The sequence below is a fragment of the Entelurus aequoreus genome, linkage group LG07 (genome assembly GCF_033978785.1).
Source record: "Entelurus aequoreus isolate RoL-2023_Sb linkage group LG07, RoL_Eaeq_v1.1, whole genome shotgun sequence".
Classification (NCBI taxonomy): domain Eukaryota; kingdom Metazoa; phylum Chordata; class Actinopteri; order Syngnathiformes; family Syngnathidae; genus Entelurus; species Entelurus aequoreus.
The window spans coordinates 54,721,310-54,793,398 of NC_084737.1; the positions used below are offsets into that span (position 1 = coordinate 54,721,310).

A 72,089-nucleotide genomic window follows, 5' to 3' on the forward strand; every position below is an offset into this window, starting at 1 on the left:
CTTTGAGACACTTGTGATTTAGGGCTATATAAATAAACATTGATTGATTGATTGAAGTGACGCCAGAAAGACCGCGCCCACACAGGAAGTGACGTCAGAAAGTCCGAGCCCCACACAGTAAGTGACATCGAAAGAACGCGCCACAGCCAGCTTCATAACAAAGATGGAGGCGGATCATCCAGACATGCCCATGTTTCTCCTTCTTCTACATGTACAGGCGCTTTTGGAAATCACAAATCAATACCTTAAGAGAAGGCAACGGGTGATTGCAGCTATTTCGGATACTACACATCTCAGACGGCAAAACCCTCCCCCCTCCACATACCACCTCCCCGGATTGTAAATAATCAAATGTAAATAATCAAATGTATATACTTGTTCTTATGCTTTCTGAACTCACCATGTTCACTGATCGCTTTACATATCCTACGAAGTCAGACCTACACTGTTTCAATGTTTCAATTTCTCAGATGATGCAATTGTTGATGACTGAAGTGCTGATATCAACCAAACCTAACCACCCCGCCCCTAACCCCCTCCCCCTCCACATCCCACCCCCCGGATTGTAAATAATGTAAATAATTCAATGTATATACTCTGATGATTACCTTGTGTGATGACTGTATTATGCTGATAGTATATATTTTTAACATGAATTGATTTACGTGGACCCCGACTTAAACAAGCTGAAAAACTTATTCGGGTGTTACCATTTAGTGGTAAATTGTACGGAATATGTACTGTGCTGTGCAATCTACTAATAAAAGTTTCAATCAATCAATCAATCAAGAGAACTTTCAAACTTTCGAACAGTCAGCTGTGATTCTACTTACTGGAAAACTTGGTTCCTTCCTCCCGTGGATGTGATCGTGATAGGCAGTGTGTGACTACAAATATTGCTTGGCCAGGCATTGTGCATGATGCCCGCATCTTCGCTAACTCCGCCATTAGCGCACAGCTGAAAGATGGAACCATCCCCTCGTGTCCCAAACAGTTTATCGCATTGTCTACTTTCTCATGTCGATTAAAGATTTTATTAATTTATGATGGCTCAGGTGTGATTCACTACAATAGGGCACCCACAGCACACTGGATTCCAGTTAATTGAAATACCACAACACTGGATATTGTTCAAAGGAGATATATTTAAATTTAAAAACTTGCACACAAAACAGCAAACAATTGTAAAATGCACATCAAACTATTTACAATATAGCTCTTTTAAATAACTTCACAGTGAAGTAAAGTCCTCTACTGGAGAGCTTGGAGCAGATGGACGCTTTTTTAATTTTTTTCGCGTATGCATACTAGGTCGCAGGGGGCGCGGGTCTTAAACTGTGGCATTTTTCTGTGTGGAAATGGATAAGGTTAGGTGTGATTTACCCTGGGTAACCTTATCCAGCTTAGTGTAAACGGGCCCTAAGTATGGCAAGATGCAGTACACTGACAGTACTCAATGTTGTACAGCACTCTGTTATTAACAGTGATGGTCGCTTACGACCCCAAATATTTGCCATCTTGGCGAGGGTTTGCAATTCATCATTAGAAAGGACAGAAGAAGAAGAAGCAAGTGGAACCTTTGTTTTAGTTAGTTACTCGTCTAAAAGAGAAGACAAAGATCCAATCATACGGAAACTGAAGCAGTTGTTTCCATTTAAAAAATTTAATCCAAACAGTACTTTACAGAAACCTATGAACAGAAAACACATTTTATTGAGAATATTTAGAGTTTTTACATGCAGAAAACAATGTGAATGAAATGCATAAAAGAACACCTAACATCACTTCTACCTTTATAGAACACACTTGTTGGCAAAGACAGCAATGAGTGGAGAGAGGGGAGGAGTGGGCAGAGCCGAGCACACACCACCTTAGTATTTTGCTACAAGTTCTTTCTTGCATTTAATCGTGTGTTTCACCTTCTTTATCAAAGTATAGTCACTCGCAACTTTCTTTGGTCCTGTGGTGGATTTGTTTGCAGTCGTACTCAAAAAAGTAAAGTACATTTTTGGGTGTAATAACAGATGATAAAATGAATTGGAAATCTCTTGTAAAAATATACAACACACGTCAATAATGAATAAAGCAAAACATGTTCTCGACCAAAAATCAATTCATATTCTTTACTGCTCGCTCGTGTTATCACATCTGAGTTATTGTGTAGAACTATGGGAAAAAAAACTACAAATGTGCGCTTCATTCACTAACGGTGTTACAAAAAAGAATAATACATAATGTTGGATATAGAGAATATACAAACCCTTTATTTATTGAATCACAATTATTGAAATTCAATAATTTGGTGTATTTGCAAACAGATACAATTATGTACAAAGCAAACTATAACCTGTTACCCAAGAATGTACAACAATTCTCAACAAAAGAGGAGAAATATAACCTTAGAGGAAACTCTAATCTAAAACATTTGTATGCTCGTACAACACTTAAAACATTTAGCATATCTGTACGTGGAATTAAATTACGGAATGGATAAAGTAAAGAAATCAAACAAAGCACCAATGTGATTCAGTTTAAGGGACTGTTCAAAAGTGTTCACAATGTACAAAGAACAATTATTATTATTATTTTTTTTTATAATCAATCAACAAAACAATACACAACAATACCACAACAATGCAATCAAATTCCAAAACCAAACCCGTCCCACCAATGTTAGGAATAACAACAAACAGAGCAATTGAGAGCAATTGAGGACACACAAACATGACACGGAACAATACAAATGTAGTGAAACAAAAATGAACATTATCGACAACAGCATCAATATTGGTAATAATTTCAAAATAGCAATGATTAAAAAAACCAACCCTCATTGATATTATCATTAAAAACATTAATAAAAAATAATTAAAAAAATTTGAAATGAACAATAGTGTCACAGTGGCCCACACCTGCATCACATCTCACAAGCTTGACAACACACTGTGTCCAATATTTTCCACAAAGATATAATAAGTCATATTTTGGTTCATTTAATAGTTGAAACAAATTTAAATAATGGATCCCATATTCCAATATATGACTCATTATTATCTAAACTAAATGCAGTTTGTTCTACTGATATCATCTCCATAGCTTGTGTATACCAGTCAGTATGAGTTGGACTATCAACAGCTAACCATTTTTTAAAATATTACCCTTTTTGTTATTATGCATATTGAAAGAAAAGCATTTTTACTCTTTGATGACACGTTACTAAATTGATGGAGATCCCCAAGAATACAAGTTTGCAGTGTCATTAGGATGTTTATATTAAGGAATGTGATTGCTTCTTTTGTTGTTTTCAACCATAACCCTTTTATTCTCTGACATTCTTACAATAAATGAACAAAAGTTCCCTCAGCTGCCCGACACTTCATACATAACTTGCTATCTACTACACCAATTTTAAACAGCTGAGAAGATGTAAAATACAAGCTATTCAATATCTTAAATTGAGTCAGTTTATCTTTAATGCTTCTAAAGGGCTTATTGGCATTTTTCCAAATATCATTCCATGATATGTCTCTTTCATCGAAAATGTTTAAGTCCATCATCCATTTCCGAACACATGCATCATTTGCATTTCTAGTGTGATGTTCATTTATTATTCCATAAAATAGTTTAATTAATTTCTTAATTGTATCTTGATTAAAAAGTGCATCTTCCAGTTCATGGCTATTTAAAGACATACTTTCAGAGGATATGCATTTATTTACAGCGTGTTTTAATGAGATAAAATTAAAAAAATGATTTCTGGGTACATTATATTGTTCAACTAAATCATTGAACGGTTTAAAATAGTTTTTATTAATAATATGATGAGGTTTAGTAATACCTCTGTCTTTCCATGTTGTCCATTTAACCACATTTTTATTAATTATGATATTAGGATTGTACCAAAGCGGTTGATTTACAGATGTCATTGGGTTGATTCCTAGTATTTTCTGGCACAGTTTTAGAATGTTAAAGGTGGCTTCTATTGGGCTCTGCCTCAATTCATTAGGTATTTTTTTAATATAATATAAGCTCCCCACATCAATGTCCAAATTCATTAACATATTTTTTTTTATGTTGATCCAATCTTTATCCGCAGAAGAATGAAATAAGTGGCTTGCTTGTTCACAACCGAAGGAGATATAATAATGTAATAAGTTTGGTAATTGTAGTCCTCCTTTATCTTGTGTACAAGACAACCTTAAGTATGAGCATCTGGCCTTCTTTCCACACCATATAAAATGTGATATCATTGTATGTATTTTCTTAAACCAACTTTTATTAATTAGGACAGGCATCATTTTCAGTATATACAGTAATTAACTGCTGGCAGTATACTCATTTTTACTATGTTCACACGACCCCAAAGTGATATTTGGAGACGTGACCAGCGTTCCATTTTGGATTCTATGTTATTTTTTAAATGTTTAAGATTTAGATCTCTACTTGCATAAAGGTTTGGTGTAATATGTAGTCCTAGATATATGATTTCTGCCTCTTTCCATTTAATTTTGGAGTTCTGAACTTGTGATTTCTTGCAGTGTTTATTAAGTGGTAATATTTCACATTTGTCCCAATTGACTTAATACCCTGATAAACAGCCATATTCAGTAATGACATTATTGATATAGTGAAGAGAGGAGTTAACATGTGACAGGTAGAGAATAATGTCGTCACAATACATCGACAGCTTATTATACTGAGAGCCAATTTTTATACCATGAATATTATTTTCACTTCTTATTTTTGCAGCTAAGGGTTCAATAACCAAATTAAATAATAATCCAGATGCAGGACATCCCTGTTTTACTCCTCTTTTTAACAAAAAAGGTTCTGAAATACGATTATTGGTTTTGACTGATGCCATGGGTCTTGTATAAAGCATCTTAATCCATTGTATAAAATGATCTCCAAATCCAAATTTACGTAATGTGCAAAACATAAATGACCAGTTTATGCGGTCGAAAGCCTTCTCCGCATCAACAGTACATACTGCTGTGGGATAAGGGAGACTTCGAGCATAGTAAATAATATTAAACAATTCCCTTATATTGTCTGAAGATTGTCGACCTACCATGAAGCCAGTTTGGTCAGTATGAATTAATTTTCCTATTACATTTGATAATCGTGTGGCTAAGATTTTTGCCAATATTTTATTGTCCATATTAGATAGGGATAAAGGACGATAATTACTGCAATTCAATGGGTCTTTATCCTTTTTATGTATCAATGAGATATGAGAAAAATTGAAGGTTGGAGAAAACAATTCTTTATTAAATGAAGATTGGTACATTTGTAATAATAGAGGACACAAATCTTCACTGAATATTTGATACAATTCTGTATTGTAGCCATCAGGGCCAGGAGATTTATTTTTTGCAAATGAATTTATAGCTTTTTGAATTTCCATTAATTGTATAGGTTCCTCCAGAAATGTTATGTCATGCTCTGATAAGGGTGGCAGTTGTATTGCGTCTAAACATGATCGCATAGCTTCTATGCTACAATCTTTCTCAGGCTTATATACATTTGTATAAAATGTTCTAAACGTTTCATTGATTTGCTTGGCAAACAAATGTAAAATGCACAGCAAACTATTTACAATATAGCTCTTTTATATAACTTCACAGTGAAGTAAAGTCATCTACTGGAGAGCTTGGAGCAGATGGACACATTTTTAATTTTTTTCGCGTATGCGTACTAGGTCGCAGGGGGCGCGGGTCTTAAACTGTGGCATTTTTCTGTGTGGAAATGGATAAGGTTAGGTGTGATTTACCCTGGGTAACCTTATCCAGCTTAGTGTAAACGGGCCCTAAGTATGGCAAGATGCAGTACACTGACAGTACTCAATGTTGTACAGCACTCTGTTATTAACAGTGATGGTCGCTTACGACCCCAAATATTTGCCATCTTGGCGAGGGTTTGCAATTCATCATTAGAAAGGACAGAAGAAGAAGAAGCAAGTGGAACCTTTGTTTTAGTTAGTTACTCGTCTAAAAGAGAAGACAAAGATCCAATCGTACGGAAACTGAAACAGTTGTTTCCATTTAAAAAATGTAATCCAAACAGTACTTTACAGAAACCTATGAACAGAAAACACATTTTATTGAGAATATTTAGAGTTTTTACATGCAGAAAACAATGTGAATGAAATGCATAAAAGAACACCTAACATCACTTCTACCTTTATAGAACACACTTGTTGGCAACGACAGCAATGAGTGGGAGGAGCGGGCAGAGCCACGCGGACACCACCTTAGTATTTTGCTACAAGTTCTTTCTTGCATTTAATCGTGTGTTTCACCTTCTTTATCAAAGTATAGTCACTCGCAACTTTCTTTGGTCCTGTGGTGGATTTATTTGCAGTCGTACTCAAAAAAGTAAAGTACATTTTTGGGTGTAATAACAGATGATAAAATGAATTGGAAATCTCATGTAAAAATATACAACACACGTCAATAATGAATAAAGCAAAACATGTTCTCGACCAAAAATCAATTCATATTCTTTACTGCTCGCTCGTGTTATCACATCTGAGTTATTGTGTAGAACTATGGGGAAAAAAACTACAAATGTGCGCTTCATTCACTAACGGTGTTACAAAAAAGAATAATACATAATGTTGGATATAGAGAATATACAAACCCTTTATTTATTGAATCACAATTATTGAAATTCAATGATTTGGTGTATTTGCAAACAGATACAATTATGTACAAAGCAAACTATAACCTGTTACCCAAGAATGTACAACAATTCTCAACAAAAGAGGAGAAATATAACCTTAGAGCAGGGGTCACCAACCTTTTTGAAACCAAGGGCTACTTCTTGGGTACTGATTACTGGGAAGGGCTACCAGTTAGATACACACTTAAATAAATTGCCAGAAGTATCCAATTTGCTCAATTTACCTTTAACTCTGTTATTATTAATAATTAATGATATTTATCTTTGTGGAAATACTGATCATCTTAATGATTTATCACAATAAATATATATAGAAACAGATAAATATCAATATGCAACACTTTATTTTTATATTTTCTCTAAGTGCACATTTTTCAAATTGAACATTTTCAAATGATCACTTCTAAGACAGTCTTGTGAAATCACAATATCCCATTTTAACTAGCTAGCCACTAACATTTTTTTAACAAATCATGAATTACTTTGCGCCATGTTTGTACAAATAATAACTCCTGTAAAATACAAAAGTAAACTCTCAAATTTTTAAATCATGTCACACTTTGAACTGGACACCACATCTGTTATCTGTTTCTTTGTCAGTTAGTGGGAAGCCTGGCATTGCATGCTGTTAACTAGTGTGTTGTACTCTGGTGTGTAACTTGACACTGCAACTCTGAGTGAGTCTTGCAGATGTGCATCAGTGAGGCGTGTTCTGTGTTTGTTCTTGATGAAGTTCATGTCAGAAAAGGCTGATTCACAAAGATAAGATTTTTCCTCATTGTTTGCGGAACCTTCTTAATCTTTTGGACATATTTTCACAGCAATCTGGCCTTAAGCTTAATTATGATGAATGTAAAATGTTAAGGATCGGAAATCTAAAGGGAACGTCCTTTCGAATGGAATGCAAAGTGCCTGTTTTGTGGACAGATGGACCAGTTAACATACTTGGTGTTGTTGTCCCAGAAAATCTGGAAGATCTAGGCTCAGTAAATTATGATAATCGACTAAGAAAGCTGGACAAAATTATGCAATTATGGAAAGGGAAATCCCTAACCTTGTATGGTAAAATGTCTATTGCCAACTCGTTAATTATTCCTCAATTTATTTATTTGTTTTTGTCATTAACAGCTCCATCACAAAACTTTTTTAAAGATTTATGAGCGGAGGGTCTTCGATTTTGTCTGGAACGGCAAACCAGAAAAGATTAAAAGAAAGGTTTTGTACAAAGAGTATGAATATGGGGGCCGGAACTTCTCAACCTTGAAGCTATGTGTCTGTCTTTAAAAGCATCAATTGTTCCAAAGATGTATTTAAACATTGAGTGGTACACAAATGTCCTGTTGGACAAAAAACATGTACTGTATCAAAATAAATTGTATCCTTTTTTACAAGTGATCCCCTCCCAGAGAGTCTGCTGGGAAACATGGCGGGGTTCATAAAGGAAACAATCCACTCATAGTGGTGTTTTCAATTTTATGTGCCAGAAAAAAGAGACGATATTTTGCAGCAGTTAATATGGATGAACTCTAATATTGTAATAGATGGAAAGCCTTTCTTTTGGAAAAATGCGTTTGAAAGAGGAATCATTTTTGGTTTCACCCCTCTTTTTTCTTCAAGAGGATTATGAGTCATTTTTCATCTAAACGAGAATGTATAAGGATTGTTAATGATGGACAAAATTCAGAGAAAAAAATTCAGTTCACCTTTAAGGTCTTGTGTCTGGATCATTTTGGTGATCTGGCAGATGTTCACTAATGTGAAACAACAGAGCACACCTTTGGCCTGCTAAAAAGTTGGTTAGGTTGTCTAAATCATACTGGAGGACTGCTTGTAATTGCCCAGAAAAGGTGGTGCAGATTATGGTTGTGTGCTGCATGTTTGACAATATAGCACCACAGGTTGAAGCATGAGTTGTCCCACCTCTTCACCAAAAGACAACGACTATCTTCTTCTTCTTCGCGTTGGTGACCCCTGCCTTAGAGGAAACTCTAATCTAAAACATTTGTATGCTCGTACAACACTTAAAACATTTAGCATATCTGTATGTGGAATTAAATTACGGAATGGATAAAGTAAAGAAATCAAACAAAGCACCAATGTGATTCAGTTTAAGGGACTGTTCAAAAGTGTTCACAATGTACAAAGAACAATTATGATAAACATCTTGAACCCGTTTCTAAAAAAAAATGTTTTATTGAGACCAAGATTATGTATGTATTTAATATTTGTTTACTTACTATGGTATATTATTTATTTATTTATGTTCACTGTTATGTTATGGAGAACAAGGAAATAGGATAAAATTGCTATGATATGAAAAGGGGGAGGATTAAATAAGTTCAGCATCTTCCTACTCCTTTTCAGACGTGCTGTAATGAAACAACTGGAAATATGTGATGAATTACATTGTATTGTATGCATGTACAAAATAAACTGAAACTGAACTGAACTGAACGTGTAGATTCTTTGTTTGGGCACTCCATTTTGCGAAATGACTCGCGGTCAAATGGACTAGTTAGGCCGTTCAATAACTGAGACAGTATGCAAAGACTGGACACAATTTATTCAAAGAGCTTTGTCAAAACACAAATCCTATGAAAAGCAAGGTAGCCCTGACTTGTGACTGCCATGTTAGGAACATGTTTGGCATGAATTGATTAGGTTCAGCATTACACTGTTAAAATTCACAAACTTGGGAGATAAGTGCACACTTGCATACTTGCATTTAGTATTTTTTAAGTAAAGTACAGTAAAATGCAGTACACTGTCAATACCTGGATGTTTTACTCAAACAGTGAAAATGGTGACTGGTCATTGATGGACATTTAAAGGGGTCATCTTATGTTTTTTTTTCTATTTTTAAAACTGGTGAATGGTGGTTCTTCGGTGAAACATTGCATAGATTTGGTTTTACAGACCTATTTGTAAGCCATATTACCCTTTCAAAACGGTTCGTTTTTAGAGGCGGACTTGTTAGATGCAAATTAACCTCTCCTCACCACGCCCCTGCATGCTGAGTCAGCATGTCTCCTCCATGGCCATAAATAGCAGTCACAGAGCCTGCCATTGAAAGTAGTGTTTTCGGGAAAATCCATCGTTTTGTGAGGGGTCTGTGGTCGGAGTAGGGCTAATCTTTGCACACACTCGAAGCAACTGCTCATCAGATGAAGGCACATTGCCACGAATCATAAAAGTTAAAAGTAAGGCACTTTTTACTTCGGATAAGGCTGGAAGTTAGTGTAGTGTGCAGCACTGGTTAAAACAAACAACAGAGCATTTTCCTTCATTGGGTTTCATCGTCGACATGATGTTGTAATGTTGTAGCACAGCCTGTTTTACATACATTTAAATTGGCTGACTCGCGGAAGGATGTTTGGGTAAATATATACCATATATGGATAATCCGCTGAGGCTGGGGCGTTGTCTTCCGTGTTCCACTCTGCCTCCATTCCCTGGCTCCTCTCCTGTGAGGTGCCTACCTGTCAGGCGGTGCTTGAGTGAGACTCCACAATAGTATAATATTTAAACAACAGGCCTGGACTGTGCACCTTACCTCCTTTTGCACTATTTTTATTTTCTTTCTTTCCTATGTTTTGCATATTGGTAGACTGTCGCACTGATCCTGGAGTTGCTTTTAATCTCACTGTACCTGTGTATAGTGACAATAAAAGACATTCTATTCTATTCTAAAAATGTTGTACAACATTTACCTCCTCGAACAGACTGAAAATGACTTTGAAATCCTTTTTGGTTTGTTCTGATTGGCCTCTTGCCGTCTCATTAGATCTAACATGGATAATGAGCTGCGTGACTGAAGAGGCAGCGCTTGTCAATACGGGAAACCGTTAACAATGTCCATAACTTTGGCTCTGCAAGTAATAGCATTTATAAAGCGGATATTCTTAGTTATGCTATCTCCCACAGTCAGGGTAGCAGGAGAGAAGAGTGCATACTTTTTAGGCGATGTGCTGGGAGGGTCACTACCTCTGGGAAACGCCGACTTCCTTCAAACCTGGGCCGGGCAGCAGCAGGACCGGACAAGGAGGACACCGCTGGTTCGCAGCGTGGCGTAGTGACAGACTGCATGGACACCGCATCCCAAACTGCTTCAGGTGTGCGCAGGAAGTTGGACCGTGGGTGGAGGAGCAAGCCTCAGCAGCTCCATCAGAGAACTTTGCCAACTTTGGAGGGAAGGCTGTGTGGACTGCTGCCAATGGTTTGCAATGGTTGAAAAACCAAGTTATGTCAATCTGTAGCTATAAGCTATTGTTAGCGAGTAAGACCAGGTGTTTTGAGGCTGATCTTACAGTGTTCACTGTGGCATTCGCCATGCCAACTAGCAGCGGGGAGACTCGTAACTCAAATGTATGTTTACAACTGGGAATGGTGTAGTGCGGTTGGGAGAGTGGCCGTGCCAGCAACCTGAGGGTTACTGGTTCAATCCCCACCTTCTACCAAGCTAGTCACGTCCATTGTGTCCTTGAGCAAGAAACTTCACCCTTGCTCCTGATGGGTCGTGGTTAGCGCCTTGCATTGCAGCTCTCGCCATCAGTGTGTGAATGTGTGTCTGAATGGGTGAATGTGGAAATAATGTCAAAACTTTTCTACCTTGAAGGTAGAAAAGCGCTATACAAGTATAACCCATTTACCATTTACCATAACTGAAGCTTGTATCTCAATGTACCTGTAAGTTGAGGTACCATTGTTTGTATTATTTTACATAGGTCTTTGTACTTCTAACAAAAATGTGTCCAAGGTGCGATCCAATAGGCTAAAATGCTCTGTTATTAGTTGTATTAACCAGCACAGGTCACTACACCGACCTCCTGCCTCATCTGAAGAGGTAGTAAGGGCCTACTTAACTTTTGTTTGGTAGCAATGTGCCTTCAGTACAACAGTGGGGATATCTTTTTGTGCTTGCAGAGCACTTTGAAGACAAGGTACTACCAACCTCCAACAATATACAGAAGGATTTTCCAAAAAAATACATTTAAAGGGGCTGTTTGCAACCTTTATGTGGACTTTACAATGTGTTTTAAGCATTAAACCCTACCGCTTCCAGCTTTTAACACGTAATGACGTAAACTATGCCCGTACGCAACACACACACTCAGACTTGGTGTGCGATCAGCTAATGAGAGTATTTTAGCACAATTTAGCTACTAACGTTACCTATTATTGAATGTACACAACAACAACATGCCTACAAATTGTTAGTTGCTTCTCTTGGTCTGCTTTTGTGTGAGTGCACATGCTCCATGCGTGAACATGTGGACGCGACAAACCTGAACGCCAGACAAAGTCTTTGGACTGACGAGCAATTTTTATTCAATATAGCAAGTAATTATGAAAAATGTTGACAATTTAAATATATATGGTCTTAAACACTAATTGTACCATAAGCTAGCCAGCGGTGTTTTATTTTTTGGTTTGAAATAGTAACTTTTAACAAGTTGCAAAAATCCCCTCTGCAGGCACAATCAGTTCCTACTATTTATGGCGATGTTAGAGACAATGAAGCAGTTAGTCCGGGGGTCAGCAACCCGTGGCTCTCGAGCTGCATGCGGCTCTTTAGTGCCACCCTAGTGGCTCCCTGGAGCATTTTTAAAAAATGATTAGAAATGGAAACAAATGGGTGGGGGGAATGGGGATTTTTTTGTTTTGTTTTAGTTAGTTTTTTGTTTGAGGACAAAAATGACACAAACCTTCCCAATTGTTAGAAAGCCCACTGTTTAATATGTTTGTGTGTATGCTTTACTGATGAGAGTATTTTGTGAACATTGTTTTGTCCTACTAATTTAGGGGATTCTTGAACTCACCATAGTGTGGACTGTGACGCAACAGTTTGTTTACATGTAAAATCTTCCACTCCTTCTTTGTCTCATTTTGTCTACCAACAGTTTTATACTCTGCGTGAATGCACAAAGGTGAGCTTTGTTGATGTTATTGACTTGTTGGAGTGCAAATCAGACTTATTTGGTCAGTGCATGACTTCAAGCTAATCAATGCTAACATGCTATTTAGAGGTTGTATGTACATATTGCATCATTTGAAGGTATATTTGAGCTCATTTAATATCCTTTACTTTTATCCTCTTTGTATATAATTTAGTTTTGTATGTCTCATGACACATTATCTGTATGTAATATTGGATGCATTTCTGATAGTTGTTTGTGTGCCATGTTGTTCCAGACCACAGCAAACATTACCTAGCTTATAATTAAAAGATTGTAATTAATCTATTAAAAGAAGACAGCCTGCTGTTTCCTTTAACCTGGACACACACATCTATACCTTTGGCCATTAAAAGCTAGTCATTTCCAGGAGTTATCTCACCTTCTGAGTAGCCTCTGATTTACTAATGGTTTCTAATGTTGTAAAAATGTGTAGAATAAATGTTAAACTTCAACGTTTCTGTCAACGAATATTTGCTTCAGCCTGCGACACATAGTCATTTTGATAGTAGGCTAATATAGATAATATAGACACTTACGTCATGTGTTGTCTTCATTATAACACTTACATATGTTTTTTCATTTTTTGCGGCTCCAGACAGATTAGTTTTTTGTATTTTTGGTCCAATTTGGCTCTTTCAACGTTTTGGGTTGCCGACCCCTGAGTTAGTCAAATAACAGTAAAATTGACCATTTGTAAAGATACGTTCCAACCCAATCCAATCCACTTTATTTATATAGCACTTTTCAAAAAACAATAGAAGTTTCACAAAGTGCTGCACAGACGTTAAGACAAACATACTAGAAGAGTCAGTAATATAAAACATTTAACTATAAAAGAGTAAATACATAAAATACATCAGAGAAAATAAAATAGACTAAAATCACACAACTGTCAAGCTGGTTTAAAAGCCAAAGAGTAAAAATATGTTTTAAGACGTGATTTAAAAACTCATTAAAGAGGGAGCCGTCCGAATAGCAAGACGTTAGCGACGGAACTCTAAATTGTAGCTTAACCAAACTACGTGTTAAATTGCAGAGATAAACTGGCTAAGTATGGTGCAATATTCTTGCAGGGATGTACATAACAATTTCCAAAAGAAAACTTTATGACACTAAAAGAGAAAGTTTCTACCCTTGAGATGCTTTCATTTGAAACCTCGGTTCTGAAGTTTCTTCAACTTCGCTTTCCACTTGCTCTGGGTGAGACTCAGGCTCGTACATTCACGATTGGAAATTAAAATCTTCCATTTCAAATAAAAAGTAGTGTATAATTGTAACTTATAATATTTTTTGGTACCCCGGAAGAAGGCTCAAAAACTACAAACATGTCTGACGGTACCAGCAAGCAGCGCAGTTAGCGTGAGGGGGCGGGGCGTAGAGGGCGGTATAGCTCGGGTTGGTAGAGTGGCCGTGCCAGCAACTTGAGGGTTCCAGGTTCGATCCCCGCTTCTGCCATCCTAGTCGCTGCCGCTGTGTCCTTGGGCAAGACACTTTACCCACCTGCTCCCAGTGCCACCCACACTGGTTTAAATGTAACGTAGATATTGGGTTTCACTATGTAAAAACGCTTTGAGTCACTAGAGAAAAGCGCTATATAAATATAATTCACTTCACTTCACTTATTTGCATAAAAGAAGACTGCCCCCAAAATGACTTGTTTTGGAGAGACAGTCAAACATTGTGTTGAAGATGGTCATCTTTCAATATTGTCCAAGGCACCACAATTATAGTCTATATCAGGGGTCACCAACCTTTTTGAAACCAAGGGCTACTTCTTGGGTACTGATTAATGTGAAGGGCTACCAGTTTGATAACCACTTAAATAAATTGCCAGAAGTAGCCAATTTGCTCAATTTACCTTTAACTCTGTTATTATTAATAATTAATGATATTTATCTTTGTGGAAACACTGATCATCTTAATGATTTCTCACAATAAACATATATAGAAACAGATAAATATCAATATGCAACACTTTATTTTTATATTTTCTCTAAGTGCACATTTTTCAAATTGAACATTTTCAAATGATCATTTCTAAGACAGTCTTGTGAAATCACAATATCCCATTTTAACTAGCTAGCCACTAACATTTTTTAACAAATCACAAATTACTTTGCACCATGTTTGTACAAATAATAACTCATGTAAAATACAAAAGTAAACTCTCCAATTTTTAAATCATGTCACACTTTGAACTGGACACCAAATCTGTTATCTGTTTCTTTGTCAGTTAGTGGGAAGCCTGGCATTGCATGCTGTTAACTAGTGTGTTGTACTCTGGTGTGTAACTTGACACTGCAACTCTGAGTGAGTCTTGCAGATGTGCATCAGTGAGGCGTGTTCTGTGTTTGAAAGGTTTTGTACAAAGAGTATGTATATGGGGGCCTGAAACTTCTCAACCTTGAAGCTATGTGTCTGTCTTTAAAAGCATCAATTGTTCCAAAGATGTATTTAAACATTGAGTGGTACACAAATGTCCTGTTGGACAAAAAACATGTACTATATCAAAAGAAATTGTATCCTTTTTTAAAAGTGATCCCCTCCCAGAGAGTCTGCTGGGAAACATGGCGGGGTTCATAAAGGAAACAATCCACTCATAGTGGTGTTTTCAATTTTATGTGCCAGAGAAAAGAGACAATATTTTGCAGCAGTTAATATGGATTAACTCTAATATTGTAATAGATGGAAAGCCTTTCTTTTGGAAAAATATGTTTGAAAGAGGAATCATTTTTGTCAATGATATTATCAATGAGAATGGTAAAATTATGAAGTATGATGAATTTAGAGCTATGTATGGTGATGCTTGCTCAAGCTTTTCATTTTATCAACTAACTGGAGTAATTGGGAAAAGATGGAAACAAATAATTAATTATGGAACTACTAAATTATTAGTTTGTAAACCTCTAATAAGAAATTCTAGTTGGCAAAAAGGAACTAAAATAAATGGAAAAATATATAATTTTTATTTAATAAAGAAATCTTTGAAGGCTGCCTCATACAACACAAATGGAAAATGGGAGGACTTTTTTGACTGCCCGTTGCCAGGGGATGCCATATTCAAACTAATCTATAAAACCACTATCGATGTGCAAAATCGTTGTTTTCAAATTAAAATTATTTATAACTTCTTACCCACAGGGAAAATGTTAAAATTATGGAATATGACAGAGTCAGATGATTGCCGATTTTGTTGTCAGGAGCCTGAATCCACCCTGCATTTGTTTTGGTATTGTCATATTGTGTCTTTGTTTTGGGTGGAAGTTGAAAAAATGTTTTTAAGGATTAGTTTGTTTATGAAGCTTAATGTGGTTTCTGTTATTTTAGGAGAGTTCATTGACAATCATGATTTAGTCAATTTAATTATAGTACTCTGTAAAATGTTTATTTTTAAGGCCAAAAACAGATATTCACTTAGTATTACTTTCTTTAAAACATTTATTCAGTATTTTCTAACTTTAGAAAGTTACATGGTTGAAAACGATAATGATGCCAAAAAACATTAAAAAAAAGATGAGAAGTCCTCAAAGGCTTATTTTGAAAGTATAATTATGTTTATAAATTATATGATATCTGTTGTTGTGTTCCCTAATTTGAGTGACCTGGACATAATCTGGACTGTACATAAATGCTTATTTTGAAAATGTAATTGTGTTTATAAATTATATGCAATCTGTTGTGTTCCCTAATTTTTTTCTGTGTACATGAATGAAGGTGTGTGTTGCTGAGTCCGACTTGGACATTATCTGGACTGGGCCTGGTTTAAAAAACCCTTTAAACAAATCTAATTTCATTGACAACCTGGTCTGTTGAAGATAAGGCCCTTTTTTAAAAAATAAAATAAAATAAGATAAATAAATAAAAAACATTTCTTGGATAAAAAAGAAAGTAAAACAATATAAAAATAATTACATAAAAAATAGTAGCATATTTATATATATATATATATATATATATATATATAGCAGCCTATACAATCATGTGTGCTTCAGGGACTGTGTCCCTTGCAGATGTGTTGTCTATGTTGTGGGAACCAGAATATTGGTAGCAGAAAGAAATAACCCCTTTTGTGTGAGTGGGTGTGGATGAGTGTGCATGGGGGAGGTTGTTTGGGTTGATGCACTGATTGAAAGTGTATCTTGTGTTTTTTCTATGTAGATTTAATTTAAAAAAAAAAAAAAAAATTTTTTTTTTTTTTTTTAAAATTTTATTTATTTTTTTTATTTTTTTAAGAACAGGCCCGCGGGCGACTCATCTGGTCCTTACGGGCGACCTGGTGCCCGCGGGCACCGCGTTGGTGACCCCTGGTCTATATAGACCACAAGCAAGTTTAATGTAGATTAAAATCATAATATGACCTCTTTAAAAAGGAGAAAAGAAGACAAAGGCAAATAATGTGATAGTATGAGAGGAATGGACGTGGGACAACATTCACACACTCAGAAACTCAGTACGCACAGTATACTTATTGAAGTGTACTGATGTGAGTATTCCATTTGAGACACAGGATAGGTAACTCCTCTTCTTCCACTGTTACGTAAGCCCACTCTGCAGTGTGTGTGTGTGTGTGTGTGTGTGTGCGTGTGTGTGTGTGCGCGTGCAATGTGGCACACACACACACACACACACACACACACACACACACACACACACACACACACACACACACACACACACACACACACACACACACACACACACACACACACACACACACACACACACACTCACACACAGTTAAACAGACTGTTGAGCGTGTTGAGCATGTAGTGAGATCGTGTGAGTGTGTATTGTGTGTGTTTGTCTAGCATATGCAAGCAGTTTCTTAGATGAAGAGTACAACACATGTTCTTGTAGCGCTTTAATGGACGTACACAGATGGACGTGTACTTTCAATAGACACTTGAACACAAGTCCATCTGTACCACAGACTCTTCACACTCAATGGCTGTGTCTCAAATGGAATCCTTCCATCAGTACCCTTCAGTAAGTATACCGTGCACACGGTATACTTACCAGTGCTTAGTGTGGTAATGTCGTGTAGTACTGTCCCAAATGCTTTACTGTCATTGTAAAGTTACCTTCTTCTTCTCTCCTTTTTTAAAGGTGAATTGCAATCACTTGAATGAGAAATATCAACAACATTTGTAACATCCCATAAAATATCTAAAACATGTTCTCCACTTGTCCTTTATACAATAGTTCAATTTAATTGTGCCTATCATTCACAATTCTTATGTAGACAAGAACACACGTCTTTCTCTTTTGTCTGCGTTTTAAATAGTGAAAAACTTCTGTTAAGAGGCGGCTGACAATACAGGTAATGGGGAGTCATCTATTCCGGCTACAAAGCCCTCTAAACAAATCAACTAAAAACCTCCAACAACGCTAAATTTACATAACATGACTTGCATATTAAACAAATTATAGCTACATTGTCATTGTGGGAGCTAATGCAGAGAAAATACTTTGCTCCTCACCTACAATACAATGCGATGGGACAACAGTCCGTACGAGTAACGACAAATTGACAACCAAATAATCTGTAAAGTATTAGCCCACATTTCATGTTTTGTTTGTACACAGTTAGCACAATTGTGTATATAGCTGTGATATCAAGCACAATGTGCTCCATGTGTCAGAATCAATTTCATGGTGTTACAGTCCCTTGATGAGCCCCCCGGACAGTGATCTATACTTACCACCCTCAATAGATTTTGTTATTTTGAGCGTTTTGATTAGGGATGTCCGATAATGGCTTTTTGCCGATATCCGATATTCCGATATTGTCCAACTCTTAATTACCGATACCGATATCAACCGATACCGATATCAACCGATACCGCTATATATACAGTCGTGGAATTAACACATTATTATGCCTAATTTGGACAACCAGGTATGGTGAAGATAAGGTCCTTTTTAAAAAAATTAATACAATAAAATAAGATAAATAAAGTAAAAACATTTTCTTGAATAAAAAAGAAAGTAAAACAATATAAAAACAGTTACATAGAAACTAGTAATTAATGCAAATGAGTAAAATTAACTGTTAAAGGTTAGTACTATTAGTGGACCAGCAGCACACACAATCATGTGTGCTTACGGACTGTATCCCTTGCAGACTGTATTGATACATAATGTAGGAACCAGAATATTAATAACAGAATGAAACAACCCTTTTGTGTGAATGAGTGTAAATGGGGGAGGGAGGTTTTTTGGGTTGGTGTACTAATTGTAAGTGTATCTTGTGTTTTTTATGTTGATTTAATAAAAATAAAAAAATAAATAAAAAAATGATACTGCTAATGAAAAAATTGATACCGAAAATTTCCGATATTGCATTTTAAAGCATTTATCGGCCGATTAATATCAGCAGGCCGATATTATCGGACATCTCTAGTTTTGATCCATGTACTGTCAGTGTACTGCAATTTGCCATGCTTCTCAGTGTGAACGTATTTACGTACCCAAAAGATTAGAGTATCCACCAATCCATTTTTTACAGCTTGTCCCTTTCGAGGTTGGTGGTGGTGGTGGTGGTGGTGGTGGTGTGTGTGTGTGTGTGTGTGGGGGGGGGGGGGGGTTTACACCCTGGACAAGTCGCCACCTCATCGCAGGGCCAACACAGATATAAGTGTAAGTATATGCAAGTACACCAACTAAGGCCCCGTTTACCCGTTTATCCAGGGTAAATCCCACCTAACATTATCCATGTCCACACACAACAATGCCACCGTTTAAGACCCCCTGCCCCCGCCGGTGCAACGCGAGCTAGTACGCATGCGCGGAAAATGCGCACGTCATAGTCCCATCCAGTGTTGCTTTGTGTGCAAGTTCTTAAATGTAACTTATCTGAACAATATCCAGTGTTGTGGTATTTCAATTAACTGGAATCCAGTGTGCTGTGGGGCCCTATTGTAGTGAATCACGCCTGAGACATCATAAATTAATCAAATATTTATTAGACAAGAAAGTACACAATATGACAAAGAACATTTGACAACAATCAATCTAGGGATCTAGATAATCTGGTCAGGACACTCCTCACTCTTTTGCCTTCACCTTCATTGTCCATTCCTTTTTGGTGACTTTATATACTCTGGACCTAGACGTTGAGTCCGCGACATACATGGCAGACAATAACTGATACAGTCTGCTTTGCCAGTCCAAATGCATTCACCGTTTTCCGTAGTCTTCCCTCGATGGCCAGGTAATAAAAAGCACACGCTACCTTTTTTATCACATGCACGGGAGCCCACATTCTCGTTGTCTCTCCTTCGACAAATGGACAAAGTTTTTCGGTAAGTAGAATCACAGCTGACCTCGACTTTCGAAAGTTATCTTGCCGTCTGAGAAGTGTTGTATCCCAAATAGCTGCAATCGCTTTCTCTTAAGGTATTCATGTGTGATTTCCACAAGCGTCTGTACATGTAGAGGAAGGAGAAACACGGGCATGTCCGGATGACTCGCCTCCATATTTCCAGTGGTTAGCTCCGAGTTACGAAACCGCTTCATTATGAAGCTGGCTAAGGCGCGTTCTTTCTGACGTCACTTCCTGTGTGGGGCGCTGTCTTTCTGACTTCACTTCCTCTCTGAACTCAGTTTGTAAACGATCAATGAGTCCATACGAAGCTAAGAGCCGGAGATTCAAGAAATACACGGCCCACTTACCCGTGTAAAAAAGTATCCAAGGAGGTGGACCTTAAACAATAGTTTAGTGTGGCTGAAATGGGGCTTAGGCTAAATAATTATTCGTTTAAGGGGTTATCCGGCTTAGTGTAGACATGGCCTAAGACACAACATCGGCTTCATCGTACAACACTTATCAATGTGTCCCTGCGTTTAAAATGTTTGGACCCCTGATGTGTGATGAGGATGTAAAGATGGTGTACGTGAAAGTACTCTTGTACAAGCTGAGTTTTCGATGGTTTGTCTCCCAAATGTTTCTAAATATTTGTACTTTTTTTAGGCGAAGCATTTGACCATATTCCATGTCGGTGGCGAGCTGGCTCATAAATTTCCACGTCTCCCTTCCCTCCGCTCGCCCGCTTTCCCACGGGAGGTGCCAGACGGCCAGTAATTTGGTTGTCTTGGCTCGTCTGGAGTAACACCTGCCCCCTCTCTGGGGAGGGACAGACCCTTTCAGCCAGCAGCACACATGGATGAGCTACTACTGCCTTAAGCTGATGACCACTCAGAGAGTGTGTGCGTGCATGTGCGCGTGCATGTGCGCGTGTGTATATAGTCTTCTATATTGCGGCTGAGTACAGGCCAAACGTGTGCACAAGCGTGTGAATGTGCAGCACGCGTCGCCTTTCCAACACATGCAAGAGTGTGAGTGTGACGTCATCCATGTCATCTAAACTGACATCAATCTAAAGGGTGTTCCGAAAGTCTGAGTGTAAAATATTAAGACCATTCCATCAATTCGGTGCCATTTGCATCCCGAGGAAATACAATTAAGAAACGTATGATACAATTAACTGTAATATTTTTTGGGAAGCAAAGTGATCTGCATCATGACCTGATTTTATATTTAAAGTAATCAATATAATGTAATATATTCATTTAAACTACCTAAATACAGTGAGGATAGCATTCGCTGCTTCCGAATAGCATTCGCAGAAAATTTTACTTTACCATGTAATTTAATTACCGTATATAAACCTTCAAAAATGTTATACTGTTTACATATTAGTGTTACTCATTATTTTAATTATATTAAGTTGATTTTCTTTAAAATTTTAATTATTTAAAAATTTCAACAATTATTTACACCTTAGGCTTGTCCGTGGGATTTTAACTCAGCCCTGTTACCCTAATACAGGGGTCGGGAACCTTTTTGGCTGAGAGAGCCATGAAAGCCAAATATTTTAAAATGTATTTCTGTGAGAGCCCTATAATATTTTTTAACACTGAAAACAATTAATTGCGTGCATTTTTAAGTAAGACCAACATTTTTAGAGTATAATAAGTCTCTTATTCTTTTTAATAACATTGTTATTCTGAAGCTAACCAATAATAAATAAAATACTTCTTACCATTAATTCGACTTCTTGAACAGGTGCGATAGAAAACAGATGGATGGATTAAAATGTATGAGAATGGTTATAATTTGAAAGTTATTTTTAACACTGTGATTACCAGCGGAATTATTAATTACTTATCGTGTTAAGCAATGTCAGCTAAGATTTATCTGAGAGCCAGATGCAGTCATCAAAAGTGCCCCATCTGGCTCTAGAACCATAGGTTCCCTACCCCTGCCCTAACACATTACTCCCTCTGAACAAATGTGGAATATTCCACAAGTCACATGGTCCACAGGAAATTGCATCATTCACATCCTCTGAAGGCCATGTGAAGAACAAACAAAAGTAAATTCATGCTTGAATTTTTCTGTTAATCTTAAATTATATTTAAACTACTATATAATATATAAGTATTTTGTATTTTGTATTTTGTAGAAACACTGTAATGTGCTTAATTAATGTCAACTTGATATTTACATAGATGCCATGTGGCTAAATTTCATGTATTTGCCTATTCGATGCTGTAGTCCAGGGGTGTCAAACTCATTTTAGCTCAGGGGCCGCATGGAGGAAAATCTGTGCACACGCGGGCCGGACTATTAAAATCATGGCATTAAAACTAAAAAATAAAGACAACTTCTGATTGTTTTCTTTGTCTTACTTTGGCCAAAATAAAACACATTCTGTTACAATAAAAATATAGAAATAATACCGGCAGCGGTAAAGTTGAAGGAAAGAAGAAAGTGAATTAATTTTTTTAACTAAATAAATTGACATATGCATAAATATCTGATTTCTTTTGTATTATTTTTTTAATGAATTAAGTAACAGTTATGACAACCTTTTTCAAAACACAATATAGAATGTGAGATATAACAGGATAATGAATACATTTATTATTTGTTTTCAAAACGGTTACAAAGAAGTGGGACCCCAAAAGTTTACTGTGGGACCCCATTTTTATGACTTGATGGGGTTCCTGGGACCCCATTTTGAAAATTCCTAGCATCAACACTGATGGAGTATTGGTGTGTGCAAAACAGCAGCAGGCGGCTGTGGCTTGCGGGCCGGTTCTAATACTAATCAAATATCATCCATCCATCCATCTATTTTCTACCGCTTGTCCCTTTTGGGGTCGCGGCCTTTACTTTGACACTCCTGCTATAGACTCACTCATGTTATTTCCAGTCCTGTTATTTGAATTAATCATCTTAACTACATCTACCACCTTGTACAAAAATGTATTAAAATTGCCAGAGAGGGGCCAAAATGCATTTTGAGTGGTCCAATATGTGTATTATAAGATTTAGAGGTGAACAACTATATATATAAAACAAATATAATAAACATACAGAGAGGTACCTCAACTTACGAGTATTTTGGGATGCAGGCTGTCTCTTGGCTTTTCGTTATGCTTTAGGTTGCGAGCCTAAATTAGAGTTACAAGCCTCCCCGCCGCCAGTAGTAATTGTCACAGCCCACAGCCAGAGTGCAACACAATCCTGCCCTCCAACCACTGAACAGAGAAAGAAAGTGGGAAGGAGAGTGCCGAGAAGAAACGGCGGACGACACCTACCAAACAACGAAAACAACCATAAAAAACCTGACCAACCATGGTCAGGAAGTACATATTGAGAGTGGGTCTTTTTCAAAGGTTGCACACAGTTAAGTTGATCATGTTTGCCGTGTGCATGACTTCACTTGGTGGTTACAAGATCCTTGAGAACTGAGCCACTTGTGCAGACGCCAGCTGATACGAGGACTGACTAATCAAGCTGCAACCCAATGCTACCGAGCATGCAGACTCATGCACATCTTCACTATAGTTTTCTCAAAGAAATTAAAATCAAAATTAACTACATTGTGTAGACATTGTATAGACTTACCGTAGACTCGCACTACAAGTAATTATTTCTTCTTTCTTCAGTGTGACGATCTGTCATCTCTGGTGTCCCATGTTCTGTTGTTTCCTTAGTTTGTGTTTATGTCCTGGTCAGCACTGCTATTTTGGTTCCATGTCCTGTCTGTCTCTTTGAGCACTTTTCCCCTCATCTGTCGCTGATTGGCAGCCTTGCCACACCCGGTCGTGTTTGCCAATCAGCTGGCTTCTATTTATGCCTGCCTCGCCTCCAGTCAGGGCTCGAGGTTTGTTTTGTTTCTTTGTTACTGACTGTTAGCTGCATGCTGTGTGCTGCTGATCCTGTGTTGAGAATGACCAAATACTTACTGTATCTTACCTGCATGTCATCCACCTGTCTCCTGCATCTTGGGGCCATGCGAGTTCACAACAAATAGTACACTACATTTTCCTTTTCATCACTGTTGTTTAAACAGGTATAGCAACTGGTAGCTTCTTTTGACAAAGCAGCTGGATTCAACGGAATCAAAACAACATCTAAATGGTGGACATGTATCCATGAAAATATGGAAAAGCTGCTGATGGTGTGTCTGAAGTGTTTCAGTTCATTCTGCCTCAAAACGTCCGTGTGCAACATAAACAACAAAAACAATTACTAGACACAGCCAGAAGGAGACATCGCAGCAGTCTGCTCACCAAGATAAATGATGTACATTATTATTACATTACTTCAGTTGTTTGTAGGACATTCTATTGTTTTCTAACAATATTTATTATCTGAAAGTGTATTTTTGTTTTAAAAAGCATGTTAGATGTAACAACTGTGATGTTTTGGAGGGAGATCAGCGATGACATTAATTTAAATGTATCTCAATGGCCGATGATGATTTGAGATAAGAATATTTTGGGCTGGTAAGTTGACATTGTATGTGCAAATACGTTTCATTTAATAACTAGTTAATTATATAATTAATTACATGTGAAAAAGCTATTTAAAAAATAATTCCAATAAAATAATTTTAAACATATAAAGACATTATTGTATATACAGTATAATACAGTAAATATAATACATTATAAAAATTAAAAATATGTGAAAAATAATTATTCAATTACAAAAAAGCTAATAATTACACATTTATCAGGGCTGTCAAAATGAATGAGTTAACTAATGTGATTTATCACAAAAAGATTGCATTAATCATGAACACCCTTAGATTAATCATGCTTTTTATTTTAATCGTAAACCGTACGTCAGTGCAAAAATTAGTGAGGAGACTCTGACTGGTGTGCTCCCTGGCAAATTTCTCTCCAAATAAAGCCTGAAATAACTTAAGATAAAACTGTCAACAGGTTTTGTGCAAATAAATGAAATGCATTCAAGTTAAACGTTTAAAAATTTTCCTGGACGACATTACGACAATACAGTCCCATTTGTGTACAAATATTGGGGTCTTTTATCAAGCACATTTGAATTATGCAAGCAAGTAATCACCTGTGATTAATCATGATGAATCCAAAATCCAAAATGTGATTAATTTGATACAAAAAATGAATCATTTGACAGACATAAATATATCTAATCAGAACCGCATTACCATTGTATTCTCTATAAATATTGTTATATGTCAAAACTGTGAGACTTTATGTGACAATAGTGAGTATAAGGTCAACCTATGCATATTTGAGTGTGTGTGTGTACGTGTGCGTGCGTGCGTGTGTGTGTGTGTGTGTGTGTGTGTGTGTGTGTGTGCGCGTGTGTGTGTGTGTGTGTGTGTGTGTGTGTGTGTGTGTGTGTGCGAGCAGCATGCATCATCTGACATGCTTCCACGTGCTTGTTGGTGAATTCACAGGACTTTCTATACCAGTCAACATGCCAACATGAGCGCTGACACCGCTCGGACTGTTTGTTTTCCATCGTTGAACCACGTAAACCTGGAGTATGAAAAGTGCAGCCTGGGGATCCTCTTCTGCCCATAACTCATTTTTTTAAATTAATTCTAATAGTAGAATTGCAAAAAAACAAAAAACAAATGCACTAAAAAGAGTAAAGGTAAGACAGTTCAATATGTATCTAATAATCTAAGTATACTGTGTACCGTATTTTTCGGAGTATAAGTCGCACCGAGTATAAGTCGCACCTGCCGAAAATGTATAATAAAGAAGGAAAAAAACATATATAAGTCGCACTGGAGCCCGGCCAAACTATGAAAAAAACTGCGACTTATAGTCCGAAAATACGGTAATCGGTTCCTGATACATTTTTTTTTAACCCAATCACAATATTTACCTTGCTCTTCTTCTCTCCTTCTATAGTAAATTGCAACCACTCAAGTTAGTCCCTCCCATTTTGCTCCATAGCAAGATGCGACCTCACCATCATTTTGCAATATTTCTCATTGGGGGCGCAGAAATGAGCATATTTGACACATTGTAAAAATGCAATAAAACATGACAAAAATAACAATAAGGTATAAGTCATGAAAAAAACTGACACAACATTGATTTTACTAATGCGCTTTGTCACCTTTAACTCCAATTTTCAGCCCTCATAAGTACTAAATATTACAGAATGTTTAAAAGACAATACAAACAGTGTTTTCCAATATGTTCATTTTAATTGAAAATATGAAAAGTGTTGTTTAGAAAGCAATAATATCTCTACTAGAAAAAGATGTGCATAAAGCAACAAGTGGTCTACACAACCCTGAAGAGACAAACAGATCTTTGGATACAAGATATGTCACGAGAAGAACACATCATCAATTTCCAAAAAAGAAAAAGCATAAAGCCAAAGCAAATACACCAAAAATATTCAACACAAGTCATTTTTCCAAATGATTTGGTCCCAGCAAAAAACAATATGTTATTTTCAGAATTGCAAAATGACATTTATGAGTGGAAATAAATAAAAATTTTAGAGCCACTGCTCCGTCTTCAAGTGCTTGTCGTTGCTATTGATACACAATAGACATCAAATAAAGGTCATAAGAGTTGATACACACATCAAACGCAGCATAAATAAATAAAGTAACACAAAGTGCCATTTTTCAAGAGTGCGAAAAAAAACACACCACAACTTCACAGTCTAAACGCAAAACACACACTGATACAAACATAAACAAATGACTCTTAAATATCAACACAATTAAATAAATAACTAGCAAGGTCACACATTATTTAAGTGGCACTTACGCATTTCTTTTGATTTTTTTTTATCCTTCCTAAACTAAAAATCTAAAGCAGCTATCTTTATTACCCTTTTTTTTTATTTTATTTTTTTTTTATTCCAAACGCTCTCATCTACAAGCTGGCCTCAAGTCTGGACAAATAGAATATACAGTATGTGCATTATAACAAGTTGTATTTCACTCATGAATAATACAAAAATAAATAGTACATTAAAATTAAATCATTTAATAAAACATATAGGCTATATATAATAATATAAATACAAATATGGTAAAAAAATAAATAAATCAATAGGTGGAATTAAGAATCAGGTGATGTATGTATTTGTATACGAAATTAAACAAATGTGGTATGATATGTGCAAGTGTCCAGACTTTAGGGATCTCCTTGTAGCTGTCCACCAGCAAGACACTTTTATTGTGAAAAGTCCAGAAAATGAAAAGTGTATATATCTATTATTTTTTTTGACACTTTGTCAGTGAGACAGTTGTACGTCTCTACCCACCATAAGTGGTGTGTCCAAGCTTGCAAAAAATATAATAAAAATACAAAAAACGTATATAACTTTATGTTACAGCTGACTAAGCAAATGGTTTGTAGAATTAAATTGTTTTATGTAACATTACCGAAATTCTTCTTCTTTGTCATTAGAATGTTTATAATTTGTGAAGGGACAATAAATGGGGGGAAAAAAAACAAAAAAACACAGTCCACAAATGGCCCCCCGGCCACACTTTGGACCCCTGTGCATACCTGCTGGTTTTGGTGGGGATACCTGGTCCGCGTTGGGTGATGCGTCCAAAGTAAAGGACGTAGTACAAATACTGCTGATGAGCATGTAAAGGCCACACGGACCAGGTCTAGACCTCCAGGACGTGATTCTTAGACCAGGTCTAGACCTCCTGGACTTGGTCAGGTATAGGATATGTTGGATCAGGTCTAGACGTCCAGGACGTGGTTCAGGTAGGAGATGTAGCAGATAGCCAGTCTGAGAATCTCGATCTTGGACAGTTTCTTGTCGGGGGGCAAAGTGGGCAGCAGTTTGCGGAGCTCCGCGAACGCCACGTTGAACGCCTCCACTCGGATCCGTTCCCTGGTGGCGTGGGCCGAGCGGTACTTGGCCGTCGCCCGCCGCCGCCGCGCTTCTCCTCGCGGCTCAGAGGCTGATCGGACCGACACTTGTTGGCCCGCTCCTCGCCCTCCTCCGCCGGTTCCTCCGACGAGCAGCCCGCAGACTTCAGGCCGCTCAGCAGCGTCTCCGGGTCGGACTGAGTCCACGAGAGGTCCGCCTCGGCCTGGTCCGGACTGAGCATCATCTTGAAAAATTCTCTCTTTGGACTAAAGTTCCTACACACAAAACATTTAGGAACCCTTTTCATATTTTTGTTTCATTGCAATTAAACAATTTTAAAGTCATATCTGAAGTAAATGTATGTAAATTAAAAAAAAAAAAAATCAACATTCAAATATTTTTGAACTCAATAAATTATGAAAAAATAACATTGCAGGTAGCAAATAACTATTATTTCAGTTTGATCACATTTTGTGCGAGATTATTTATTTTTAGAAAGAAGTGCTAAATAGTGGACTATACTTTGAGACTCACCTTGTTTAAGAAAAAGTCTTTAGGCTCTACTCGAAGTCATGTTGCGGCTGAATGTTGCAGTCAAGCACGCAACTTCAGCAACGACCGACCAAGGGAACTTTCCTGCAAAACATGCAGGTGTTTGTGGAGAGAGGATGGAGAAGATGCTGATGATGGGGATGAGGAGCTCCTCCACATGTGCGGTAAAGAGACAATGGAGGACCGCCGCGACTCTTCTACTCGCGGAATAAGAAGATGGTGGAAACAAAGGATGGGCAGATAATCCACTTCCTTCAGAGCTCAGTCTCACTTGTGAGAAAATATCCAAACGATACCGGCAGATGAAGAATGACTTCAGAGACGAAGGGGATGGAATTTATTGGAGCAAAGCTATTGTTTCTCTCTCTCTCTCTATCTCTCTGTCTCTTTACCGCCCTCTCTCTCTTTCTCTCTAACGGAGCTCTCTCTCCTCCCCTGAGCGTGCAAATATGTGATGTTAAAAAAAAAAGAAAAAAAGAATAAACGTATCTATGTCTGAATGGATACCCTTAATTTATTTGATGAATTATGCTCTTCATTTATTGTAGATATTCAATTTGCATTTAATTAAAAAGCAGCTGTGTCATATACAGTCGCGATCAAAAGTTTACATACACGTGTAAAAAACATAATTGTCATGGCTGTCTTATAATAATTTCTACAACTCTTATTTTTTTGTGATAGAGAGATTGGAGCACATACTTGTTTGTCACAAGAAACATTCATGAAGTTTGGTTCTTTTATGAATTTATTATGGGTCTACTGAAAATGTGACCAAATCTGCTGGGTCAAAAGTATACATACAGCAATGTTAATATTTGGTTACATGTCCCTTGGCAAGTTTCACTGCAATAAGGCGCTTTTGGTAGCCATCCACAAGCTTCTGGTTGAATTTTTTACCACTCTTCTTGACAAAATTGGTGCAGTTCAGCTAATTTGTTGGTTTTCTGACATGGACTTGTTTCTTCAGCATTGTCCACACGTTTAAGTCAGGACTTTGGGAAGGCCATTCTAAACCTTAAACAAAAATTGAACTGTTTGGCCACAATACGCAGCAATATATTTGGAGGAGAAAAGGTGAGTCCTTTAATCCCAGGAACACTTCCTACCGTCAAGCTATGGTGGTGGTAGTATTATGCTCTAGGCCTGTTTTGCTGCCAAAGAAACTGGTGCTTTTCAGAGAGTAAATGGGACAATGAAAAAGGAGGATTTCCTCCAAATTCTGCAGGACAACCTAAAATCATCAGTCCAGAGGTTGGTCTTGGGCGCAGTTGGGTGTTCCAACAGGACAATGACCCCAAACACACGTCAAAAGTGGTAAAGGAATGGCTAAATCAGACTAGAATTAAGGTTTTAGAATGGCCTTCCAAAGTCTTGACATGTGGACAATGCTGAAGAAACAAGTCCATGTCAGAAAACCAACACATTTAGCTGAACTGCACCAATTTTGTCAAGAGGAGTGGTCAAAAATTCAGAAGCTTGCCAGAAGCTTGTGGATGGCTACCAAAAGCGCCTTATTGCAGTGAAACTTGCCAGGGGGACATGTAACCAAATATTAACATTGCTGTATGTATACTTTTGACCCAGCAGATTTGGTCACATTTTCAGTAGACCCATAATAAATTCATAAAAGGACCACATTTCATGAATCTTTTAACAAGGAATGGAGATTTTTTTTTTTCTAAGTCTCTTTACCGCTCTCTCTCCATCTCTCTCTCTTTCTCTCTAACGGAGCTCTCTCTCCTCCCCTGAGAGTGCAAATATGTGATGTTAAAAAAAATATAGAACAAATGTATTTATGTCTGAATGGATACCTTTAATTTATTTGATACATTATGCTCTTCATGGTTCTTAACCTTGTTGGAGGTACCGAACCCCACCAGTTTCATATGCGCATTCACCGAACCCTTCTTTAGTGAAAAATAAAATGTTTTTTTTTTTCAAATTCAAGACAAAGTTATATGTTTTTGGTAACACTTTAGTATGGGGAACATATTCTAAGTAACAAAGACTTAATTTAGAGTTATTTGGTCAGGGTTAGAGGGTTAGGGTTATTATAAGGCCGGATAAGGCATTAATAAGTACTTAATAATGACTAGTTAAGAGCCAATATGTTACTAATTTGCATGTTAATAAGCAACTAATTAATGGTGAATATGTTCCCCATACTAAAGTGTTACCATGTTTTTTAATTGTGCATAAAATGAACCGTGCATGAACATTACCTTGATTAAACAACAAAACCAACACAGTGCATAAACTCACAACAAATTACACACCTGCAAACCAGTCAGCTGTTGCCGTATCCGTAATACGCCGATAGGGAGAAATTTTATTTACACGATGAGTCGGGTGTGTCTTGACCTCCACCGAACCCCTGAGCCCGACTCACCAAACCCCTAGGGCAGTGGTTCTTAACCTGGGTTCGATCGAACCCTAGGGGTTCGGTGAGTCGGCCTCAGGGGTTCGGCGGAGCCTCCGCCGCAGAGGTCAAGACACACCAGACTCATCGTGTAAATAAAAACTTCTCCCTGTCGGCGTATTAAGGATACCTCCAAACAATGTTCCCTCTAATTTTCCATCTGATTTGCAGGTGTGTAATTAGTTGTGAGTTCATGCACTGTGTTGGTTTTGTTTTTTGAACAAGGTGATGTTCATGCACGGTTCATTTTGTGCACCAGTAAAAAAAAACATATAACTTTGTCTTGAATTTGACTTAAAAAAAAAAAAAAATTCACTAAAGAAGAGTTCGGTGAATGCGCATATGAAACTGGTGGGGTTTGATACCTCCAACCAGGTTAAGAACCACTGCCCTAGGGTTTGATCGAACCCAGGTTAAGAACCACTGTTATAGATATTCAATTTGCATTTAAATAAAAAACAGCTATTTTCATGTGTCATATATGTTATGGTTTAATTGCCACAAGTTTCAAAATGTGTGAAATGGAGAAGGGAGAAGCATCATTTATTTAATCCAAAATAATCAACGTTTATTTTAATTGCCCTTAATCACCAGTGTCTCAAAGGGCTGCACAAGCCACAACGACATCCTCAGCTCAGATCCCACATCAGGGCAAGAAAAAACTCTACCCAATGGGATACAGTGAGAATAAAGGACAATAAAATGAAATTAAATGATCATTTGTTTACTGTCTTTATTTAACATTTTCCAATAGGGATCATTTGCCTAAAGAGTTTATAACAAGGAATGGAGAAAAAAAATGTTAAAGTAAATACAGAATAAATTAAACATTATAATTAGTCAAAAACACTGCATTCAAATTAAGTAAAACAAATTAGAATAAGACTGGACAGTACAGTTATCATTATCAGTGTTGTAATAATAAATAAAAAAATAGATTTTATTTTTATATAATTTGTGTATATTACTACACAAAACAATACAGTGGAACCTTGATTCACGAACATCTCTATCTCTTTACATTACACCAATTATGCCGGTGTGCGGACCATGTCTCAGCATACCAACGCTTCATTCATTCATTCATTTTGCATGCTGCTTGAAGCTATTGGGGGCTGCCATCTAATGACATCACTTCCTGTACACAGGGATATAGCTATTTTGAAGAGGCTGGGCGACCTTCGTCACATCCTACATCCTGTACACACTGGCGCGGCCATTTTGAAGAGCTTCGAGGCACTTCTGACGAGTTTATTTCCACAATTGTCGTACCTTTGTACGACATATATATATATATATATATATATATATATATATATATATATATATATATATATATATATATATATATATTATATATATATATATATATATATATATATATATATATATATATATATATACGTTAGGTCAGGATAAAACACAAGAGGCTATATCATCCCTACAAGCGTGTTTCGCAGGTTTCCCTGCTCGTCAGGGGATTTTATTTAATTATTTAAAACCTGGGAAAGCTGCGAAACAGGCTTGTAGGGATGATATAGCCTCTTGTGTTTTTTCCTGACCTAATGTATATTTCGCTCTACCCCGGTATTGAGCACTGTATAACGGATAAACCACAGAAACCTCGACTATGTATATATATTAGGGGTGTGGGGAAAAAATCGATTCGAATTCGAATCGTGATTCTCACGTTGTGCGATTCAGAATCGATTCTCATTTAAAAAAAATCGATTTTTATTTATTTATTTATTTAAAAAAGTTTTTTTTTTAAAATTAATCAGTGCAACACAACAATACACAGCAATACCATAACAATGCAATCCAATTCCAAAACCAAACCCGACCCAGCAACACTCAGAACTGCAATAAACAGAGCAATTGAGAGGAGACACAAACACGACACAACAAACCAAAAGTAGTGAAACAAAAATGAATATTATCAACAACAGTATCAATATTAGTTACAATTTCAACATAGCAGTGATTAAAAATCCCTCATTGACATTATCATTAGACATTTATAAAAAAAAAAAAAAAAGAACAATATTGTCACAGTGGTTTACACTTGCATCGCATCTCATAAGCTTGACAACACACTGTGTCCAATATTTCCACAAAGATAAAATAAGTCATATTTTTGGTTCATTTAATAAATAAAACAAATTTAAATTATTGCAATCAGTTGATAAAACATTGTCCTTTACAATTATAAAAGCTTTTTACAAAAAACTACTACTCTGCTTGCATGTCAGCAGACTGGGGTAGATCCTGCTGAAATCCTATGTATTGAATGAATAGAGAATTCTTTTGAATCGGGAAAAAAAATTGTTTTTGAATCGAGAATCGTGTTGAATTGAAAAAAAAAAATAGATTTTGAATCGAATCGTGACCCCAAGAATCGATATTGAATCGAATCGTGGGACACCCAAAGATTCACAGCCCTAATATATACGTATATATACATGTACATACACATACATATATAATATATGTATGCATATATATATGCATACATACATTATATATATGTATGTGTATGTATATATATATCAGTTAATGGTCCTCTCAGTTCCAGGTGATTTGAAAGGATCGCCACCGCCCAAGCCTCTGCTTTGCTTGCAAGAAGGCTCATCCCTAAATACCTAAATTGTGGCGGGATTTTCTCCTTTCCCACACTTTGAGGAGCAGAGCATGGATATGACTAAGAATATCTCTGCTGGGATTCTGTCAGCTTTGTTGTTCTTCATATTCAAAATGAAGTTCTTCACCTCTTGTAAACTCGGTGGTGCATCATGTCCACCTTGATGGTTTGCTGTAGCAGATGATCATTTTATTTATTTTACTTTTTAGTGTCACCCTATTGTGGTCAGTGGGACACATACCTCAGTGACCTTAAAAGCTATACCATCAGGAGCCTAGTCTTCAGGCGGTACACCCACGTTGTGCAGGTCTGAAGGTAGAGGCCTGACAAAATGCAATCCACTTCTCCAGGTTAGCAAACAACCAAATTCAATGAAGAAGACAATGTTACTACTGTATTAGCACAGAAAAAAGTGCTGGAACATGATGGAGCAGCATGTGCACATCATGCCCCTTAAATATGCCTGCTAAATCTGGCCCTGGTTCTTATTATACAGTTAACATGGCATGCATGTTTGTATTATCCTAAATAATATACATAATAAGCAAGATTTATTGTACTATACAATTAACATAACTTTCCTCATGTTATCAATCAATCAATCAATCAATGTTTATTTATATAGCCCTAAATCACAAGTGTCTCAAAGAGCTGTACAAGCCACAACGACATCCTCGGTAAAGAGCCCACATACGGGCAAGGAAAACTCAACCCAGTGGGACGTCAATGTGAATGACTATGAGAAACCTTGGAGAGGACCGCATATGTGGGTAACCCCCCCCCCCTCCCCCCTCTAGGGGAGATCGAAAGCAATGGATGTCGAGTGGGTCTGACATAATATTGTGAAAGTCCAACACATCAGCGAAAGTCCAATCCATAGTGGGGCCAGCAGGAACCATCCCGAGCGGAGACGGGTCAGCAGCGTAGAGATGTCCCCATCCGATGCACAGGCTAGCGGTCCACCCCGGGTTGGGAGCAGAGTAGAAAAGAAAAGAAAAGAAACGGCAGATCAACTGGTCTAAAAAGGGAGTCTATTTAAAGGCTAGAGTATACAAATGAGTTTTAAGATGAGACTCAAATGCTTCTACTGAGGTAGCATCTCTAACTTTTACCGGGAGGGCATTCCATAGTAATGGAGCCCGAATAGAAAACGCTCTATAGCCCGCAGACTTTTTTTGGGCTCTGGGAATCACTAATAAGCCGGAGTTCTTTGAACGCAGATTTCTTGCCGGGACATATGGTACAATACAATCGGCGAGATAGGCAGGAGCTTGACCGTGTAGTATTTTATACGTAAGTAGTAAAACCTTAAAGTCGCATCTTAGGTGCACAGGAAGCCAGTGCAAGTGAGCCAGTAGAGGCGTAATATGATCAAACTTTCTTGTTTTTGTCAAAAGTCTAGCAGCCGCATTTTGTACCAACTGTAATCTTTTAATGCTAGACATAGGGAGGCCCGAAAATAAAACGTTACAGTAATCGAGACGAGATGTAACGAACGCATGGATAATGATCTCAGCATCGCTTGTGGACAAAATGGAACAAATTTTAGCGATATTACGGAGTTGAAAGAAGGCCGTTTTAGTAACACTCTTAATGTGTGACTCAAACGAGAGAGTTGGGTCGAAGATAATACCCAGATTCTTTACAGAGTCGCCTTGTTTAATTGTTTGGTTGTCAAATGTTAAGGTGGTATTATTAAATAGATGTCGGTGTTGAGCAGGACCGATAATCAGCATTTCCGTTTTCTTAGCGTTGAGTTGCAAAAAGTTAGCGGACATCCATTGTTTAATTTCATTAAGACACGCCTCCAGCTGACTACAATCCGGCATGTTGGTCAGCTTTAGGGGCATGTAGAGTTGAGTGTCATCAGCATAACAGTGAAAGCTAACACCGTATTTGCGTATGATGTCACCTAGCGGCAGCATGTAAATACTAAAGAGTGCAGGGCCAAGAACCGAACCCTGGGGAACTCCGCATGTTACCTTAACATAGTCCGAGGTCACATTGTTATGGGAGACACACTGCATCCTGTCAGTAAGATAAGAGTTAAACCAAGACAAGGCTAAGTCTGACATCCCAATACGTGTTTTGATACGCTCTAATAAAATATTATGATCAACAGTATCGAAAGCGGCGCTAAGATCAAGAAGCAGCAACATAGATGACGCATCAGAATCCATCGTTAGCAATAGATCATTAGTCATTTTTGCGAGGGCTGTCTCCGTAGAGTGATTTGTCCTGAAACCGGATTGAAAAGGTTCACAGAGATTGTTAGACGCTAAGTGTTCATTTAGCTGCTGTGCGACAATTTTTTCGAGGATTTTCGAGATAAACGGAAGGTGGGACACCGGTCGGTAGTTTACCAAGAGATCAGGATCGAGGTTTGGTCTTTTGAGTAGAGGATGAATAACCGCTTTTTTGAATGCTAGGGGAACAGTGCCAGAGGAAAGTGATAAGTTTATAATATTTAACACTGATGGACCTAATAGTACAAAAAGCTCCTTGATAAGTTTCCCAGGAATTGGGTCAAGTAAACTTGCTGTTTGTTTTGTCCCATTTACACATTTTAACAATTCCTCCAATGTTATTTAATCAAAGAGATAGAAACTATTTTGGAGGGCAGTGTCCGTCGTACATACAGTCGTATCTGTGTTAATAGAACCCAGTTGTAGCTGAGATGCATTGTCTTTAATCTCTTTTCTAATGACTTCAATTTTCTTATTAAAGAAATTCATAAAGTCATCTGCTGAGTGGGTGGAGCTACTGGGAGGAGTCCCTTGTTGGGTTAGCGATGCTACTGTACTAAACAAAAATTTAGGATCATTTTTGTTGAGGTGGATGAGATTTGAGTAATATTTAGCTTTAGCTGAGGTAAGCATGTGTTTATAAGTTATTAAACTATCACTCCATGCTTGATGGAAAACCTCAAGTTTAGTCGCACGCCATTTGCGTTCCAGCTTTCTACATGATAATTTCTGGGCTTTAGTTTCTTCTGTAAACCATGGGGTACGCCTTTTAGGGGCCCTTTTTAGCTTTAGCGGTGCTACACTATCAATGGTGTCGCGCAGGGCGTCGTTAAAGTTGTTAGTGAGGTTATCAATAGAGCCCACATAATTTGGGAATGGTGCCATTACCGAAGGCAGTAGGTCAGTAAGAGTCGTCGTTGTGGCAGCATTAATGTTGCGGCTGCTATAGTAGTTATTATTATTATTATTAGTTTGTTGACAATGAGTCAGAACTTCGAATTTTATAAGGTAATGATCAGACATTACTTTAGTGTACGGGAGTATTGTAACTTTAGAGGTTTTGACACCCCTGACAAGCACTAGATCTATCGTATTACCGTTGCGATGCGTGGGTTAATTTATTATTTGTGTAAGACCACAGCTATCAATTATAGTCTGGAGCGCCACGCATGGAGGGTCCGATGGGGTATTCATATGGATATTAAAGTCCCCCATTATGATTATATTGTCTGCGTGCGTCACTAGATCAGCAACAAACTCTGAGAATTCACAGATGAAGTCCGAATAGGGCCCAGGGGGGCGGTAGATAACAGCCAGGTCGAGAGGTAGCGGTGTGACAAACCTCATAGTGAGCACCTCAAACGAGTTATATTTATTATTTAGGTTAGGTGTAAAATTATAGTTTTCATTGTATATTAGTGCGACACCCCCTCCCCTTTTAAGAGGACGGGCAACATGTGCATTCGTATAGTTAGGAGGAAATGCCTCATTTAGCGCAAAAAATCGTCTGGTTTGAGCCAGGTCTCGGCGAGACCAACAACGTCAAGTTTTGTCTCTAATGACCTCATTAACTAATAACGTTTTGGAAGATAATGATCTTATGTTTAAAAAGCCCATATTATAGGTAGTGGCCTGTTTTGAGGATTTTTTGTTGAAATTATCCGAAGTATCAATATTAATAATGTTGCGTTTATTATGCGTAGTGCACTTTAAATAGTTTCGACCATATCTAGGAATTGATACGACGGGAATTTCCAGATTGTTTGCTTGATGCTGCGATAAACTGAACGCATCATAGTTAGCCACCTCAGTACAATGTATGTCCGCCTCTGACACGGTCACAAAAGAAAAAACATTATGTGAGTTGTGTTTTATTCTAAGAGAATTGCTATGTGTGCAGGGATTATCCAGCCTGGCGCCGGCTAGTTCTAGTTTAAATGACTCCTTACCCGGACACTCCACGCTTCTTTGGGGATTAGCCTTTCCCTTTGTTGTTAGCCCCGCTCGGCATACCCGCTTCTGCTTCCGCTCACACCGCTTACGTCTCCTCCATTGACGGTCCCCGCTAGTACTTGACTCCGCTGCTACAAAGGCCGCTCGATGTAGCCCGCGAAGTATTCCCATGCTAGCGAGGAGGTCCACCGTACATGCATCTTTCAGTCTATAACGACCCGATCTATCCACATCCAAAATTGTCTGTCGATCGTATGTGATCACAGAGTGTTCACGCTTTGAGCCAGCCATGAAATTGACAGAAATGACGGGTGTTTTTTGCCAAATCGCTCTAAACTCCCAAGAGCGTCTTCAAGCTGCTGCATTTCAATGCGCCGCCATTTTGTCATCATCATTATCATACCATACATTTGCCTTGAGATCCATCCATCCATCCATTTTCTACCGCTTGTTACTTTCGGAGTTGCGGGGGGTCGCTGGAGCCTATCTCAGCTGCATTCGGGCGGTAGGCGGGGTACACCCTGGACAAGTCGCCACCTCATCACAGGGCCAACACAGATAGACAGACAACATTCACACTCACATTCACACACTAAGGCCAATTTAGTGTTGCCAACCAACCTATCCTCAGGTGCATGTTTTTGGAGGTGGGAGGAAGCCAGAGTACCCGTAGGGAACCCACACAGTCACGGGGAGAACATGCAAACTCCACACAGAAAGATCCCGAGCGCAGGATCCAACCCAGGACCTTCATATTGTGAGCCAGACGCACTAACCCCACCGTGCTGCCCCTTTTTTTTGCCTCGACCTGCATGTATATATTAGAACATACAATTAACATAACATGCATGTTTTTATTATACTATACAATTAACCCAATTTTGATTTGATCATGTTATATTTTTACGTGGAATGCATGGTTTTAGAATGAGGAAGGAGAAAACCACATAAGCATACTTTACATAGAGATATTCCACCTTTATGACTATTGATCATATAAAGAAGAAAAAAAGAACAATGGCGTCAATTAGGGCTGGGCGATATGGCCTTTTATTAATATCTCGATATTTTTAGGCCATATCGCGATACACGATATATATCTCGATATTTTGCCTTAGCCTTGAATGAACACTTGATGCATATAATCACAGCAGTATGATGATTCTATGTGTCTACATTAAAACATTCTTCTTCATACCGCATTAATATATGCTCATTTTAAATTTTCATGCAGAGAAGGAAATCACAACTAAGTTAATTTACCAAAACTGTATTTATTAAACAGTTATTAAACAGTGGCACAAACATTCATGTCATTTCCAAAACAGAAAGTGCAAGATTGTCAGAGACATTTTAAAACAAGCTATTAGTGCACTTTTGTGCATGATGTCACTAAGATGACATATCAAAACAACACTAAATTAAAGTGCACTTTTTGTACAGAACGCCACTACAATAGTTTAAAACAAATAAAGTGCACTTTTGTGCATGATGTCACACAAGATATTTCAATAACTGTCAAATAAAAATGAGCTGCATAATAGAAAATCAAATAGTGTATGTCCTTCGCTATGTGGTAGGTTCCTGCAGACGATATCTCCTTCTGTTGTTGACTATTTTTTTCATACGGTGTTGATCTGGAAATGGTTGCTTCGGCATTTCGTAGGGCGTGACACCGAACGGAAATGTTGACGTGCGGATTTGTGAGTTGGTGACTTTTCAAATGATGCTACAAATTAGTAGTGCTGATTTTTTTTGTAGCAAGGCTTTTGCTGCATACATATTACAGTTGTCTGTTCAACATCTTCCCGCTTGAAGCCAAACCACTGCCAGATGATTGACCCCCTGCTGTTTTTCTTGGGAATTAATTCTTCCTTCATTTGTTACCAGATTCGCACCTTCTCTCTCTCGTATTACCACTCGCACCGCTCCGCTAGCATCACAGCTAACGTTACCCATGCCGCTACCTCTCTGCTCGGCGAGGGCGTATGACATCGCACGCGTGACAGTATGTGACGTATGTAACAAGGTGCGCTTGTTTTAAGTGTCTGTGAGAAGGAAAGACAATAAAGAGTGAGAAACGCCTGTAGTGTAATGCTCGCAGCTAAAAGCAACTGCGTGAGAACGTATACTCGAATATCACGATATAGTCATTTTCTATATCGCACAGAGACAAACCCGCGATACAGTATATTGACTATATTCCAGTGACGTGCGGTGAGGTTCATGACTGGTGAGGCACTGACTTCATCACAGTCAGATTTACAAACATATGAACCCTAAAGAGTATCTTATTCACCATTTGATTGGCAGCAGTCAACCGTCGCATACTTGCCAACCTTGAGACCTCCGATACCGGGAGGTGGGGGGTCGGGGGTGGGGCGTGGGGCATGGTTGGGGTGTGGTTAAGAGGGGAATATATTTAAGCTAGAATTCACCAACTCAAGTATTTCATATATATATATATATATATATATATATATATATATATATATATATATATATATATATATATATATATATATATATATATATATATATTTATATATATGTATGTATGAAATACTTGACTTTCAGTGAATTCTAGCTATATATATATATATATATATATATATATATATATATATATATATATATATATATATATATATATATATATATATATTTATTTTATTATACATATAAATAAAATAAATACTTGAATTTCAGTGTTCTGAAGGCTATCCAGTAGATGGCAGTATTGTCCTGTTTAAGAGTGTCACAACATTGCTGTTTACGGCAGACGAACTGCTTTACGGTAGACTAAACGTGACTGCTGTTGTTGTGTGTTGTTACCGCGCTGGGAGGACGTTAATGAAACTGCCTAACAATAAACCCACATAAGAAACCAAGAACTCGCCCTCGATCATTCTACAGTTATGACGTCATTGGGCAGGCAAGCTGTTTATATTGTGGGAAAGCGGACGTGAGAACAGGCTGTCCCCACTCAGGTCCGCTGGAGGCCACGCCACCTCCAGCTCCGGCTGAATACCGGGAGTTTGTCGAGAGAAAATTTCTGCCGGGACGTTATCCGGAGAGGCGCTGAATACCGGGAGTCTCCAGGTAAAAACGGGAGGGTTGGCAAGTATGAGTTAACGGGTTATGTTTAAAAGCTCATACCAGCATTCTTTACACATACAAACTGTAGCACACAAAAAAGCACATTTAATAAAAAAAAACATTATTATGGTCTTACCTTTCTTGCTGGACATCCACACAGCCAGCCTTTGCGTGTGTACCACGCCGTTTGAAAAGAACGGGTCTTCTGTTCCGAAGTCAAAAGCAAACCTTTTAGCTCCGGCGTTGGTCTACCTTTAATTATTACCTCCTGCTTCGATTGAAAGTCCAGTTTAGAAAACTGTTTTATTTTATATATGTAATCCTCCATGTTTTTAATAAAAGTTCAGGCGAGAGGAAATAAACAATCGCTGCACTTGACTTTTTTTTTCTTTTTTTCTTTTTCTTCTGCGGCCGAGGAATGATCTCTGGGGTCACTACCGCCCTCTACCACCAGGAGGCCGGATTACTGTGAGCCTCAGCCAGTACGTCTTTTGTAGCAGTTTTATGAATGCTCAGCACAAAAAATACGTTACACACATACAGTTGTTGACAAAATACACTGTACATTATATACCTCAGCTAACTAAACTATGCCATAGTTTAGTTAGCTGATATAATTCATATAGCAATACGGTCTCACTGCACAGCAGGCCAGCAGTTAGCCGAGTCATTGTGCACAATCCATGTTGAGGCACAAATCAGTGACGTGCCTCAACTGGCTGCTGATCACCGCACCGTCTCTTCTCAATATTTGAACGGCAAATGTGAAAATAAAAATAAAAATAGTCTACAACTGATGAAGTTGAATGGAAAATAACTTTAGTAGAATCACTGGATACATATAACAATTTAATTATTATTTTTTTCTTTTTACATTTTTTTTCTTTCCATGATGGCAGGTGAGGCCCCGCCTCCCCTGCCTCTACTGACTGCACGTCACTGGTATATTCGATATATCGCCCAGCCCGAGCATCAATGCATCTAACATTGTTCATTTGTTGGACACATTTTGCTTGTGAAGGTGTAGACCACTATATGTCCCTTCCTGTACGTCGAAGTCCACCCACCTGTCTTTCATTTCTCTTCCTGTCAGCAAAATATTCTGCCAGGGAGTTTGGACCATCAGTGTGCCTAACGAGGTGGTTCCAATTAGAATCTAGTGGGGGTGGCCTGCAGCGTGATGGACACACAGTACAGTACGATGCCACAAAGACTCAATCATTTGCACATACAACATGTGAGAAACAATTAAGTGTGTATGACATGACGGACGGACAGGTTGCCCTGGGCTGTGTGTGCGTGTTGGTGGGACATGGCCTTACAGCAGGGTGTATCAGAGACACGTCAGTACCAGGAGACAGAGGCCTCCTGACAGCTGGAGCCCATGCGCGCACACACACACACACACACACACACACACACACACACACACACACACACACACACACACACACACACACACACACACACACACACACACACACACACACACACACACACACACACACACACACACACACACACTGTAATTGCTTGAAAAAGTAGAGATGGTCCGTGCTTGGTCATGTGTGATGCCGTGATGCCCAGACCTTCCTCAGTGCGTGAAGCCCCTGGCCAAGGTCTTGACAAAGCTGGTCAGACTGCATGTGTGTAAATATACACCTTCCAAAACAACTACAATGCACTACACTCTACATACAGTAAGTGGATATCATGTAGAATTATGTGAAACTATACACAACAGTCAACATGTCCTGATGCTCAGTTGAGATATGTGGAAGTACTAAACAGAGGCATGTGGTACCTTTTTTTTGTGTCTTTTTTTTAGAATAAATTAATAATAACAAAATAATAAAATAATACAATTATAATAGTTTGGATGCAAGCACTTAACAGGATTACACTGAGTACTCAAAGTACTAAGGCCGTTCTTACATTATTGAACATTTTTAGACTTAGACAAACTTTAAAGATCCACAAGGGAAATTGTTCCACACAGTAGCTCAGTTACAAAGAATGGAACAGGTAAGGATGGAAAGGATAATGCACACAAGGGCACAAAAAGAGGGCAAAAACAAAAGGTATAAAGTAGACTAAAAATGTACCATAGTAGCAATATAAAATATAACATAAATGTAATATTTACATATTATATATACATATACACCAGTTATTTTGCATAATGTCATGAAAGTATATGCTATTTAACATTAGTAAAATGGTAAAAATGCTAACCTGCTAACAATTAGCATAATAGCACCTTACAAAATAGCACAAATTACTGAAAGTGTTAAAGGCCTACTGAAACCGACTACTACCGACCACGCAGTCTGATAGTTTATATATCAATGTTGAAATCTTAACATTGCAACACATGCCAATACGGCCGGGTTAACTTATAAATTGCAATTTTAAATTTCCCGCCACACTTCCGGTTGAAAACGTCTAGATATGATGACGTATGCACGTGACGGAATCAGTTGATGCGGAAGTATTGGTACCCCATTGAATCCAATACAAAAAAGCTCTGTTTTCATTTCAAAATTCCACAGTATTCTGGACATCTGTGTTGGTGAATCTTTTGCAATTTGTTTAATGAACAATGGAGACTGCAAAGAAGAAAGTTGTAGGTGGGATCGGTGTATTAGCGGCGGACTACAGCAACACAACCAGGAAGACAGAGATGGATAGCAGACGCGTTAGCCGGCGAACTCACCTTAACTTCTTCCGTCTCGCCGACCGCATCTGTGATCAGGTGAAGTCCTTCGTCGCACCGTCGATCGCTGGAACGCAGTTGAGCACGGGTGTTGATGAGCAGATGAGGGCTGGCGTAGGTGGATAGCTAATGTTTTTAGCATAGCTCTGTGATGTCCGGTTGCTAAGTTAGCTTCAATGGCGTCGTTAGCAACTGCAATGTTAACCTTCGCCAGGCTGGAAAGCATTAACCGTGTATTTACATGTCCCTGGTTTAATAGTATTGTTGATCTTCTGTCTATCCTTCCAGTCAGGTATTTATTTATTTTGTTTCTATATGCAGTTAAGCACGATGCTATCACGTTAGCTCCATAGCTAAAGTGTTTCGTCGATGTACTGTCGTGGGGATAAAAGTCACTGTGAATGTCCGTTTCGCGTTCTCGACTCTCATTTTCAAGAGGATATAGTATCCGAGGTGGTTTAAAATACAAATACGTGATCCACAATAGAAAAAGGAGAGAGTGCATGTGGAATCCAATGAGCCAGCTTGTACCTAAGTTAAGGTCAGAGCGAAAAAAGATATGTCTTGCACTGCATTGTAGTACTTCACTCTCACGTTCCTCATCCACAAATCTTTCATCCTCGCTCAAATTAATGGGGTAATCGTCACTTTCTCGGTCCGAATCGCTCTAGCTGCATTGAAAACAATAGGAAAATGTGAGGAGTCTTTCAATTGACTACGTCACACAACTTCCGGTAGGGGCAAGGCTTTTTTTTTATCAGATACTAAAAGTTGTGATCTTTATCGTCGTTGTTCTCTACTAAAGCCTTTCAGCAAAAATATGGCAATATCTCAAAATGATCAAGTATGACACATAGAATGGATCTGCTATCCCCGTTTGAATAAAAAAAAAAAAATTCAGTAGGCCTTTAAGGTATAGTAGTTCTAGTTATTTTACCTCCTGCCATGTACAATAGTTATTTGTTTTGTAACATTAGTGTTTGCCTCGCTATTCTTCTGCGAGACAATTGCATGAATGGTTTGGATCTAGCGACCCCTTGCGACCCTGAAAGGGACAAGCAGTAGAAAATGGATGGATGGATGGGTTTGGCTACCGTACTACCAAAAGTGCTCAGCGAGAGCTAATTCCATGTAGGTAGATACTGATAACATAAAGATAACGGTTAAACGCAGTCTTAACAGTTACGATAATCAACAGTTAATATTCTAACACCTAGCAAACCAGGTTAACATTCAAACACCTAGTGAGATACCTATGATTTTTGGCAAATCTATAATAATTTCACATCATGAAGGTACACTATATTGCCAAAAGTATTTGGCCACCCATCCAAATGATGAGAATCAGGTGCCCTAATCACTTGGCCCGGTGTATAAAATCAAGCACTTAGGCATGGAGACTGTTTCTACAAACATTTGTGAAAGAATGGGCCGCCCTCAGTGATTTCCAGCGTGGAACTGTCATAGGACGCTACCTGTGCAACAAATCCAGTCGTGAAATTTCCTCGCTCCTAAATATTCCAAAGTCAACTTTATTATAAGAAAAGTGAAGAGTTTGGAAATAACAGCAACTCAGCCACCAAGTGGTAGGCCACGTAAACTGACAGAGAGGGGTCAGCGGATGCTGAAGCGCATAGTGCAAAGACTTTCTGCACAGTCAGTTGCTACAGAGCTCCAAATTTCATGTGACCTTCCAATTAGCCCACGTACAGTATGCAGAGAGCTTCATGGAATGGGTTTCCATGGCCGTGCAGCTGCATCTAAGCCATACATCACCAAGTCCAATGCAAAGCGTCGGATGCAGTGGTGTAAAGCACGTCGCCACTGGACTCTAGAGCAGTGGAGACGCCTTTTCTGGACTGATGAATCACACTTTTTCATCTGGCAATCTTATGGACGAGTCTGGGTTTGGAGGTTGCCAGGAGAACGTTACATTTCGGACTGCATTGTGCCGAGTGTGACATTTGGTGGAGGAGGAATTATGGTGTGGGGTTGTTTTTCAGGAGTTGGGCTTGGCCCCTAAGTTCCAGTGAAAGGAACTTTGAATGCTCCAGAATACCAAAACATTTTGGACAATTCCATGGGAATTTATATACGTTTAACACGGTCAAAAAAGCTGTTGCTCCATGCCCTGTTCGACCTTTCAAAACAAAACATTGTCACATTTACGGCAGTCGCTGACAATTTACGACAGTTACTGGCACTTTACGACACACCTAAACAGAGCAAACTAATAGAGCACACCTACATTGAAAGGAAGCGAAAGACAACATTTTAAACTATATACCAATAATATAGCAAATAACAAATATACAGTCATTTAAGCTATTACTGTAAAATTAAATTGACTTTAAACAAAACATGGATATGTATACATAAAACACATGTGTAATTATGTCCGAAATGGCTCTAACAACCATTTCAAACGACGACTGTGGCTAAAATTCCAAAATGCCAACAGTTGGCATGCAAGCGCCTAACAAGATAGCATTATATACCTGAGGACACAAACTCAGCGCTAAGGATGGTTTATAGCGATATCACATTATTTGTACCGTATTTTTCGGACTATAAGTCAAATTTTTTTTCATAGTTTGGCCGGGGGTGCGACTCATACTCAGGAGCGACTTATGTGTGAAATTATTAACACATTACCGTAAAATATCAAATAATATTATTTAGCCCATTCACGTAAGAGACTAGACGTATAAGATTTAATCGGATTTAACGATTAGGAGTGACAGATTGTTTGGTAAACGTATAGCATGTTCTATAGGTTATAGTTATTTGAATGACTCTTACCATAATATGTTACGTTAACATACCAGGCACGTTCTCAGTTGGTTATTTATGCGTCATATAACGTACACTTATTCAGCCTGTTGTTCACTATTCTTTATTTATTTTAAATTGCCTTTCAAATGTCTATTCTTGGTGTTGGGTTTTATCAAATACATTTCCCCCAAAAATGCAACTTATACTCCAGTGCGACTTATATATGTTTTTTTCCTTCTTTATTATGCATTTTCGGCTGGTGGGACTTATACTCCGGAGCGATTTATACTCCGAAAAATACGGTATATAATATATCACAAAAAGAGAATGGCTACAATTATAAACGTTAGCATGGAAGCAGCTTACCTGATGGAACTAAGTCTCGAAAGTGTTTAGACATTTTACATCACAGGTGTTAAAAGTCGTTTTCACTGAGGGCCACTTGGCAGTTATGTTTGGCCCCAGAGGGCCGCTTCTAACAGTGAATACTATTATTACACATTTTTGTTAAGCAATTTATTAGTCGATTTTTTTTAAACTAAAATGTAAAAAAAATATGGTAACTTGCAATAATTTCACCTCAAAATATAGTGTATATTACTGTACATGGAAAAACAGTACTGCTGTTTTTATGGTTAAAAAAAGGCAGCTCAGTTGCCAGAATTGTACTGTAAAATTTACATATGTTTTTATACTGTAAATAAAAAAACTGCAATTTTACAGTAAAATTTTGGCACCTGTGCCGCAAATCAAAAACTGTAGATTTTTCTATGTATTACTGTAAATGCCAAAACGGCACCACAGTTTATTACAGTAGAAAAAGTACAGTTTTTTTTCATTTAGAGAAAAATGTTGTAAAAACCACAGTACATTTCAATTTTACCATGACATCTATTGCTACCTTTACATTGCACAATTTGATTCATAACTTGCTTTGAAATCATTCGTATTAGTATTAATTTCTATTTGAAAATGTATTTTTGCATAATTAGACAATATTCAAGTTAACATAATTTGCAATTACGTGGAGTACATATATATTTTTTCTCCCAAAATACAAAGAAAGAATACATTTAGTAAGAAAAGTTACAGCACTTTATTGATACACATTATTTCCAGGCTTTCGAGGGCCAAATAAAATGACGGGGCGAGCCACATCTGGCCCCTGGGCCTTGAGTTTGACACCTGCGTTTTACATGAAACGTAATAGGTGTATGTTAGTTTAAAAGGGGAGAGTTAGCATGTCTGCACCAATCAAGATAGCACTAAGTGCTGTGTGGTAAGAAAGGTCGATAGTTATTTTGCATTATAATATGTACATATAGTACATAGCCTGTTATTTCAAACAAAAGAGAGCACATACAATGTTATATGTCAACAGTTAGCGTATTAGCACCTGGCAAGACAGAACTAAGTAGTAAGGATGACTTTTCTATATGTGTTGCAAATTTTATGTCACACACTTATTCCTGATTTGTGGCTGTGGTTGTGATTTAGCAGGTCTTATAAGAGCCATGCAGCTGATGCCTCGCACTGCAAGGAAGCCTCAAATAGTAGAGGTGGTGACAAGCAAATAATCTTCTTCGTCTTATAAAATGTGGAGCATATTTTTAACCAGTTACCAAAACAAATATTAAATAAAATATATAATACATTTTAAAGTCCTGTGACATGCTAGCATGGTCAGACAATGTTCCAAAGGTAACACGGCCATAGTACTCTGAAATGAGGAAGATTCATCACTTTGTCATTTTGTCACTCTGTCAGCCTCCTTTCACCTGGATGGAATGCCCGGGAGCACTGCACACAAGAAAGATGACAGCAGAACAAGATTGGAGAACAAAATCAACAGAGACAAAATGGCAGACATGTAGGTACAAGGTGAAAGAAAATAATATGTACATTTTACAGTAAAAAAAACTGCCAGGAATGTTAACATACATTTTATAGGGTGTGAACATACAGTATACACATTCAAAGGCCTACTGAAATGAATTTTTTTTTATCTAAACGGGGATAGCAGATCTATTCTATGTGACATACTTGATCATTTCGCGATATTGCCATATTTTTGCTGAAAGGATTTAGCATAGAACAACGACGATAAAGATCGCAACTTTTGGTATCTGATAAAAAAAAGGCTTGCCCCTACCGGAAGTAGCGTGACGTAGTCAATTGAACATATACGCAAAGTTCCCTATTGTTTACAATGATGGCCGCATGAAGTGAGAGAGATTCGGACAGAGAAAGCGACGATTTCCCCATTAATTTGAGCGAGGATGAAGAAAGATTTGTGGATGAGGAAAGTGCAAGTGAAGGACTAGTGGGGAGTGGAAGCTATTCAGATAGGGAAGATGCTGTGAGAGCCGGGGGTGACCTGATATTCAGCTGGGAATGACTAAAACAGTAAATAAACACAAGACATATATATACTCTATTAGCCACAACACAACCAGGCTTATATTTAATATGCCACAAATGAATCCCACATAAAAACACCTAGGTGTTTGTTATGCTAGCTACTAGCTACTAGCTCAAGCTAGTTATAGCTCGAGCGGGTAATATGGACGGGATCCCGTATATATAACCAGCCAATACAATTCAAACACCTGCACAACACACACACTCACTCAGCCCAAAGAACCGTTCACCTAACCCAAGGTTCATAAAGCTTATATATTTAACCAAAGTTACATACATGACACGCACGTACGGGCAAGCAATCAAATGTTTGGAAGCGTGCGGGTGGGACCTGATATTCAGCTGGGAATGACTACAACAGTAAATAAACACAAGACATATATATACTCTATTAGCCACAACACAACCAGGCTTATATTTAATATGCCACAAATTAATCCCGCATAACAAACACCTAGGTGTTTGTTATGCTAGCTCCTAGCTCCTAGCTACTAGCTCGAGCTAGTTATAGCAAGCGATCAAATGTTTGGAAGCGTACTCACGGTATCGCATCTGCGTCTGTTAACGAAGTCAAAGTCCTCCTGGTAAGAGTCTCTGTTGTCCGAGTTCTTCGATCTTGACTGCATCTTTCGGGAATGTAAACAATGAAACACCGACTGTGTTGTGTTGCTGACTTCCCTCGCAAAATACTCCGCTTCGCACCGACTTTCTTCTTTGCTTGCTCAGCTTCTTTCTCCATAATGCAATGAACAAATTGCAACAGATTCACCAACACAGATGTCCAGAATACTGTGGAATAATGATGAAAACAGCTATTTCGTATTGGCTTCAATGGAGAAGCCATACCTGTGTTCTACTGGCTACGTCACGCGCATACGTCATCCTCCGAAGGCTTTTTCAACCGGAAGTGTGGCGGGAAATTTAAAATTGCACCTTATAAGTTATTATGCCGTATTGGCATGTGTTGCAATATTAAGATTTCATCATTGATATATAAACTATCAGACTGCGTGGTCGGTAGTAGTGGGTTTCAGTAGGCCTTTAATATATATGTATATATATATATATATATATATATATATATATATATATATATATATATATATATATATATATATATATATATATATATATATATATATATATACATACACACACACACACACACATATATATATATATATATATATATATATACACACACACACACACACACACACACACACACACACACACACATATATATATATATATATGTATACACACACACACACACACACACACACACACACACATATATATATATATATATATATATATATATATATATATATATATATATATATATATATATATATATATATATATATATATATATATATATATATATATATAGTATATACATTAGGGGTGTAACGGTACGTGTATTTGTATTGAACCGTTTCGGTACGGGGGTTTCGGTTCGGTTCGGTTCGGAGGTGTACCAAACGAGTTTCCACACGGACATATTAAGTAGTTGTGTAAACAATGCACACCGAGGCACAACACACGGCATGCTAGCAGCGACCGGGCTACGATAGACTGACCATATGTCCTCTTTTCCCCGGACATGTCCTCTTTTGCGGGGCTGTCCGGGCGGAGTTTCCTAAATGCCTCAAATGTCCGGCATTTTGAGTTAGGGTTGCGTGTATTTTCTATGTATGTTCAGAGTTAAGAAGGGGTTGAAAACAAAACAAACTGTGCGCGCAGCAGCATTCGTGAGGGAGGGGCAGAGACAGAGAGAGCGAGAGAGTTATGATAAACGTGCATGCGTCGCCAGGCTCTGCTTTTTATCCATAGATTTATCTGATTTAATTGTTGATTATCTATAGCAGGGGTGTCAAAAGTGTGCCCCGGAGGCCATTTGCAGCCCACAGCTAATGTTTTAAAGGCCCACGGCACATTCTAAAAATACTATTAAAATAAAAAAAAACATAACAAAAGTGAAATAAAGAAGCTTAAGGGTGAAATGTAATTTAGAAAAAGTTGCAATGTTGACTAATAAAACAAAGCTGTTTTTTTTTCTTTCAAACTGTCATTGCTCAAAACATAATATTGAATCAAAATCAATGTTATTATGAATTATTGACCTATCCAAGGTTCCGACTACTTCACATCTGACAGGATGCTTTGTGTCTCCCATAACAATGTGACCTCGGACTATGTCAAGGTAACGTGCGGATTTCCCCAGGGTTCGGTTCTTGACCCTGCACTCTTTAGTATTTACATGCTGCCGTTGGGTGACATCATACGCAAATACGGTGTTAGCTTTCACTGTTATGCTGATGACACCCAACTCTACATACCCCTAAAGCTGACCAACACGCCGGATTGTAGTCAGCTGGAGGCGTGTCTTAATGAAATTAAACAATGGATGTCCGCTAACTTTTTGCAACTCAACGCTAAGAAAACGGAAATGCTGATTATCGGTCCTGCTAGACACTGACATCTATTTAATAATACCACCTTAACATTTGACAATCAAACAATTACACAAGGCGACTCGGTAAAGAATGTGGGTATTATCTTTGACCCAACTCTCTCGTTTGAGTCACACATTAAGAGTGTTACTAAAACGGCCTTCTTTCATCTCCGTAATATCGCTAAAATTCGTTCCATCTTGTCCACTAGCGACGCTGAGATCATTATTCATGCGTTCGTTACGTCTCGTCTCGATTACTGTAACGTATTATTTTCGGGTCTCCCTATGTCTAGCATTAAAAGATTACAGTTGGTACAAAATGCGGCTGCTAGACTTTTGACAAAAACAAGAAAGTTTGATCATATTACGCCTATTCTGGCTCACTTGCACTGGCTTCCTGTGCACTTAAGATGCGACTTTAAGGTTTTACTACTTACGTATAAAATACTACACGGTTTAGCTCCAGCCTATCTCGCCGATTGTATTGTACCATATGTCCCGGCAAGAAATCTGCGTTCAAAGAACTCCGGCTTATTAGTGATTCCCAGAGCCAAAAAAAAGTCTGCGGGCTATAGAGCGTTTTCTATTCGGGCTCCAGTACTATGGAATGCCCTCCCGGTAACAGTTAGAGATGCTACCTCAGTAGAAGCATTTAAGTCCCATCTTAAAACTCATTTGTATAATCTAGCCTTTAAATAGACCCCCCTTTTTAGACCAGTTGATCTGCCGTTTCTTTTCTTCTCTCCTCTTCTCCCCTGTCCCTTGGGAGGGGGAGTTGCATAGGTCCGGTGGCCATGGATGAAGTGCTGGCTGTCCAGAGTCGGGACCCCGGGTGGACCACTAGCCTGTGCATCGGTTGGGGACATCTCTGCGCTGCTGACCCGTCTCCGCTCGGGACGGTTTCCTGCTGGCCCCACTATGGACTGGACTCCCGCTGATGTGTTGGATCCACTGTGGACTGGACTTTCACAATATTATGTCAGACCCACTCGACATCCATTGCTTTCGGTCTCCCCTAGAGGGGGGGGGGGGGGGTTACCCACATATGCGGTCCTCTCCAAGGTTTCTCATAATCATTCACCGACGTCCCACTGGGGTGAGTTTTTCCTTGCCCGTATGTGGGCTCTGTACCGAGGATGTCGTTGTGGCTTGTGCAGCCCTTTGAGACACTTGTGATTTAGGGCTGTATAAATAAACATTGATTGATTGATGATTGATCAAATACTTGTCAAGACTTGGTCTTTGGCGTGGTTTGCTCTCCCGTGGTGCAAAAGAATTGGACCATGCGTGGCGTACAGGTGAGGACATGTTTAATCTTTTAACTCAAACAAAAAGGTATAAACAAAAAGCGCTCACCGCAGAGGAAAAAACTTGACTATGACAAAACAAAAGGCGCGCACAATGGCGGAGAACTATGAACATTAAACAAAAAAAACTTACGTGACAAGGAACTGTGAACATGGCATGAATGTGTGATGTCGCCAGGACGAACAACAGAAACAGAAAAGCCTATATAGTGACATGATAAGTGAAAACAGGTGCGTGACTAACTGTGAACAGGTGCGTGACATGACAATGTGAAAACGTGAGACAGGTGTGTGTGAGTCCAAACGTGGAACAGGTGAAACTAATGAGTAACCATGGAAACAAAACAAAACCAGGAAGTGAAACCAGGAACTAAGGAAGTGTCCAAAAAACAAAACAGCACATGGCCAAACAAAAACATGAACACAGACATGACAATACTCCACTTTGAAAAATATTTTTGGTGGAAGATTTTACATATTTTGTGTGTTTTCATTAAAAACAAAGTTTTGTTTGACAAAAAAGGGCGGAAAACAAACAAACAAAAAAACATCATAAAAAAAAACTAAAACATTTTGAAATGAGGAATAGATCTGAAGTTGATGTAGACTCCAGAGATTTAAGCGTTAAATATAAAATGTATTTATGCCCTGGCACACCATTATCATCATTTCCGAAGCAAAACACTTTTTACACTTTTATACTGAAATAAATACACCTACAACTTATTAAATAAAAACATAGAAAAAACTACCAGCAGTGGTAAAGTTTAGATCCATGAAGGAAAGAAGAAAGTGAATGAATGTTTATAACTGAATACATTTGCATATGTATACAAATTCGTTTTATTTTTTTATTTTTATTTTTTAAAGAATTAAGTAACGTTTATGACAACCTTTTTCCAAAACACAATATAGAATGTGAGATAAAACAGGATAATGCATACGTTTATAAATTTTTTTTCAAAACGCTTACAAAAAAGTGGGACCCCAAAAATTTACTGTGGGACCCCATTTTTATGACTTGATGGGGTCCCTGGGACCCCATTTGGAAAATTCCTAGCGCAATACTGCTTTTCAACAGAGGAAAAAAATGCTTAATTTAAATAAATATATAATTTATAAAGCAAGTTTGAGTATCATTGGCAAATTTTCACCTAGTCCCGGCCTTGGCGTGCTGCCTGCCTTGGCACGCATATATGTGTCCTCTTTTTGGGATTTCAGAATATGGTCAGCCTAGGCTACGACAACATGTACAAGCCAGAGCTGGAAGACCCTCTTGCCTCGTTAAGATCTCCCGTTTGGGAACACTTCGGCTTCGCGGTGCGATACAACAATGGAGGACGAGAGGCGGACAAAACAAAAGCGGTTTGCCGACATTGTTCAGCAGCAGTAGGGTTTGCTTCTGACAACACGTCAAACATGCTAACCCATTTGAAGCAGCACCACCCCCAAGTGAACATCGCTTCAACGAAGAGAAAGACGGGCGTCGTGCAAACACGCATTCAAGCAGCCTCTCCTCGGCGAGTCAGGCAGGGCTAAAGCAATAACAAATGCCGTTGGTGTTTTTATAGCAGCAGATTTAAGACCATATTGCATTAAAAACTAGATTTTGAACCACTTCTATGGTGGAAGAACAATGAGCCCATATATCCTCTTACTGCCAAGTTAACCAGGCACTACCTCGCCATACCTGCTACCGCCGTGCCCAGCGAAAGGGTATTTTTCACAGCTGGAGACATTGTAACTGCAAGCAGGTCTGCTCTTTCTGCAGACAATGTGAATAAACTGATTTTTCTGGCAAAAAACATGAAGATTGAGTGAAAGTCACCTGGGTTAAAGGCTGGGGGCGGGGGAGAAAAGTTAATCTGAGGCTGAGTTGACTTGAAACTGTTTAATGTTGCACTTTTTGTATGCAGAAGAAAAGTTTTGTCATTTTATTTAATCTGAGCAACAACTTGAGGCAGTTAAATGTTGATTAACGTGGACCCCGACTTAAACAAGTTGAACAACTTATTCGGGTGTTACCATTTAGTGGTCAATTGTACGGAATATGTACTGTACTGTGCAATCTACTAATAAAAGTCTCAATCAATCAATCAAAAAAAGCACTTTATATGTAGAAAGGTTTTGTTAAGAAACCATTCTGAGCCTTATCTTATTTAGTTTTTATTTTATATATGTTGACTACATTAACCCTGGCAATCGACCCTGTGTGTACATGTATTTTATTGTTATGCTTAGCTTTCATTACTGCCTGCTGTTGCACTGATCAGCCTAGTGGTGGCTCACATCTATCACACACAGAACTATTTCTATTTTTGGGCAGAATTATTATAGTGTTCCCAATGTTAAAAGGATAAAGCCATTGTTTACAAATTTGGTAAATAAATAACCCAAAAATGTATATATATATATATATATTTTTTTTTTACTGTACCGAAAATAAACCGAACCGTGACCTCTAAACCGAGGTACGTACCGAACCGAAATTTTTGTGTACTGTTACACTCCTAATATATATATATATATATATATATATATATATATATATATATATATATATATATATATATATATAAATATATATATATATATATATATATATACTTGATTTTAATTCAATACAGATACATCATTAATTTATTTTTACAAAACTATCAAAAGCAATACATTTTAAAAACTTTAAATACAAAAATATGACAATATAAATAACATATTACTACAAAATTAAAAGCAAAATAAAGGAAATATTTATACAGTGGACAATGCCCATCAGACTGGGTGACTCACGTCGTCCTAAGTGGTCGTTGGAACAATGCAAAGCGAAACTAACCAATGTTTGCATGTATACAGTATTTTTGACTTTGTCCATAAACATAAGGACAATGGATGATATAAAATAATTCTGTTGACACTTTACAATACAACATTTTGAAATATAAACGTTTGTTGTGTAATATAATAGTTTTTGCCTCCTTTTTTAAAGAACGTTTTTGAAATGGAAAATAGAGTGAAGAAGTTGTCTGCGCGGATCATTCTCCCAAGATGCAGCAGGAACTCCGGAGGCAAGGTGCAGGTAAGGAAATTATTTATTCTTCAAAAATCATACAGGATAATAAGTATACAGAAAAGCGTGCCGATTGCACGAGAAGTTATGGCAAAGCTAACGGAAAAGATTGGCATAGAAAACACGAGCAAAGAAGCAAGGAAACGTCAAACGTAACTGTTGCTTAAAGCAAACAAGACAGCCAGACAGTGTGTGGCGAAAAACAGGAATAAATAGCACTCTGATTAGGGCCCAGGAGCAGGTGAGCGTCCCAAACACTAATCAGAGGCAGGTGAAACTAATCAGCACCCATGACAACTAAAACACAAACCCAGGGGTCCTGAAAACAGAACTGAGGGAGTCAAAAACTAAACAAAACATGATCCGGGCAACCGATCATGACAGAAGTGAAGCAACATCACGTCACATACAGCAGGCGTTTGTATGCAAATCACAACAACTTGACTTTTTTTTTTTGGAACAATTCAACAAACCCTTCAAAGTGATCACTATCACAGAAACATGGATTGATGCTATAGAAGGAATATATTTTGAGCTGGAAGGAGATGAACTAAATTATATCAATAGAACCTACAAAAACAGAGAAGGAGTAGTGGGGTATGTGATGAAGAACCTGAACTACATCTGTGTGAAATACATGTAATTTGCTGTTAATATTTTGTATAACCATTGAAATTTGTCAAGAAAAAAAGCAAAAAACGCATTGACCAGTTGTATATATAGCAACATTTAAGTCAACTATTGAAATGTTTGAGGACTGGATTAAGGCAACCTTAACTGAAATCAGTCAAAAAGTAATTTTCTAATGTCGTGAACTGGACATTGACCTATTGAACCCTAATAAGTAACATTGATTGAAACTTTTATTAGTACATTGCACAGTGAAGTACATATTCCGTACAATTGACCACTAAATGGTAACACCCGAATAAGTTTTTCAACTTGTTTAAGTCGTGGTCCACTTAAATTGATTCATGAACAGACCATTGATATCTTCATAGATACAATGTACTGCATGCTTTTATATCTTAAAATTACAAGATAGCAGTACGCTTACTGATAATATTTTTACGAATGATTTTGATAATAATGCTACAAGTGATGTGCTAAAAAACTAAATCAGTGATCATCTACCAGTTTCTTCAATCTATGACGGAATTTTGCCTATCGATCAGGATCATTATGAGAGACAAGAACACACATGTTTTTTTATATGCTTTATTTTAAAGATGATAAAAAATGCTTGGAGGATGCAGCTAATGGGAGTCACCGTTGTAGCCTACCAAGCCCTCTAAAACAACTTCTAAACCCTCCATCAACAAAGTCCAGAGAGGCAAGAGGAAGTCCAGAGGGGATCCAGGAAGACGAGACACACAGCTCGACAACGAGGAAGGGCTACGGGAAGCTGGAGAACGACACAACACGGGACACAATGAACACGACAGGGAGGGAACACAGAGAGAGGATATGCACATGCGAGAAGGCTGGAGATGTAATGGCTTACTGTACGTGTACGAGAAGCTACGTTCTGGCACTGGATCTCAAGACGCGCTGGCTTATGAAGGCAGGTCGCTCATCACGGCCAGGAGTGTTGATTGCAGAATTATTACAGCCGCGCGGAGAGGCGACCGCAGTCAAGGTGGAACGCCCGTGGGCGTGGCCCGCGGTGCGCTCAGCAGAGCTCACAGCAGAACGAGAGGCGGCATGAGTCTGAACCATAACAATGTTAATAACAATATGTAATATGTTCAACATTTACTGTATTTTGGTTGATTTAATTATTTAATTATTCGGCGTATTTGTTTCCGTTTCCATAGCAGCACACGTCTGACTTCTGGCAACAACTCCTTCTGGATACTACCACGCAAGTGTGTTCTAATCATGGCAGATTCTATAACAAACAACAAAGACGACTATATTTGAACAAATGAGGATTCACAAATGTATCTTTTTGAATCTGAATTTATGGAGGATGAACTACAGTTTCTGCTGTACCAAACGGATAACTGTTCATTGAGTAAGTCACTGTACTAATGATCATGATACATGCAGCACATCGCTGTACACTACAGTGCATACCCTGTTGAGCTAGCTATGTATTAACAAAACATGACATGTGGGCTAATACTTAACAGATACTGTAACATGATTTTTCTTCTTTTTCAGTCAGTACAGATTTATGTCTTATCGCAATGTGTTGTGCATTACAAACTCAAACGCGTTTCGTGCTGATGTAGAAGCTAGCTTATCTCTTGCCGTAGTTAGCCTTCATGGCTAATACCGTAGCACGTCGATGTGTTAGTACGCTAGAAAAAGAGTTCCTCTGTGTTCGCTCTGACAATAACAATGTTGCTACAGCTTGGTTATTATACAGGTTAAAGGCCTACTGAAACCCACTACTACCGACCACGCAGTCTGATAGCTTATATATCAATGATGAAATCTTAACATTGCAACACATGCCAATACGGCCGGGTTAACTTATAAAGTGCAATTTTAAATTTCCCGGGAAACTTCCGCTTGAAAATGTCTATGTATGATGACGTATGCGCGTGACGTCACGACGGCAACGGAAGTATTCGGACCCAATGTGTCACCATACAAACTGCTCTGTTTTCATCGAAAAATTCCACAGTATTCTGGACATCTGTGTTGGTGAATCTTTTGCAATTTGTTTAACCACAAAGAAGAAAGTTGTAGGTGCGATCGGTGTATTAGCAGCGGACTACAGCAACACAACCAGGAGGTTGTGTTGTGTTTGAGCTGGATAGCAGACGCTCTACCGTGAGTACAGCTTTGGCTTCCAAACATTTGATCGCTTGCCCGTACGTGCGTGTCGCTATGTGCATGTCACGTACGTAACTTTGGGGAAATATATGTTTCTTGCCGACTCTGATGGCGGCCGGGGTGTCGTCGAAAGCTACAACGCCCGCCGCCGCTCCGTAGCTAAGTTAGCTTTAATTGTTAAGCTTCGCCAAGCTGGAAATTATTAACCGTGTATTTACATGTTCATGGTTTAATAGTATTGTTGATCTTCTGTCTATCCTTCCAGTCAGGGTTTTTTAAAAATTTGTTTCTATCTGCATTTGAGCCTGATGCTATCACGTTAGCTCTGTAGCTAAAGAGCTTCACCGATGTATTGTCGTGGAGATAAAAGTCACTGTGAATGTCCATTTCCTGTTCTCGACTCTCATTTTCAAGAGGATATAGTATCCGAGGTGGTTTAAAATACAAATCCGTGATCTACAATAGAAAAAGGAGAAAGTGTGGAATCCAATGAACCCTTGTCCCTAAGTTACGGTCATAGCGAAAAAAGATACACCCTGCACTACACTCTAGTCCTTCACTCTAACGTTCCTCATCCACAAATCTTTCATCCTCGCTCAAATTAATGGGGTAACCGTCGCTTCCCCGGTCCGAATCTCTCTCGCGCCATTGTAAACAACGGGGAATTGTGAGGAATCCTTCCTCCTGTGACGTCACGCTACTTCCGGTATGGGCAAGGCTTTTTTTTATCAGCGACCAAAAGTTGCGAACTTTATCGTCGTTGTTCTATACTAAATCCTTTCAGCAAAAATATGGCAATATTGCGAAATGATCAAGTATGACACATAGAATGGATCTGCTATTCCCGTTTAAATAAAACATTTTCATTTCAGTAGGCCTTTAAGGAACGTAAATGAAGTATAGTTGATGGTTTTTGAATGCATATTTAAAGTGATTTAGTGGTGGAACTGATTGCTTCCATTAGCTGCATTGGTAGTCAACAAAAACAAGTGAAAAAAAACAAAAAACAAAGGTCTTCTTGTCTCTCATAATGATTGTGAATGATAGGCAAAATTCCCCCCCAAAAATGCAGTTCCCCTTTAAGAATGTTGTAGAAAATAAATATTGGGACAATGTGTACAAAAATGATGTAGATGACTTTCATGGTGCTTTGTGTCATTGTCCATTAAAACAACTTGGTAAGAAGCAAAAGAAGAACAATCAACCATGGACGACAAAGGGATTAGAAAACTGCTTGTAAAAAGAAGGATACATTCTATAAAACATTTATAACATAAAGATCTATCGAGGCAGAAAATAAGCATGAGAATAAGATAACCAGCATCTTTCAAACATATAGGAAATAATATTACAGTCAATTATTGGACAGGAACAAATATAACACAAGAGCAACATGGGACATCCTAAATAGTATCGTTAAAAAGGATTACCCGCAATACTTCTCGGACAAAAATGTAAAAAATGAAAATATGAACAAAGTAGTTTAAAGCTTTTTTAACTACTTTGTAAATATTGGACTTAAATCTGGAGGAAAGGTTTCCAGATCGGCAGCACGGTGGACCAGGGGTTAGTGCATGTGCCTCACAAAAGGAAGGTCCTGAGCAGTCCTGGGTTCAATCCCAATGTTCTCCCTGTGACTGCGTGGGTTCTCTCCGGGTACTCCGGGTTCCTCCCACCTCCAAAGACATGCACCTGGGGATAAGTTAAATGGCAACACTAAATAGGCCCTAGTGAGTGAATGTGAGTGTGAATGTTGTCTGTCTATCTGTGTTGGCCCTGCGATGAGGTGGTGACTTGTCCAGGGTGTACCCCGCCTTCCGCCCGAATTCAGCTGAGATAGGCTACAGCACCCCCCGCGACCCCAAAAAGGGACAAGCGGTAGAAAATGGATGGATGGATGGAGGTTTCCAGATCCCGGATCAGTTGAGGCCTTGATTGATACATTTGACAGAAATCCCAACTCGATGTTCCTTAATAAAATGACAAAAGAGGAAATAATCAAAATTGTGAATAAATAAATAATAAATCCAAGACCTCAAAAAAAAAAATGTTATTGAAGACATTTCAGAACCTTCAACGGCAAATTCCCAAACAAATAGCTAAAGTTGTAACGATTTATCAAACTGGAGACAAACACCACTTTACAAACTATAGACCTGTTTCCTTACTTCCACAATTTTCTGAAATTATTGAAAAACTATTTCACAACAGATTGGACACATTTTTAAATGGAAGTGGAACACTTGCGGACAGCCAGTACGGATACATCTCAACATCGATGGCATTAATACAAGGTTAGAAAGAGATTTCCAATGCAATAGATCGTAAACAGTGTGCACCTGCTGCGTTCCATCCATCCATTTTCTACTGCTTGTCCCTTTTTTGGGGTCGCGGGGGGTGCTGGAGCCTATCTCAGCTGCATTCGGGCAGTAGGCGGGGTACACCCTGGACAAGTCGCCGCCTCATCACAGGGCACCTGCAGTGTTCATAGACACAATTAATCATAAGATCTTAATCAACAAATTAGAACTGAATTAGAGATGTCCGATAATGGCTTTTTTGCCGGTATCCGATATTACGGTATTGTCCAACTCTTAATTACCGATTCCGATATCAACCGATACCGATATATACAGTCGTGGAATTAACACACTATTATGCCTAATTTTGTTGTGATGCCCTGCTGGATGCATTAAACAATGTAACAAAGTTTTCCAAAATAAATCAACTCAAGTTATGGAAAAAAGTGCCAACATGGCACTGCCATATTTATTATTGAAGTCACAAAGTGCATTATTTTTTTTAACATGCCTCAAAGCAGCTTGGAATTTGGGACATGTTCTTCCTGAGAGAACATGAGGAGGTTGAGGTGGGCAGGTTTGGTGGGGGCGGGGTTGAGGTGCGGGGGGGGGGGGAGGCTAGGGGGTAGCGGGGGTGTATATTGTAGCGTCCCGGAAGAGTTGTTCTGTTGTGTTACGGTGCGGATGTTCTTGTTGTCATTCTTGTTTGGTGTGGGTTCACAGTGTGGCGCATATTTGTAACAGTGTTAAAGTTGTTTTTACGGTCACCCTCAGTGTGACCTGTATGGCTGTTGACCAAGTATGCCTAGCATTCACTTGTGTGTGTGAAAAGCCGTAGATATTATGTGACTGGGCCGGCACGCAAAAGCAGTGCCTTTAAGGTTTATTGGCGCTCTGTACTTCTCCCTACGTCCGTGTACACAGCGGCGTTTTAAAAAGTCATAAATTTTACTTTTTGAAACCGATACCGATAATTTTGAAACCGATACCGATAATTTCTGATATTACATTTTTCTATTTACATTTTATAATATCGGCAGTCCAATATTATCGGACATCCCTAAACTGAATGGCACCAACTTTTTGGTTGTAATAATATGTGATAAAATTAACTAGAAATATCATACAAATATACAACATAAAGTGGCAAAAATAACTCCATATTCTCCATATTCTCTACTGGCCGAAAATAATATGTTATAGCAATCAATACGGGATGTACTAAATGCATGTAGAATGATGTCAGCGTCATTGATGGACAACTTTCAGCGATGTTACGAACATGAAAGAAGGCTGTTTTTGTAGAACTCTGAATGTGCAGCTCAAACGAGAGCGTTAGGTCGAAAATAAGGTTGATGTTTTTTACATAGTCGCTTTGTACAATTGTTTTATTGATGAATTTCAAAGTGGTATCCTTGCATAAGTGTGGGTGTCTAGCAGGACCGATTATCGACATCTACGTTTTGTCATGATCCGTGGTCCGGATCATGTTTTGTGTTTTCTGTTAGTTCCTGTTTTTGCACCTGAGTTTGTTACCATAGCTACGTATTATTTTCACCTGCCTCTTGTGTTCGGGACGCTCACCTGTTTGTAATCAGAGACATTATTTAAGCCTGCCTTTGCCAGTCAGTCGGTCTGGCTTCTTTGTTTGCGTCACGCTCCTGTTACGTAAGTTTTGCTTGTCTCCTAACCCATGCTAAGTGTCTAGCTTCAAGTGCGATCGGCACCTTGTTCCGTCGGTTTGTTTTCTGTTTTGTGTACCTCTTTGATTTGTTCAAGATTAAATCATGTTCCTACCAGCAAGTCCTGTCCGGAGTCGTCCGTTTGCATCCCGGGAGAACGAACCGCGCAGTAAGCTGCGACCCACACGTAACACGTTTTCGTAGCATTAAGATACAAAAAGTTGCTGGACATCCATTGTTTAATTTCATTAAGACACGCCTCCAGATGACTACAATCTGGCGTGTGGGTCAGCATTAGGGGCATGAAGAGTTGGGTGTCATTAGCATAACAGTGAAAGCTAACACCGTATTTGCGTATGACGTTGCCTTGCGGTAGCATGTAGATATTAAAGAGTACAGGGCCAAGAACCGATCATTATGGACGTTAACATACACAGAGGTTGTTATGCGATACACAGTGTGTCCTAGGAGTTAAACGAAAGAAATACTAAGTATGGAAAATGGGTAGGATTAAAAAGCTGTGGGATTATTAATTGTACTGTATTGTGTTTATGTAATCAACCGTTTCCAGAATTGTACTTAAAAAATGGCAAATATAGATGAAATCTCATTGATTTTTCCTGTAAATTATTGATACCATAAACACACACATTTCAAAGCAAACTTTTGCATTTCAATTTTTGGACCCCCTTATGTAACTTTCTGGAGACTTCAGTTAAAGTGAAAATAAACACATTCAATGACTTTCACCAACGGAGCAAACACACACTGCGTGTGTGTGTTTTTGTGTTTGTGCGTGTGTGAGAACAGGAGGTGTGGGATTCAGAAAGCTGGGGTCCCAAGTGAAAATGTGGCCATCCTCTGCACCATCTGTGTGCCCCCCCCCCCCACCCCCCACCCCGCAGAGACTCTGTTGTCATATGGACACACAAAGGTGCTCACTTTCTCTTTCCCTAACACCAACACACACATGCAAAGGCACACGCACTCACGCACACACACACACACACACACACACACACACACACACACACACACACACACACACACACACACACACACACACACACACACACACACACACACACACACACACACACACACACACACACACAGACGGACAGACGCACGCACTTACATTACTAGTTGTATGGTTAAGGATGGTGACGAATACTATAATGACATCACTCGGGAATGTGAGGATGCTGAGTCAGCAATCTGAGATCCAAACCAATTATTTAATCGTATGCACCTAAAGGGGAACTGCACTTTTAAAAAAAATTTTGCCTATCGTTCACAATCATTATGAAAGACATGACGATGGATATATATATATTTTTAAAATGTATTCTAACTGGTAAATAAACGTAAATAAAAGTCTACTTACGTCGGAGCCAATGGGAGTTCCTCTATTCGGCCCATAAAATCCAATAAAAAAAAAACATCCAAAAACCGTAAATTCCACTTACATTTCGTGACTTGAATATTAACCAAGTATTAGGGGTATTGTTATTATAAGCACTATTTATAGCAGCGCCGCGATCACTACTGTGTTTACATCAGCGAGTTGCTTCCTCGCCTCCTTTGCTCGTGAAAGTTTATTGTAGATCCTAAATCATGCCACTCAACTGGATAGTAGAAGGACAAGGATGTAATCCGACAAGTTGGTACACTTTGACAGCCAATTTAGACTGGGAAATGGTGAGGCCGACACAAAAAGACGCTGGGTTCCAACCCCCTTTATTTCGTGAAGATTATTAGGAGTAATTTTTCATCTAAAACGGCAATATAAAAAGATTCTATCAGTCGACACACTAATTACAGCAGCATTGCAAAGTAAGTGATGTTTTATTTCTTATTTTTTATTTTTTTTTTAATAAATAAATCCAACAAAACAATACACAACCATACCATAATAATGCAATTCCAATTCCAAAACCAAACCCGACCCAGCAACATTCAGATTAGCAATAAACAGAGCAATTGAGAGGACACATAAACATGACACAAAACAATCTAAAAGCAGTCAAACAAAAATGAATATTATCAACAACAGTATCAATAATAGTAACAATTTCAACATAGCAGTTATTAAAAATCCCTCATTGACATTATCATTACAGACATTAATAAAAAATAAAAACATTTTTTTCAAAATAAATAAATACAAATTAACAATAGTGTCACAGTGGCTTACACTTGCATCACATCTCATAAGCTTGACAACACACTGTGTCCAATATTTTCCACAAAGATAAAATAAGTAATATTTTTGGTTCATTTAATAGTTAAAACAAATTCAAATAATGGATCTCATATTCCAATATATGACTCATTTTTATCTAAACTAAATGCAGTTTTTTCTACTGATATCATCTCCATAGCTTGTGTATACCAGTCAGTATGAGTTGGACTACCAACATCTATCCATTTTTTTAATATTACCCTTTTTGTTATGATGCATATTGAAAGAAATGCATTTTTACTCTTTGATGACACGTTACTAAATTGATGGATATCCCCACGAATACAAGTTTGCAGTGTCATTGGGATGTTTATATTAAGGAATGTGATTGCTTCTTTTGTTGTTTTCAACTATAACTATTTCATTCTCTGACATTCCCACCATAAATGAACAAGAGTTGCCTCGGCTGCCTGACACTTCATACATACCTTGCTATCTACTACACCAATTTTAAACAGCTGAGAAGATGTAAAATACAAGCTATTCAAGATCTTAAATTGAGTCAGCTTATATTGTATAATGTTTGTTGGATGTCATAAAGTCTACAGTGAGTAGGAATTAGTGATGCTGTTGAAAAAAAGGCGAACATCGTGATGCATTTTTATGTTTATGTTTGTATATTTAAACACATCAAAGTACGTAAATATTAAATATTATTATTAATGTGCCTGTTACTCCATTACATATATACTTACATCATGTATATAAAACCTTAACGGAGGTGTTTAAATGTTTTTTAAGGGCTTTTTTCAGCCAAAATACAGCAACTCCCATAGGCTCCATCGTAAGCGGGCTTTTGATCGCATTCATTTAAAAATTTAGAATGCATAAAAAAAGTAGAATATATATGTTTTTGTCTTACATAAGGATTGTGAATGACAGGCAAAATTCCAAAAGAAGTGCAGTTCCCAGGGGTGTCCAAACTTTTTCCACTGAGGGCCGCATTCTGAAAAATCAACGCAAGCGGTGGCCTTTTTGGTATTTTTTATTTTAATAACCAATACAATATATGTATAAAAAATAGACATTTAGGCCTCCACTCAGGCTTGATCCCGGGGACCCCAAAGGGTTTTGGTCAAAAAAATATTAAAAATGTGTCATCATTCAGTATTATTATTTGTATTATTATTCAAGTTTTAAATCTCTAGATCAACATTAGTCTATCTGTCAATATAACGGTTTTAAAGATTTAAGTTGTATGCTCATGTTGTCAAAGAAAACCCTGTTTTTTTATGGAAAAAATACAAAATATGCAATGTTTTCACGCAATAACATTTTTAAGTGGAATATTTGAGATTATATAATAATTGGAGCCTTAAAAAGGTCAATAACTCATAACAACATTGATTTTAATTCATTATTATTTTTTGAGCAACGACACTTAAAAACAAATCACACTAAAATTATTGGGAATCCAAATAATTATAGTGTTAAAAAATAAATTCTATTTTTTTTTTACTGTTTACTTTTAACACAATAATCTCGAGATCAACTTCAGATCTATCCGTCAATTATACGTTTTATTGTTGTTTATGTTTTTCGTTTGTTCGTTTTAGGCCCTTTAAAAAAAACAGCTCAGTTTTTTATATGGCAAACACAAAATATGCAACATTTTCCCCAAAAATATCTCAAATGTGACGTAATTGGAGCCTTGAATAGGTCAATAATTCATAATGACATTGATTTTGATTCATTATTATTTTTTAAAGAAAGAAACAGCCTGCATGGCAGCTTTGTGTTATTAGAGTAAACATTGCGACATTTTCTTGTTACATTTCACCTGTTTGCTCTTTTATACCACTTATCATGTTTTTTATTTTTTTCAATCGTATTTTTAAAATGTGCCGTGGGGCCGTTAAAAAATTACCTAGGGGGCCACAAATGGGCCACAAATGGCCCCCGGGCCGCACTTTGGACACCTCTGCCCTATAACAATCCCACAGACAATGTCAGGAACATGTGCACATTACATGAATTTTCTGTACAACAGGGGTGTCCAAAGTGCAGCCCACTAATCTTTTTTAAATTGACAAATTTAACACACAAAAATCATTTTAAGTCTAACAATGGTGGATATTAGTGATGTTTCTAGAAAATACCAAATATCCCAAGATGTGAGATATTTTTTTCTGTTTATTTATAATTTATAATTTGGCAGGTGAAACAAATGTTGCTTGTAATATGCAGACTTGGCAACACTTCTGCTGCTAGCAGCTATGAACTCCAGTGATAACTCTCATTAATGTGGATGGAAATAACTTTGGATTTGTGGAGAGAGCGACCTGTCAGAGCTAAACTTTTCATTCAATATACATTTCTGCTCTCAATTCCTTCCTGTAACTCAACTTTTCTGGAGCGTTGCTATGAGGAGTTGCTATTAGGAGAATTAGGAGTGCAAATGTGAGTAAATGTGAGTGTGAATGTTGTCTGTCTATCTGTGTTGGCCCTGTGATGAGGTGGCGACTTGTCCAGTATGTACCCCGCCTTCCGCCTGAATGCAGCTGAGATAGGCTCCAGCACCCCCACGACCCCGAGAGGGACAAGCGGTAGAAAATGGATGGATGAATGGAGTGCAATCCATTTAGTGTGAGTGTAGAATATATGCGGATTATCAGAATGCCCACAATACTGGGAGGAGAAAATGCAAACATGACTGTCCGTGACTGCGTGGGTTCCCTCCGGGTACTCCGGCTTCCTCCCACCGCCAAAAACATGCATGATAGGTTGATTGGCAACACTAAAATGGCCCTAGTGTGTGAATGTGAGTGTGATTGTTGTCTGTTTATCTGTGTTGGCCCTGCGATGAGGTGGCGACTTGTCCAGGGTGTACCCCGCCTACTGCCCGAATACAGCTGAGATAGGCTCCAGCACCCCCCGCGACCCCAAAAGGGACAAGCGGTAGAAAATGGATGGATGAATTTCGCACATCTAAAAAGTATGTGCAAACTAACAAAGTTACCCACACGACTGTGAGAATGAAGGCAATTGCACAGCAACATACAGTATATGAATTGTCAAAAATAAAAGTATCAGACATATTGTCTATTCAGAAATATAATTTCATAGCCGCTGTATGACATAGGAGGACACTGGTTAAAACAAATTCAATTGAAGTGTTTTTTGTTACGCCGTTGTCGCATGGTGATGCGCGGATCGTTCTCCCAGGATTCAGACGGAAACTCCGGAGGCAAGGTGCAGGTGAGACAATGATTTATTGTCATAAATCATACAAAATACAAAAATATAGAAAAGCGTTCCGATAGCATGGGAGCTATGGCGAAGATTTGCACATGAACTAGAATCAAGAATCTTAGAAATACTCCACGTAACGTGTTGCAGGAGCAGACAGACTGAGTGTGGCGAAAAACAGGAATAAGTAGCTCTCTGATTAGTGCCCAGGAGCAGGTGAGCGTCCCGAACACTAATCAGAGGCATGTGAAACTAATCAGCATCCATGGTAACCAAAACACAAACTGAGGGTGCTGAAACACAACTAAGTTAGTCAAAAGCTAAACAAAACATGCTCCGGGCAACGGATTATAAACATTTTTTGTCTGATAGTAAATGGTGTTCATTTTTTTCATATAGAAAATACATTATTAACATATCTCCTATATGAATAACACTTTTTGCAATATCCATATTCCTCTTTACATTTCAGTTAGGGCCAGCCTCTCCCATGACATCCATCCATTTTCTACCGCTTGTCCCTCTCATGGTCACAGATAGACAGACAACATTCACACTCACATTCACACAATAGGGCCAATTTAGTGTTGCCAATCAACCTATCCTCAGGTGCATGTTTTTGGAGGTGGGAGGAAGCCGGAGTACCCGGAGGGAACCCACGCAGTCACGGGGAGAACATGCAAATTCCACACATAAAGACCCTGAGCCCGGGGATCGAACCCGGGATCTACTTATTGTGAGGCACACGGACTAACCCCTGAACAATCGTGCTGCCTATGAGGCCAACTTCCGTGTCCTTCTGTCACATGAAAAGTGACGAATTAGGGGGTGCACTATCTGCTTTAGTCCCCAGTGTTGAATATCTTAAAATGTGTTTTGTGGCAATTCCAACTTTGACCACAGTGTCAGTTGCTATGGAGAGTGGGGCTTTCCATCATTTTCAGCAAACTGCATTGCAAAAAATGATGAACCCCCCTTCTTCTTGCATTCATTTGTTCATATAGTTGCATGTGTGTATTTGTGTGTGTTTGTGTTTGGTATTTGTGTCTTTGCGTGCGTGCATGTATGTGTGTGATAATGGGGAATCTGTGTCATCGGGGTATTGTTTTTAGGTTTGTAAAGCACTTTGTGTTGCATTTTTTTATGTATGAAAAGCGCTCTATAAATAAAGTTTGATTTGATTTGATTTGATTCCCCTCTCGGGAGATCCACCCAGGATTGGGGCCATATGAAGTTCTTCCCCCCCAGCTTGTTTCAAAATGGTACAAGTAGGAGGAACATGATAACATGAATGTGCAGTAAATGATCGAGTGTCATGGTGAAAGCTGCATAGTACACACAAAAACCTAATTTAAATAGACAAGGCAAGGTAAGTTTATTTACACAATTGGTAGACAAGGTAATTCAAAGTGCTGTGCAGAAAATTACAAGAAGGCAAAACTAAAAATAAAATAACCATACAAGTTATCATAATTCAAATTAAAAGCATACAAATAGAATCATCATAAAACTATTAGAGTTCAAAATTAAACTCAAAGAGTGTAGATAAAATACTTTCAGTTGCACAAAAAAAAAAGTGTTTTTAGCCTGGATTTGAACATTGCCAACATGGAGGCCCGTCTCACATCTTTAGGAATACTATTCCAGATTTTAGGAGCATAAAACTTGAACGCAGCCTCCCAGTGTTTCGACCTGACTCTGGGCACCAGCAGGAGACCACTCCCTGAGGTTCTCAGAGCTCCAGATGGTTCATATGGCTCTAACATGTCAGCGACGCGCTTTGGCACATGACCATGAAAAGTCTGTGTTAAAGTCAATTCTCTGAGCAACAGGAAGCCAGTCCAGCGACCTGAGCCATGGAATAATATGGTCATATTTCCTGGTTCTAGTCAGGACTCAAGCAGGAGCATTTTTGGATGTCCTGCAGCTGCTTTACAGCTCTATTAGAGAGCCTAGTATGAAGGCCATTACAGTGGTCTAACTTGCTAGAGTCAAATGCATGGATTAGTCTTTCTAAGTCTGATTTAGACATTATTCCTCTGATTTAGGCAATGTTTTTCAGGTGGTAAAAAGCTGCTGATGTTATTGACTTGATTTGGTTGTTAAAGTTCATAAAAGGTAGTCTGCACCACTGTTCATGTATTCATGCAGTCTTGGTAGATCACATGCAACACGGCCACTAATAGCACATGCAATGGGATAGTTTGCACACGCTGTTTAACGCCTGGTATTTGGATCTTAGCAGATCACCATATGTCGACAAAAGCCATCTATGTCAATGTCGACATAAGCCGGCACTTTCTAGTAAATAAGATGCTGCACCAAAACCTGTCCTCATAGACAGGTTGTCGACTTCAACTTTTTCCAAAGTAAGTATTATGGCTTTTTGTCTGCTAATGTTTCTGCTAACATCTTGTAAGCTTTTATTTTTTAGGTACAGTCCTAATATCTAATCATGCAAGATGTTACAGGCCATACTTTATTTTATTTCTAAAATTTGGTCACGGAACAATTAAAAAAAATAAACAGGTATAGGCTGCAAATGGCTCTCGGCCCACACTTTGAGCACCCGTGCTGCAAATACAAAGACAGTTTTGTGTCCCGCTTTTGTTTTGGATAACAACTCCAGCACTTCCTGCCTCCAGCTGGCTGACAAGTTCATTAAGTCCACAGCTTTGCCAAGGCAGTGTCCTGGCCAGACTGGGAGAGAATACGTCCCCAGCGGACTTTTGGTCCAGGTCCTGGTCACCAGACGGGGAAGTCTCAGAAAGTTCCATGTGTCACGGCTTTTGTTTGGAGGTACAGCTTATCATTTTAAACATTTTGCTCTTGTTGGTTCATAGAAGTTCAGCAGGAGGACTGCGAGGTGTCAGGGTCATAAGTGGTCTAACAGACATGTTTGTATTGGTCCTAACAGGTCACGGGGACATCTGGCCTACACTCACAGCGTTGGCACGATTCATTCAGAAAAGACCAAAGAAAAAGCACAGAGGGCACAAATCTGTGTGTTTGTTTGGTATTGATTGGAACATCTGATCACATCTACTGCTAATAGTGTGTGTGTGTGTGTGTGTGTGTGTGTGTGTGTGTCTTCTATTCCAATTAGACTGTTCATCGTTTTGTCAACTAAGCACAAATTAAATAGGTGTGCTGTACCCGCTCAAAAACAATAGCCTACACTACTTTAATTACAAACATTTTGATAGATTTCCGAGCGCCGTGTGTAATGTTCTATATTTTCAATGGAACATATAAGAATGTTGGAATGTTGTTTACTTGAGTCATATTGCCATCATATTGCAGCCTACACGTATCTCTTATGTTTGACTGCCATCTACTGTTCACAGTAATGATAAGTGTGAACAGTAGATGGCAGTCAAACATAAGAGATACGTGTAGGCTGCAATATGATGGCAATATGACTCAAGTAAACAACATCAACATTTTATATGTTCCATTGAAAATATAGAACATTACACACGGCGCTCGGAAATCTATCAAAATGTTTGTAATCCATATTCGATAAGCTTCTTGTTTTTCTCTATCTTCTTGTTATGGGACATTCATCCTCCGCTGTTGCCATTTCTAATATAAAGTAGTGTAAAGTTCTTACTTAAATCTGTCAGTAAACTCGCCATAAAAGTGCTAAAACATGATTTTACATTATTCACCCAAGGAACTTTAGTTATCAGAGAGTTCCGGTCGGACGGTTTATCACGGGACACATTTCCCATGTTCTTGTTTCCGGATGAGGAGATGCTGCTCCGTTATTGATTTAAGTAAAGTCTGAATGTCATTAAAACAGTTAGCTCCATCTTTTGAACACTTCTTCCACTCCCGTCCTTGCACGCTACACCGCTACAACAAAGATGACGGGGAGAAGACGCTGCCGAAGGTGAGCCACGTAAATAAGACCGCCCAAAAAACGGCGCATCCGGAAGCGACTGTCAGAAAGCGACTTGAAGATGATCTGTAAAACATAATCTATACAACATTTTGACCAAAGAACCACAATTACATGTTAGGTAGACCACAAGGAAGTGTTTTCAATGTAGAAAAAGATAATAATAATATGAACCCTTTTGATGCGCCCTATAATCCGGTGTGCTTTATATCGAATTTTCTGCACTATAAGGCGCACCGGATTATAAGGCGCACCTTCAATAAATGGCCTATTTTAAAACTTTGTTCATATATAAGGCGCACCGCATTATAAGGCGCATAGAATAGACGCTACAGTAGAGGCTGGGGTTACGTTATGCATCCATTAGATGGAGCTGCGCTAAAGGGAATGTCAACAAAACAGTCAGATAAGTCAGTCCAACTTTATTAATAGATTACAAACCAGCGTTCTGACAACTCCTTTCACTCCCAAAATGAATAAACAGCTGTTTTATTATTTTCCCCGAGGTAAAGTCAGTGACGTGGTGT

At 38.3% G+C, this 72,089-nt stretch overlaps 1 protein-coding gene across 1 annotated transcript; it reads right to left on the reverse strand.

Moving 5' to 3' along the window:
- Positions 1 to 26,174: 26,174 nt before the first annotated feature.
- nhlh2 (nescient helix loop helix 2) lies at positions 26,175 to 28,077 on the reverse strand. The gene is given in 2 exon segments (XM_062052150.1): positions 26,175 to 27,865; positions 27,868 to 28,077. Coding segments are annotated over 2 exon segments (375 nt in total). The 5' UTR covers positions 28,040 to 28,077; the 3' UTR covers positions 26,175 to 27,662.
- Between the last annotated feature and the right edge of the window lie 44,012 nt (positions 28,078 to 72,089).